Here is a 67715-nt window from a genome sequence, read left to right as displayed (position 1 = left end):
TTTTCATTTCATCAATTTTTCATCAACAATTTTTTTCTTTTGCCATTTTTATTAATTTGTGGGTGAGGTACTCACCCACACACTTTATTTCTCAACCAATCTTAACATAATCCACTAGCTCCTTTCTTCCTTCCTAAGGTAAGGAAAAACTTGATCTTTTTCTTTTTAAGGATTTACAATGGGCTTAAAACAAGAAAAGAAGGTTTAAAGCTCAACGGGGCTACCAATGGATCAATATCATGGTTGGCTTATTCAGCCAAGTAGCTAAAAACAAGAAATGCTTCAGTCATATCAAATCATGCATATTCACCTAAGATGCAAAACAAAAGAATCAAGCTAAATATTTTAGTATAAACAAAATAAGAGCAAGTCACTCAAGAAAAATAGGAATGACACATGGCGGTCCATCCTTTACATTAAGGCTCGAGACTCATAGAGTCAAATTCTTTCACAAAAGATTTAATCAAGAAATTATCAAATCAACTCAATTAGTAAATCATAAAAACAATTCACTCATATCAACATGACTTTTATTTTTCCAGAATTGTGATCATCCCAATTATTGAATCAAATCCTAAAAATCCAATGTCAATATGTTTTATTGAAAGCAGTGAAATATTTTTGGTGGAATTCTTAAGAAACATATTGTTTAAAAGTTCCACTAAGTAAAGAGTTACTACTTTCACAATTTTCTCAAAAAGAAATCGCAGTTCTTTTTTCTTAATGAAACTGAAAAATAAATAAAAAACAAAAAGAAAAAGAAAAATCATACCTACGGTTTGTCTCCCCCACACTTAGTTCAAAAATTGTCCTTAATAGACTTATTTTGGGGAGGAGACGGAAAATCGTTTGACTTCTAGCTCAATCTAGTCTGGCCATATGTCAAAATCTATTTTCTTTAACTTTTTTAAGTACAAGTTAGCTTGTACCATTTTTTTTAATTTTTACTTTTTGATTTTTATCAAAACAAAAAAAAATGCACATATTTTTTGAATTTTTTTTAATATTTTTAAAATTAAAAATGGAAAAAAATATGCATGCAATTTAACTTTTGTATCAACAATGTTTTCAAAAGAATATGAGTCTAACCTCTTTTTCTTTTAAAGCAACATTTCCTCTTGCTCTGCAGCCAAGTCAAAAAAACTCACCACTGAAAATCTATTTTCATCATTGACATCAACAAACTTGATATGTGGAGCGTGTGGCTTCAACTCAATTTCAGCATCATCAGGTACATTAAAATGGTTAATAGGATCATCAGTAATCCTAATAATCTCATCTTGTGAGCAAAAATTTGCACCTGAAGTAGTTGACTCTATTGCTTTATCATTAATCAAGCTAGTTGCAGTAGTAGATGCTTCCATTGCATCTTCGAATATCGTTGGTTCTTCAACTTCACTTGGTTCCTCCATTGTATTATTCTCACAACTTTGCTCATGAAAAATATGATTTGTACTCATATCATCATTAACAAATAAAACTTTATATTCACATCAAGCAACATCATATCCATTAGTAGATATGTCAGTGTGAGAATCTTCAATTTCTTCGTCAGCAACATATTTTGCAAAATTGATATGTCCATCAGTAGACATATTACTATGAGCATCACTATATCTATCAGTAGATATATCAGTGTGATGTGATTCTAGTGTTGGTTGATCTAACATTTGAATCGTGTACTCATTCACATCAGTGCTCAATTGTTCCATCCCTTGATTCATGCTCCTTAACATTATCATTTCATCCCTTTGCTCAACTATGGTCTTCATAATTTTTTCTAAGGTGGCCTCCATAACTTTCTTTTTCATTAGTTGACTTAAATCTTCCAACATTTGTTCAACTCTAATGGCCAACTTTAGAAGCATATCTTCTATTTCATGACGAAGTGCTCTAAATTATGGGGTTTCAACAAATCTCAAATGGCATTGGAGGGTGGTATTAACAGTACCAAGTAATTCTACAAAGTTGTTGTTACTTGCATCCTCCATCATGTCGTATAATACCTGATCATTTTCTTCACTATTTTAATGCCATTTCACCGATTAGTTTTTGCCTTAGAGTGTCCTAAGATGTTCATCTTCATCTATGCTTGATTCTAGATCATAATCAAGCTCCAAATCGAATTGATTTGTCTATTGAACACCTTCCCCTTTCACTCTGCTTTTGCTTCTGTTTTCAACTTTTTTTCACTGCACACTTTCTGTTTGAGAAGTGTCAAGAGTGACTCAGTGCACCAAATTTTAAGCTGATTGTTGCTTCGAAAAGCTAAGTCATAGACGAAAATTCTCCAATAAGAATCATTCAATTATGTTGAGAATTGAATTCTATACAAATTTTTGAAGTAGAGGCAAGTTTCTGCGTTTTTCAGTGCCAGTTTGCTGCTGTTTTCACTTGTGTCCTGACGCACACTTTTCTTGTGTGATTTAACTGTAACGATTCATAGCACCGAATCACCTTCTGATTTTTGCCTAATTTTCTTAACATCTGGACGAAAAAGTAGCAAAAAGAATCATTCAAATATGTCCAGTACAAAAAATATGAAAAATCTTCAAAGTTAAGGCATCTGTCAGCTTTTTCTGGTGTTGTGTTTTCGAGAAAATCACTGTTTAGTGCGTTTTTGGTGTGTTTTGCTTCAGAATTTCAGTGCTCTTGGTCTATACATTTGCTTGTTTATGTGTGTATTCAATATTGCCATCAATTTCTTTCATTTGGAGTGGATTACTTCCCTCACATTGGCATACATGCAATGAATACCATAAGCATTTTATGAGCACTGCAGTTTCTGTTTTTGGTTTTTACTCTATTCTAGTTCCATTCTAGGATTCCTTTTGTTGTGCTTTCCTTTATTTCAAGCCTTAATTTCTTGCTTGTCCTTATTTTTGGCTATTCAATTCAGTCTTGTCAAATCATTTCAATGTGGTTTAGCTTTCTTAATTAGCTTTTCTTGTGTTATACATTTCAATGGCAAGTAATGTTGGCTTCAATGCTCTTGATTGTGAATTAAGTGATTTTATTTTCCAAATTGGTTGCTAGTCTAAGGTAGCATTTTAGGTTGTGGTTGAGAAGTAAAACTCTAGAGAGTGTGCTTGAATTCTTCCTCTCACCTTCACCATATTTTGGAAAATTTTGAGCCATCAATTTCTTGCTTGAGTGAGAGCTAACCAATGCCTTTGGCATAGTTTGTTTGCTGTTTTTGTTCATTATTTTGGCCAGGTTTTGTTGCTGTTTGGTGTTGCATTTTGCATCCACAAGGGGTCCAAATATTCCTCCAATTGGTGTATACTTCAAAGCCATCAACTAAGGCTTCATTTGGCACCAAAGTGCTCTTGGGAGTGCATCACTTTAATGTGCAAAATTGTGGTGTTCAAGTTGGCCTCGGGAGTAGCTTCCAACACCAATTTCAAGCATTTTTGTTGGCCATTGTGGCTTGTAATTGTTGTATCTTTTAGTTTACTAGTTTTTCTACAATTTGGTCACTTCTTTTGGTCAATTTGGAGCATCCTTTGAGCCTTATTTTCTACTCATAGTTCTCTAAAAGTTTGGTGCTCTTGGGTTGCTCCTCTTTGCCTAAATTTTGTGTACCAATTTTAACTCTCTTTGAACTTTTATTTTGGCCTACTTAGGTGTCTTGGGGAACCACAAGGTGTTCAATCCCATCTCCTACGTAGAACCTTTATCATCCATTAGTAATTCGCTTTTAGTGGTAAGTGTGTTGAAAGTTCTAAGTGCTTTCTCACCTTACATTAGGCCGCATAGCTTAGATTCATGTTTTCACGTTGCATAGTGGCTTGATTTGTGAGACCAAAGTCTCTAATCTTTTGCCATTTAGGGGTCCGTTTTTAGTGTTAAATTTCTTTGAGTCTTGTTTGCTTGTTTTGTGCTTAGTGACTCAAGTGATTCTATTTACTTAGCACTTAGACAATTGTGTGATCTTTGAAACCTCTTACAAGTGTATCTTGGCAAGGATTGACCTTGGTATTTAAGAAGTCTTAAAGACTCACCTCGCCTAACCTGGAGGTCCACTTGTGATTGATTTCCTCTACCACACTTTTTTTCAAGTTGCATAAGTTCATTCAATCACCATGAGTACATATTCTACATATAGTCCTAGGTTGCATAAGCATGGTAGTCATGAATTGCATCATACATTTCATAGTGACATTCCATTCTTTGGGGAGGATATAGGACCAATATCATTTAGAGATTGGATGTGGGATACCGAGAAATTGGTGCAACCATTGTTTAGTAAATATAGTCAATTTGACATTCTTAGACATGTTACTTCTAGGTTTATAGGACGTGCATCCGAGTGGTGGCAAGAGAGGCAATATAGAGTGAAAAAGGGGAGAAAATCATGCATTAACACATTTTCTGAATTAAAAGCATGCATGTGGAAACATTTCATTCCCCCTTCATCTAGGATCACTAAAGAGCAACAAGCTAGGATAGAAAACTTCATTGACATAGGGGATGCTTTCATCCAAAATCTTGCTAAGTTTTCTAGACTAGAAAAAGATTTTAAGCACAATTTGGACTTGCTCTTGAGTGAACAAAGAAAGAGAGCAAAACATAAGAAAGAGCAAGCAATACTTAAAAAGCTTCGAGAGTATGAAAAGAAGAGAGAAAAAGAAGAGCTTGAGAAACTTTGTGCTAAAAGAGAACAAGAGGAAAAAGAGATAAAAGAGAGGAAGAAAAGAGATGAAGAAGAAAAGGCAAAAGAGGAAAGTCTTAGAAAAGCCAAAGAAGAGAATGAGAGAAAAGAATTAGAAGAAATAGAGAAAATAAGACAAGAGAGTGAGCTTGAAATACAATTACAAGTGGTAGAGTTAAAGAGCATTTCAAAAGCAAAAAAGGAACTCATTGTTAGGGATTTGGTGTACCATCCTTCACCAATTCCTTCCATGAGGATCAAATTTCCAAAGGGAGTTCTCTCATCTTTAAACTCTTCTCACTTTGTCATTAAATCTTTTGTTTTGTTTCCCTCTCAAACATTTTGTTCTCCATCTCATTCACTTATTTCATACTCCTCATCATATTGTACCAAAATACACTTTGACTTTAAAACTCTTTTCAAAAATCATCTAAGTCAAAGTGTAAGACATTTTTTTTGTGAAGTGGGCCTATTATCAACCTTTTTCCATTTTATAAGCCCATTTTCACAAATTCCACAATCCTGTATGCTGCATGGTCTCCATGATTTTAATGTCATTTTATTTGATGACTATTACAGATATGTGTTTGATCCTGGTGGAACCTCAAATTTGGTTGCTGTAAGCCTTGAACAACCCTCTTGATCTGAAGTCAGATCCATTTCAAGTGGGAAGGGATGATGTGATCCCAACAAGGCTTATAGCTTGGGTCAACGCCTAGGCCCAAATCATGCTCAAGGCCCAATACATGGCCCACATTCACCTTCAAGCCCAAGCCCATCAAGAGGCCCAATAACAAGGAGCATGCTCAAAAAGATCCAATTAGGCTTCATTCAAGATGGCCTAAACCCACTTGGGCTTCTCACACTCTTCACATTGGCCAAAGAAGATATGAAGATTTGAAGAGGTGTATCAAAGAGCAATAGAATAGCAATAAGATTGGCCCATTGTTTAGGCCTTGCTTTCTAGAATAATAAGTCAAACAATGAGTAATTCAATTGATAAAATTGGGCTTGACTAAGCCCAATAGGAGATTTGGCCATGAACTATCAAAAGAGCCAAGGTGGACTAAGTGAAAGTCAACACTTCTTCCTACACCTCATGGATCCAAAGCATCCAAGGGTTAAGAATGCTTCCTCCTTTTCCAAGGCATCATCCAATGGCCAAGATCAAGCCTCCTTCTCCAAGCTTAATCTAAGGGCCAAGATCAAGGCCCACTCCATCCAATGGCTCTCCTTTCTCATGTGTTAATGGCTTCATATAAAAGCCAAAATTTCACTCATTTGTAGACACTCTTGAAATTTTATGCAATAGATGCAACTTGAGTTGAGAGCACTCCTCCCTCTATTGCCTTTGAGAGTCACCACTTTCTAGAGATTTCCTCTCTCTACCTCTAGCCACCTTCCTTAGGCTAGCATAGATTAGGAAATCCTATCACCTCTTTCACCTTCCATTGCTTGCAAGTGCCTTCCAACTTGCCTCCATTCCTTCATCCATTTTCGCTGCCCATGGAGCTCTTCATGCACCTTTGGAGCTCCACCACTAAATTTCATATTTGACTATTGGTTAGAGTATTTTGTTCACTTGAGCGTTAGAGTACCTTCTACAGGCACACTCCCTTCCTTTGCCTAAAGAAGGACGAAGACTTACTAGATGATTGCTAGACCCGAAGATGGACCTATCAAGTGTTTTGGAGCCTTTGCAAGGTACTATCTTTCTTCCGTGAGAACATAGAACATTGACACATGAACAACTAGGTATGTCAAAGTGGGCTAGGTCCACTAGCCCACCAAGCAAAGGGCGGGCCGGGTTGGAGCCTGCCAACCTGCCATAGCCCAACCCGTCTAACCCGCCAAACTGGCGAGCTAGCCCACCTTGGTCCTCCAACTCATTTTGTTTTTACTTTTTTTTAATATTTTTACATTAAAAATAATTAAAATAAATAAACTTTTTATATTATATAAAAATATTATATATATTAAAAAAAATATATACAATAATTTAAAAAAGTTAAAGGAAAATTTAAAAAACTTAAAAAAAAATTAAAAAAGAAAGTGGATGGCCAGCCCATCGGCCCTTCTCGATCCGTTTTTGGCGGAGCAAAAGCGGGACGGGCCAAAACGGGCCAGGCTGGTTTGTTTTGACACTCATATGAACAACACATGTCAAGCGACATACATGCCTTAGTGGAACATTATTTGTCACAAGAGACAATTTGACAAAATTTAACATTGTTGAATGAATGAACTAAACTCGATAACTAAGTTAAGAAATCAAACATAATCAAAGTTTGGAGCATAAACCAAATCCAATTTTATGTTATAATTAGGAAAATAAAAAATATTTAATCCGAAATATAAAAAAACAATATTTAAATTTATAAAAAAAATCAAAATCTAGTTAATTTTTTATTCATCTAATTTATTAACCATCATTTTGCAATTCTCCATCTAACTAACATAAAACTTACGTAGATTAACTTTAGTTACATGTGTAAAAATTCTTTTGAAAACTAGTTTTTTCAAACACACTGAAATTATATAGGGTATATCCAACAAATAATTTAATGGTTAAATATTGTTCCTGCAGAATAAGATGAGTTAGGCACAAGTGTCACCTTACCATGTAGTCCGCTATCTCCTCAGTTGGTCTCTCCCTAGTTGATACATGTCAACTTGGACCTAGGAGGGGTTACCTGCAGAAAAGTCTCCGAAGCTCAAGTGAGTCAAAGCTCTCAGAAAGTCAAATCAGTGATTAATGAATGCGTACCTTTAATTACTGGGGTCCATGCATATTTATAGAGCATTAATGATGTCTGGTTATCCGATGGACCGGGCCTTGGTTTGGGCCCTAGCCTGGGCTATGAGTGGGCCTGGGTCCTAATCCAGGCCCTTAAGGCCTATTGAACGCGGGGGCTTCCATTTTACCAAGTCTTCAAGAGCGGTCTGATTCGTTTACTTCTTGACTTGTCAGATGTCGCCCTTGGCCGCATACTATCCGTGTTGGCCACTTTGTTGTTACTTTAGCCTTTATTCAGTTAAGTTCGAGACCATGGCGGCCCAGGTCGTGTACTTGGGTTGTCTCTGGCATGTTCGTGAGGGTTATCATTTATATGGTTAAATTGACCAGGTCCGGTACAAGTTAGACTGACTCGGCCTAGGTTGAATACTTGGCTGCCTTGATGCATTGTTTACTTATTTGATTGAGTTTGGTTAGGTATGGTACAAATATGTTTTTAGTTCCTAAATTGGATATTAATTTTATGTATATAAAAGTTTGGAACACTCTTCAACACTCCAAATAAATTAACCTTATTAAGTTAAAAGAATTATATTTATTTATTTTTAAAGTTTAGAAATTAAAATATATCAAACTTTAAAAGATGAATAAATTCTAATTTTACATCCAAATTTAAAGAATAAAATCTTATTTAACCCAACATTTAATAACACATCTTGCTCGCGCTGCTAAGGGTGGGAAATGGTGAAATGTTATCCTAAAATGCTATTGGGCTACCAGTTCTTGTTTCTCAAAACTTTGTGGGGATTTCTTCCTGCACCTCCAAAGATATTTTCTACACCTCCAAATATTTTTAAAAATCCAAAAATACCTATTGACCATTTGAAGGAAGCCACATAGATCACACCCCAAAATTGTTTCCAAATATTGACTCTCAATAAAAGATACTTTCAGAAATCGACATCCAGTTAAAATTTTAGACTTCCGGATGTTAGAATATATATATATATATATATATATATATATATATATATATATATATATATTCTTTTTCTTTTGCTTTCACAATTTTTTAAATTTAAAGTTTAATTACTTTTAATTTTAGTTACTTTTTAATACATTATAAAAACAAAATTATATATATATATATATATATATATATATATATATTAAAATTTTATTTTATTTTCAAAATATACATTAAAAATAATAAAACTTATAAAATATATAAATTTAAAACAAAAATTACTTTAAACAAAAAATATTAAACTAAGGAAAAAATAATTAAAGTAAAAAAAATTAAACTTTAAATAAAATAAAAAATTCTAAACAAAAATATTTTTTTAATTTAAAATTTAATTATTCTTTGAATTTATTTTATTTCTTAATTTTATTTATTTTTAAAAGATATATAATTATGTAATTTAATATACATATTTGTATTATACATTTTGAAAATAAAATAAAATAACAAAAAACGAAATAAAAATATTAAAAAATAAAAAATTAAGATTAATAAACTTTAAGTAAAAAAAACAATATATATATATATATATATATATATATATATATATTCTTTTGTTTTATTATTTATTAATTATGTTTAATTTTTTTTACTGTTAGCTTTTAAATTTTATTTATATTGTAATATTTTATTTTGTAATATATATTTTAAAAGTAATATATAACATTAATATATATTTATATATGTATATAATGTTTTTAAACTTTTTATTTCTTTTGTTAATTAAGTAATATTTTTCAGTTTAATTTATTTAAAAATATATTTTTTAATCTTTTAAATAAAAACAAATTATATATATATATATATATATATAAATTATTTATTTCTAAAATGTATATTTACTTTCCAATACATTACATAAAAATAATATTATATATATATATATATATATATATATATATATATATATAAATATTTTATTTAATTTTTAAAATATGTATTAAGAAATATGAAAACATAAAAAATTAAATAAAATAAAAATAACTAACAAAAAAAAATTTAAATTTAGAAAAAATAAAGTTTAAAAAAAATTAAAAAACGTTAAAACAGAATTAATATTTTTTATTTAAAGTTTAAGTATTTTTAATTTAATTTATTTTTTTACCTTTTATTTGTTTTTTTCAAGAATATATATGTATATATTTAATTTTATTTTTATATAATGTATTAAAACGTAAGTTAAACTAAAAAAAATAAAATTTACAAACAGTTAGATTTTAAATTAAAAAATCAAAATCAAAAAATTATATATATATATATATATATATATATATTTATTTTGGTATTTAGAAGTATGTAATTTTAACTGTTAACTTCCAAAAATATTTTTATCGAAAGTCCCCATCCGTAAATAGTTTTAGAAGTATGATTTTTGTGGCTTCCGTTCAAATGGTTAAAAGTTAATTTTGGAATTTTAAAGAAAACTTGGAAGTGTATGCAGAAAGCCAAAGTAAACAACAGTGCTCATGCTTCCAAAATTCAGGCCGGCCACCGGCAGCTGCAGTTGTGGCGGCTCCACCAATTTTTCTGAGAAAAATGATACCAATTGTCCAAGTTATGACTACACAACATTTTTTAAACTTACCAAAACCGATTTTAATATTATTTCCACAACAAAAGAGACAAAATTATTTTCAGTAAAAGAGGGGACTACACTGAAGTCGAAACCGGCTCTTCGCGGGATCCAAAGTAACTAATTTTTAAATGCTAAAATTACTCTTTTTTATTTTTTTCTGTGCAATTTTCCATTTTTTATTTTTAAAAATAAATGAAAAAAAATAAGAAGATTTAGTTGCAAATTTGGCACAAAAGGTGAACGCCATGTCATGTACGAATCATGATACATACAGAGAGAAAAACAGCTTGAAACACTGAATAACGCGCAAAGTTGATCTCTGTCAGTAGTTCTTCACTGAAGCCATTGGCTATTGTCGTTGCCATTGCCCAACCAATTTGCCACTCTCTCCCTCTCTTTAGGGTTTCGGGGATCTAAAAAAGAAGAAGCTTTCTTCATAACTCGGTAATACGAATCCTCATTCTTTCTAGAACCGCAATTCTTCTACATTCTGATTTCTTCTTCGCCGTTCCTAAACCCTAACATCCTTTTTGTTTCTGTTACTTGAGGGCATCGATTTTACTGTTTTGCCCTGGAAACGCTTGAAATCGAGCAATTAAGGTGCCGGAAAGGAAGTCTTTCATTTTTCTTTTCTTTTTGAGCGAATGTTTTTTTTGGGGGAAAAAGTAAGTATCTGTTGTGGAAAATGGGTCGTCGGTGAAAATAGAAAGTGCAGGAGATGAGACTAAATATGTTACACCGTTTTGTGTGTGAAAATTGTGGGAGCTGAGTTGTGTTCCTGTTGATAAAGATTTCTTACAGTTGGGTTTTTGTGTTTATCCTTTTAGGGGTTTGGAATGAAGTGTCGGGAATGGTTAGAAGGTTGATTGTTTAGCATTGAGGCGAGGAGATGGATTCTGCAAGGAGTTGGCTTCAGAAGTTCCAGCCTCGAGATAGAACCAGGGCTGCTGCGAAGAAAAAGGAGGAGGGTAGTATTGGAGGAAACGAGGATTTGAATGCGGCGGTGGATGAAGCAGTGCTTTCCAGTGTCACGAAACAGAAGGTGGCCGCAGCAAAGCAGTACATTGAAAATCATTACAAGGAGCAAATGAAGAACCTTCAGGAGAGGAAAGAGCGGTATGATTCAGTTAATCGGGGATTCTGATAATGTTTTATGTATCGTGACACATCAAGTGTTGACACTTGTTTGTTCAAACCTCTTGCGTACAGTTTTGGGGGTACATTTTTGTGGGATTCCTCCCTTTTCTTTTAAGGACTTTCGGTAATTTTCTTGATATTAGATTTCTTATAACTGATGCGGTCGATTGATTCTAAAGTGTTATAATTTTTGTCAGATAGATAGTTGCTCTGCTGGTATTGCTTTTCATCATGCTGGACTCTAGTTCTGTAAATTTTTCTAGTATATGTTTTTAGTATTGCCGTGGCACTTTTCCATCGCTACATACATATTGCTCATACTGAACGATATGTTAAATTGGGCGCTTGGCTGCGCTGATTCTAGGCAGGATTATCCAAGAATACAGAGCGCACTTTCGAAAGGAGTGTCTGATTGAAAATTGAAGTTGGTTTATGTCTCATTGAGTTCAGCCTTATGAAAACCTTTGAATTTCTTACTCAAATCTGGCACTGTAATTATTACCACCAGTATGTTTTAATGTTTTTTGTGAAATTTGGTGGACTATCCATATAAAGAACTGATTACTAATTTTGTTTTTTCATGAAGCTTGTATGTGCACGTTCGTCTAATGGGTTGGAAGACATATCTCTTCTATGTTCATAACTGGAAAGTTTAATGACCCACTAGGGTTGGCCTAGCACTTATGGGTTTCCTAGTAGCATGCGTGAGATTGTAGGTTCTAACCTTGGTATGTTTGATCATTCTTCTGCTAAGAAAAATTGGAAAGATTTAACGAGACTCAAGTCATTGGCTCATATCACAAACTCTTAGTGTGTAGCTATAAAGTTCTCATAATTAACTGTATCGGAAACACACTAATGTGGGATATGGATTCCTCTGTTTTTTGTAAGGTGCATGTGAATATTGCTGAAACTGTAATTTGCTTGAATATTATGTGTACTGTGTTAGTTGCTTTGTCAAACATATGATAAACTTTTGTAACACCTCACCTACTTATAACAGTCGAACCATCTTGGAAAAGAAGTTGGCTGATGCTGATGTCTCTGAGGAGGATCAAAACAACCTGCTTAAATTTTTAGAGAAAAAGGAAACTGAATATATGCGCCTTCAGAGGCATAAGATGGGTGTTGATGATTTTGAGTTATTAACAATGATAGGAAAAGGAGCATTTGGAGAGGTATGTATATGATTGCCTTTACTTTGTTCCTTGAACTTCTGATCAATGAATGTACTGATTTCTATCTTAAAAGATATAAAAAGACTGATTTCTATAAAATATTAACAATGATTGTCAACTTATAAAAGACTGATTTCTATCTTAAATGAGGATTAATTTGAAGATTTTATTTGCGAAAGCACCTACCCTTTCGTGAAACACAAATTGATTTTTGGATTTTGTGTAAAAGTGTAACAGAATTTTACAACTGATTTCCTCTCCCACTTTTTTTTCTGAAAAAGGATCTCGATTTTGACTACCATACTGAAAATTGAATTTTTCCAGGTTAGAGTCTGTAGGGAGAAGACTAGTGGTCATGTGTATGCAATGAAGAAGCTAAAAAAATCAGAGATGCTCCGCAGAGGCCAGGTTACAAGCATTGGTCAAGCTAGATTATGTTTTCCAGAATTTACAGTTTAAATGCCTATGGTCAAGAAGATCATTATACTTATTCCCATTTGTTAATTTTTTCAGGTTGAGCATGTTAAATCTGAAAGGAATCTCCTCGCAGAGGTTGACAGCAATTGCATAGTCAAACTTTATTGTTCATTCCAGGATGCTGAATATTTGTATCTTATTATGGAGTATCTACCGGGTGGGGATATGATGACTCTACTAATGAGAAAGGATACCTTGACCGAAGATGAAGCTAGATTTTATGTTGGAGAAACTGTTCTGGCTATTGAATCTATACATAAACACAATTATATACACAGGTATGAATATACTTGTTCATTTACTTCCAGAGAAGTCTGATTTCCGTGGTTATTCCACATTTAACTTTTGTATGCAGGGTTATCTTTTAATTGATTCTGGTATAACAGAGTTAATTTCCAGAATATACTGTTACAAGTATGAGGCTTACATATTTGCTACTAATTTAAAAAGGATCTAATTGTGAAAACTGTTGATGTATGAAACCACATGTATTTGTTTGAAACTAAAGCAAACTTAATCAGTTATATAGTTTAAGTTTGTCTCTTCAATATTTTGTGCTACAGGGATATCAAGCCAGACAATTTGTTACTTGAAAGATATGGGCACTTGAAATTGTCAGATTTTGGACTTTGTAAACCATTAGATTGCAATACACTTGAAGAAAAGGATTTTTCTGTGGGTCAGAATGTGAATGGAACTTCACAAAATGAAGAGCGGACAACTCCTAAACGTTCACAACAAGAACAACTTCAACATTGGCAAATGAACCGGAGAACACTTGTAAGTTCACTGCTATAATGCTATTATTATTTTTTAATTCCTGACAGTGCATGCAATTGTAAAACTTGATGTTGTGTTTTCCTTGTGATGCAGTGAAATAAAGTTATGATAATTTGTACATATCAAAACCCTATCTGCTCACCAAACCCAAAATCAAAAAATAAAAATAAATGGCTCCATTAAACTAATGGTTAAAGATGGCATTGTTATACATCTTTTTTATGTGCTTGTAATTTTCAAATGTGTTCAATATTGAAAAAAAACTGTATAGGGTTAATCTCCCTTGTGTCTAAAATACATATAGGGTGAATGCATTTATAATAAAGAGTGATACAAGTATATATGATAACCAAACACAAATATGTTAAATAGAAGATATTGTAGTAAACAATATCAACAATATCTACCAATATCAAACAATATCTATTTTTCCTAATAAATAATAGATGCTATGTTTCCCTAACTAATGGGATATATCTAACAAAATGTATAAACCCTTGCAGGCTTATTCCACAGTTGGTACACCAGATTATATTGCTCCAGAAGTTCTTTTGAAGAAAGGTTATGGGATGGAATGTGATTGGTGAGTTTTATGTGTGTGAATGTTGGCATGTTAAGTATTAATTTATTTATGCTATGATGTATCTATATCATAACAGTTGTGTTTGTCATTTATTCATTTTTGGTGATCTTTTCAATAATTTTCCAGTCCCAACCTAGTTTGGCATTCAAATTTCTTGCTTCCATAATTGGGATGCAATCTGGGAGACTTCCTTTTCTATTATTATTTCCTTTTCAAATGTCCTAAAAGTATGTCAAATTCTGCTTCATTTATGTGGAATTTGTGAACATAAGTTTTAGGTTACATATTTTATGTTGATGCAATGATGGTTTTACCAAATTCACAGGTGGTCACTTGGAGCGATTATGTACGAAATGTTGGTGGGATATCCACCTTTTTATTCTGATGATCCGATGTTGACTTGTAGGAAGGTAATCATTTCAAAAGAAATGTTTCTTTTGACTATGCTCGTTTGACATTCACTTTGTTAAGAGTAAACTTTCTATAAGTGCAGAGTGGATCATAATTGATATTGATAATGCAGTCTTTATTTTTTTATGAAGTACAAGCGATATGATATCATGCCTGGATTTCAGAAGCGAATTCTTTTGATTTTCTTATCATTGGTAATCTGTTAAAATTTAGTATAGAAAGTAGAAAGAACAATTAGTCAGAGTGTGTTTGGGAACCTGTTTTCATCATTGCAAATGGTAATTCACACTTTCCAAAGCATGAAATGAAGAAGAGACATTTTGTATCATTGGCATTGAACATCTGTTTGGATGATTTGAACTGATAACCAAATACAGTTGATTAGATGGGTGGAAGCATACGCATTTAGCTTAAAATTGGAGAGGTAGAAAGGAGTGGCATAAAAATGTGCTAGAACAAAGCTGGAGGTTCGTTGGAGAGATCTTTCTTGATTTTATTCATTTTTTCAGTCAAGGATTAAAATCACCTTTTTTTCCTCTCAATTTCCATAAAATGGTTTTCTAACATGATCCATGGTATAGTGCAACCTACACTCTATAGTAGAAAAATTCTGTTTACATAATTGTGTATAAATTTTTATAAATTTTATAGAGCATGCTAATCTTGGTTTCTGTTTTTTGTAGATTGTAAATTGGAAAGCTTATTTGAAATTTCCTGAAGAAGCTAGGCTGTCCCCAGAAGCTAAAGATCTTATTAGTAAACTTTTGTGTAATGTAAATCAGAGGCTGGGGTCAAATGGTGCAGATGAAATAAAGGTGCTGTATGCTCTGTGATTTTCTAAATTCATCTGCTTGCTATCTTATACCTTTTGGTATGGATTTTACCTTTTCGCCATATTCTTTAGGCTCATTCATTCTTCAAAGGTGTTGAATGGGATAAGCTGTATCATATGGAAGCTGCATTTATTCCTGAGGTCAATGATGAGTTAGACACTCAAAATTTTGAAAAGTTTGATGAGGTATTTGAGTCTCTTAGATTTTCGCTTTGTGTAGCTTGTTAGAACTGCCTCGTTGACTTATTCTCATTTTATGTTTTGCAATTGTAGTCTGACAGCCAAACTCAATCATCGTCGAGATCTGGTCCATGGAGGAAGGTAATATTTGGCGTTTCCTTCTCTGTGCAAAATTGTTACCAAGTTATCTATAGATCATGTGTCACCCCCCGGTACTGTAGAAAAGTACAGAGAAGATTAGTTAGTCATCATTTTATACTTTGAATTACTTTTATTTTAACTACCCTGCATGGATGTGATTTATGAGTGGATTCTTGGTGTATCTTTTAGTCTTCATGAGTTGTGTTAGTTGTTGAGATGGTAGAAACCATAGGCAGGACCATGGTGGTTGGAAAAATCAAGGGTTAATTATGTTTTTAGTCCCTGAACTTTGACACAAAATTGGAATTCGTCCTTGTCCGAAACTTCAATACATTTTGGTCTCTAAACTTTAGAAATAAATGAATATAGTCCTTTTAATCCAATTATGTTAACTTTTTTTTTACGTGCCGAACGCTTTTTATGTTAGTATTGAAGTTGTTTACACTATTTGACATATTCTTGGTTCAATATCTACTGAGAAATGCGTTTGACACCTAAAAAAAGGTTAACATAATTGAGTTAAAAGGACTATATTCATTCATTTTGAAAGTTTAGGGACTAAAATGTATCAAAGTTTCAGACAGACGAATTCCAATTTTGGGTCAAAGTTCAGAGACTAAAACCATACTTAACCCAAAAATCAATTAGTCATCATTGTTTTGTTTATACTTTTTGAACTATTTATCTTCTTCAAATTCTTGATATGAATAGTGTTTGGGCTTTTACTTTCGACATCTAACTACTTTTACAATTTTTCTAACAAGAATTGATACTTGCCCGGAATATTTTGGAAACCTAAGTCATGGCCCATGTTAAAATGTGTATCATTAAGGCTTTGAAAAACGTCAGCACTAGGTTAGCAATAACTTTCATGACATAGGGTTGCTTAGATCTTCTTGAGTCTGAATTATATGAATTTATATTAAAGGCAATTCTTGTTAACCATTATAATGACTTACCGGTGTTTAGCTTGGTTATACTTATTATGAGCAGTGGCCAAGGGCTATCTCGCAAGTTACAATTTTTGGTTATTTTGTTCTTTTTACCTGACGTCTATCATAATTTTTTAATATTTTCTATTGCTGCATTATATTCTCTATCTTCAAATCTTCAATATGTTAATTTCTGTTGTTTGCTCACTCCTATCGATTTCTTGTCCTTGTCTTTTTGTTGAGATGTTGCAGATGCTTTCATCTAAGGACTTAAATTTTGTTGGATACACATACAAGAACTTTGAAATTGTCAACGATTATCAAGTTCCTGGGATGGGTACATCTCTTTCTTTTTCTTTTTCACTTTTCACTGCTTCAAATTGTTTTATGTTAATGTTTTTCGGGGATTCTATTTTGGCCATGTCATAGCTATTATGCTTGTTATGTTAGATATATTTTATTATAGGAGGGATCTTCAGATATTCAAAATCATTTTTGAGATAATTATGGTGGAGGAGCTCTTTTTGTGTATGTGTTTCCATCTTAGATACTGATAGAAACTGGTATTATATGAAAGGAAGTAGATGATATTGTAGGAGAACAATTACTTTACAGCCAAAGGAGTATAACTAAAGCTTAGAAAAAGAAACCAGGAAAAACGGAAAATAGTAATCCAGAAAAGAAGATAACATCCAGAGTTGCAAGATGCAACCGTGCCTGCTAATACCTCACCCAGTTTCTGTCACCCCCTTTTGCTACTCTCTCGTACCTCATGACTGAGTATTCCACTCCAATGTCCCCTTTCCATGTGGACATTTTGTTATCCATATCTCACCTTCAAGTTTTGCATTTTCATGCTTTTAGCCCATTTAGTCTCACAGCCCATCTTCCTTCTTTTTACACCTCTTCCTCTTGTGAACAGGTGTTAAAGGCCCAACAGATGCATTAATTGAGAGTGTGATTGTTTAAGTCAGTAAATGGTTATTACATGAACAAATAGCAACATTCTTAAGCATTGTTCAGATATTATTGCAAGGATATATAAAACCTCAGTTTCACATCAATGAGGTGACATGTTTTTTCAGGAAGGAAACATAACTGGTGGGGTTATGTTGAAAGGCAAAAATATTTGAATTTTTGTGTTTGTCTTTTGTGCTGATCGTATTTGCATTTAATGTCCTGGAAGGTCGTTTGTTTTGTTCTGTTTTGTTGACTTTGGTTTCCTCTTGCCTCCCAGCTGAACTGAAGAAGAAACAGTCCAAACCAAAGAGGCCAACCATCAAGTCACTTTTCGGTAGGCTTTCTCTTGCTTTGGGACCATTCATTATTATATTCCTTCAAGCTGTTTTCTTTTTAGCTTGTGTTTCACTGTAACGTAATCATAATCTTTTGAAGTGATAAAACTGGCTGACATGATATTGTGAATCAGAAACACCAGAGCAAGAGTTGTCTGATACATCTGCTCAAGGAAGCTTTTTAAAGCTCTTGCCACCCCAATTAGAGTTATCTCGCAGAGACAAGAATCTTCCTCCCAGTAGGAATCATAACTCAGCATTTTAACCATTTCCACCTTTAAAATTTTACTCTGTATACGTTTGGATTTGTTCTTAATTACACTAATGGCTTGGACCAATCTCGTCAGTGGCCCGCAACTATTGATTTGTAAATCTCTTACTCCTCACCATCTCCCTTGTGACACATGCTACACTAAAACATACACCCATTGTCTATCAATACTTCATACCATGTATATTCGCGTTCTCTTTTACATTAATGATACCAAAGCATTATCCCTGTATCATTGGAGTGTAGTATATAAGAACAACACCTGTTTGCATTTTCTTTTTTAAATGTCATTAATTTGTAAGGGTTATTATGGTTCGTTTATTTATTATTATATTGAACGGGATGCCTGTAAGCTGATATCTATTCATTGCTTACACTTTAGAATTGGAGGATTACTTTTCCTATTAACACTGAATTCTTCTGTAATATTTAGCCTGTTAACATGATACTGTACTTTTAGGAGTAGTTGATTACCTACATTGTTATTGACAGTGTTTATTACACATAATATGTGAAAAATCTCCTTTTGTATCTCTTATTTTGTGAATTACTTTTACCCTTGATTCCAACATGCTTCCTGCATCATGTGGGAATGTAAAATCATCTTTCTTATTTCATGCATCATACTAACATTATTTTATTTTACTAAAAACAAGAAACTGAAGTAAAACTTTTGAAGAATGTCGGATTTGGTGATCACTACTTTTAGAAGTTGACATGATTAATACCATCATACCATTGCACGCGGTGGTAATGTTGCTGGCTTGTCACTTATCTTATGCCAAAGTTGAACGAAAATGGATCAAACCAAACTGTTTTTGTCCCCCTCAAATGATCTCAAATTTTTTTCAGCTTAAGGATTTTATTAACCTTGACATTCCAGTTTTAATCATACCGAAGATGCATCTGTTATCACTTATCACAAGTCTGTGTATTTTGTTTTTGTTCTTAACTTGGACTGTCTTTTGATAAAAAAAAAATGAATAGGCAGATACTTCCTAGTTATAAAATATTTTTAAAAAAGGTATTGAAATCATAACAGGCGAAATTTGCGTCAACCTTGCAATTGATTAATTGATCAATAATTTACAGCAAAAATTATGTTTTCCATTTTTGAAATCATGCGTTCTTAAAGCAAACAGTTAGTGCCTCAACTAGGGATGTTAACGGGACAGTTAGGGTACGGGTAGTGACTTCTTCGCACTTACCTGTTGAATAAATATATGTCCCGTATCTATATCCGTCGGGTATCCATTATGTGGGTACCTACCTATTTTTTTCATATCCGCGGGTATCCACAAGTAGTCGTGGGTATTTATAAATTTATTTAAAAAAAATATTTAATCATTAATTCAAATAAAATAAAATAAAATACTTCACTATCATACATTTTAAATAAAGTTCAACTAAATTTAAATTCATATAAGTCCAAATAATTATAGAAGTAAATATAAAATGATGTTCAACACATTAAAAATTCTTTAATTAGTGTTTTGATTAACAAGTCCATTTTTTCCAATTGATTCCTGAAAAATAAACAAATAATAAACCTCAACTGGCACGTGCCAAGTATTCTTATTTTGATTCCATCATTTGACAACAAGCATACCATAAACGTCACTGTCTATATAAGGTTTGATGTATATGTCCAATTTCAAATAAAGGGAAGAGAAGAATGTCAAACGGTGTACCTGGAAGAAGACCAATACTTGAAACTGGAAGAATGGAGACAAAAGATAAGACAAGATGTGCACCTTAAAACAAATTATGTCACAATATTTTTTACATATATATATATATATATATATATATATATATATATATATATATATATGAAAATATTTTTGTGAATTAAAGTTTAGCGGATACGGGTATCCACGGGTACGGATACTATGATATCCGTATTCGCCCCGTTGACATATGGGTATCAAAAATACTTGTGTCCGTAAATAGCGGGTATCCATTTTTAATATCCATTTTCTACCCATTATGTTTTGCCACATATACCCATGAGTACGGATTTTTTGACATCTCTAATTTTAATACAAGTTCGAGAGAAGGAAAAAAAGAGGTCAAATATTGTTGTATTTAGTAAAACCGCGTTAACATGAAGCAGTCGCTGGCAAATATAAGTTATTGTTATGATTGATTGGTGCAGGACCATTCCAAGGAAAACTTATTCGAATATTCTGTCCAGATTTCAGAGATGACATATGCCTTATTACATCTTTAAAATATTTATTAATTTTTTTTACATTTCTTTTATAAAACATGATTTTATTATTTCCATCTACTTATATACCATGGTTTAATATTTTTTATCGTATATACCATGGATTTAAAATAAAATTTTCATCATATACTTTTATTTTACAATAAATACTTTAGTTTACTAATATTGATAAAGGGAAGAATTGTTATAACTAAAAGAATTAACATATATATATATATATATATATATATATATATATATATATATATAAAAGATTATAAAAGTTCAAAACTAATTAAAAAAATGAAAAATTAAACTTTGTTTACCTAGAATCAACACATTTTGACTGCCTCCTTTAGCTCCAACATTTGATTTCTTCTCACATTTACAGTGTGACACTCACACTTCTTTTTTAATGCTTTGGAATGGTTCCTTGCTTTATTTCTTTACTTTCTTCTAAATATTAAATAATTGCATTCTACTGCATACTCATTCCCTATGAAGCAGCCTTGATCAGGAAAATGTCAAACTTACATAACAATTATATCACAAAACACCAAGAAACAGCCCACAGATACTAATACCATTATTTTTCATGTGCCGTGTCGTTTAAAGCATGTTATTTAACTTCATTAACTTCATCTTCTTTTTCTAATCACAGTTAGAAATCAATAATCTTTATATATTAAACTGTCATTGTAGCATGGTAAAATAATTGGGACGGTCCTTCCATACCCATATAGACCTTTAATAAACTAACATACCCATCTCTTTCATCTAAAAGGTGGTTTAATAATTACTCAATAAATATATCTTATTCTCGGTTAAAATCAAAGGAAGGGCTTAACCCACTTTTAAAGAAGAATGCCATTAAATAAATATCTACATGGGAGGGATGGAACTTTTGTTGAGGATTGAAAAGTGTTCAAGTAAAAAAGACATTGCTCACTTTGCTGAACTGATATGATAATGAACAGCAATTTCCATTTCTCAGTGGCTTTGCGAAGTCAGAGAGGATTAAGATAAACAAATGAAAAGCAATTTTCACTACAGTTTATGATGACATTAATCATATTATTATTTATATAGGGTAGTTGCTCCTTCTCCATCACCATGTCACCACAAACAAAAACGTCACTCTCCATGCTTTGAAAAATAGCTCAAAGTTAAGACATGTAATAAAAAGCTTAAAAACATTTAAGTTCATTACTATAATAGTAAAATCACTGCCAAATCGACGTGTAATGATTAGGCTTCTAGCCACTTATCTTTTTCTTAGTGGCTTTATTATGCCGGCCAGCCTCTGGAATTGGCAATGTCATTGACAATACAATACAAAACAACACAAACTCCTATTTTTATTTTTATTTTTTCATCAAATTTTGCCTTTAAAAGTGGCACAAGCCTATTCCTCAAAGCCCCTCTTACACCTTCTCCTACCTTGTTCCACTACTTTTGTGTTTTACTACTTGTTTCTTATCCCTATCTCAGAATAATTTATTAAATTTGTTGCATTATTATTTGATCCTTGTATGATGAAAGTGGGATTCGAGCTGGTTCATGCAAATTATAATCAAAACATGATTCGTCCACACATGCATGAAACATGGGATCACTACTCAAATGCCCCAACCCCAGCAACAGAAAACCAGTGCCTAAATTTGGGGCAGAATGAAGTCTCTGAGTGGATGGAGGAACACATTGGTGACATCACCAAACACCTTGTTGAAGAGCTAACAGAAACAACTTGTGATAGCTTGTTGAAGACTTCCCATGACAACTTTGTTCCCTCACTTTTACCCAACTTCATTCTGCCCCAAAGCAACAATGTGTGTGATCAAGGGTTGAGCCTCATAACCCTTCTAATGGAGTGTGCAGTGGCAATTTCAGTTGAGAACCTGGGTGAGGCTAATAGGATGTTACTAGAGCTAACACAAGTGGCCTCACCCTACAAAGCATCATGTGGTGAAAGAGTTGTTGCTTATTTTGCCAAGGCCATGAGTTGCAGGGTGATGAATTCATGGCTTGGGGTGTGTTCACCTTTGGCTGATCACAGAAACATTAACTGGGCATTCCAAGTGTTGAACAACGTTACCCCTTTCATAAAATTTGCACACTTCACTTCGAACCAGGCAATCCTTGAGGCAGTGAACCATTGTGACAGTATTCACATCATTGACTTGGACATCATGCAAGGGCTGCAATGGCCACCTTTTTTGCACATATTAGCGACCAGAATGGAGGGTCCAGCACAGGTGAGCATGACATGCTTGGGAAGCTCAATGGAAGTCCTGGTTGAAACTGGGAAACAACTCTCCAACTTTGCAAGAAGGCTTGGGATATCATTCAAGTTCTACCCCATTGCAAGCAAGTTTGGGGAAGTAATTGATGTGTCGATGCTGCATGTAAAGCCTGGCGAGGCAGTGGCAGTGCATTGGTTGCAGCATTCACTGTACGATGCAACTGGACCTGATTGGAAAACACTGAGACTCCTTGAGGAGTTGGAGCCAAGAATCATCACCTTGGTGGAGCAAGATGTGAACCATGGAGGCTCATTCTTGGACCGTTTTGTGGGTTCCTTGCACTACTACTCCACCCTATTTGATTCTCTTGGAGCATACTTGCACTTTGATGATGCTAACAGGCACCGAGTGGAGCATGACCTTCTCTCTAGGGAAATCAACAATGTGTTGGCCATAGGAGGCCCTAAGAGGAGTGGTGAAGACAAGTTTAGGCACTGGAGAAGAGAGCTTTCTACCCACTCTTTTCTTCAGCTTCCCATGAGTGCCAATTCAATGGCTCAAGCTCACTTGATATTGAACATGTTTTCACCAGCTTATGGCTATAGCCTTTCACAACTTGATGGCACATTACGGCTTGGATGGAAGGATACAAGTTTGTACACAGCTTCTGCATGGACCTCTTCTGCATCTAACTAGCTTCCTATACCTTCTTCAAGCCCTCTTATCTCTTCATACTTTTAAACTACTACCTTCACTACCTGTAAATCTACTTTCTTTGCTTTTTCTTCCATTTTCTTCTCTCATTGCCTTGCCAATTTAACCACATCACAAAACATTACAAGTTAATCTACTTTCTTTTCTCTTTCTGTGGTCCCCAATGTTGTTTAAATTTAGACATCCACATGCGTATGCCTCTCTACTTGGATAAACAAATTAATGGCAGAAGCTGTAGAACAAAATATGAGTGGCAACAACTTTCCCAAGTTTAATTGGGTTTTCGGAACATGTGTATACACTTCATTAATATTGTTGGACCTAATCAAATTTTGTCCAACTTTTATAGGTGAAGCATGTTTTATGGAAAATGTCAGATAATCTTTAATTATTAGGTTGTTTTTATTTGCAATATGATAGGGTAGTTAATTAATTGTGAGTAGCAGTATTTTAAAAAACAGATCGGGGAAATTTGTTTGCTGAAATATTGGGTAGTTGTTAATTGCTGAGATATTGGATTTATTCCATTATTTTAGGCTAGATATTAGATAGTTAATTATATGTTGCACGACTATTTAAAAGCAAGCCTTAGTTCAATAAAATAAGGCAACAAGTTAAAGTTTATATGGTGTGTGCGTCTCGATTTTTATATTAGCATAGCAAGTTTGTGTCTCGTCCCTTCATGTGCGTCAGTTTTTGGGTGTAGTGGTGTTTGGGTGCTCTCAATAGAAATTGGGCCAGTTTAAGAGGAAGGGTGACTAGAAGAAACCTAGAAGGTGAGTTCTAGCTTAAGTAACTTTAAAGAAGTAATGACACAAATTTGACAACATTTATTTACTAATCTCAAAGTAATTTTTACAATGTGATAGCCTCTACTTATGATTCAAGAAACCCTAGAGGTGTCTTCAGAAAAGGGGAGCAAAACCCTAATTAATCTACTTTGGGGACCAAGGGAGAGTCATGTGCCAAAGGTGACTTGCCAAGTGACAAGAGCATGCGTCTCATGCACCAAAGGCACAAATGACCAACACACCCTCACCCTTGGAGAGCACGTTAGGCACACAAAATGGGTCGACTATAAGTCAACCTTAAAGGTCTCCTTTAGTGCATAACCCTAAGCCAAAAACACTATACTACTACCTGAGGTCCAAATACAAGGTCCAAAGAAAATCATATATTACTTGGCGTGTAATATAAGGCTCAAAAGAATCCTACTCTACTAATTACAATAACTCATTGGCCCAAGATAATAAGAGCTTGGCCCACCTATTTCAGATGAAGCCTGCTCTTCTTATATGCGCATGATCATGGCTCTTGTGGTTGGTTCCCTAGGGGTTTGCCATCAACACTGGTGGGCTTCACTAGAAAATGTGATACTCCTCGCTAATAGAAAATGGGTTATGAGATTGTAGTTCGTTGAAAATGTGTTATGAGATTGGGATTGATAGGAAGTAGGTTACATGATTATAATAGTTACAAAACGGGCTAATACAATTAACGTAAAATGAAGACATGATGTTTTGTAATGTGATTGTTTTGGTAAGGTAAATCAGAATATCTTATTATTGGTATTGTGTTTTAAAATGAAACTGGTTTTTTTTATCAACAATAAAGAATCAATACAATATAAGAAGCATTTGGGGTTGTTCTAATCCTTTTATATAGTTATGAGTATACATGTTACGTTTACAAAATATATACATTTCATGTGTAACTTTACGCGAAATATAACAAAAAATAACAAATACTAGTTTAATCAAAACAAACTTCACCAAATCATATAAAACATAAGTTTCATAAAAATATTCATTGATCCTTTGATAAAAGAAATTAAATTATATTTGTTTGATTTGTGATGTTTACCTCAATAATTCTATATCATGAAATTGCCTGTCTTCCATTTTTCAAGCATCAATCACGAAGCTTGTTTTGTCTCAGCAACATCGTGTCGAGGTCCCCAAGAAACTTTGTTTTGTTACAAAAGAGACATGTTCTTCATACACAGAAACTGTTGGACTCGATAGTCTTAATATCTTGCAACATATTTATAAAGTGTCAATGATGAATTCATATTTATGCCCTCATTTAATGTTTAATTCTGGGTATTTAATTAAATTTTTGTGCTTAAAAGAATATCTTAATTGACAATTCTGATAATTGTGTTTATTGAACTTGTGCGATAAAAATGTCTTAAAAAGTTATTTTGGTTGCATAAAATATTCTTGAATATTCTAACATTTTTTGATGCAGCTGAAGTTAAATTTTGTTCATTAAAAGTGTGAAATTGAATTGTTCAGAGTTACAAAATCAAGCCAAAATTACGCCATGTCATCAATCCACCACTTTCAAATTTGGCCAACCATATCTTGTCACGTGTCAACCTCTTAATGACATTCAAAGATGGTCAAAGTTTGGTCAAAGCTAGTCAAAGTTGGTCAAATAAAAAGAGGTTAAGATACAATTATTGATATATTGGGATTTCTCTACAAATTTAGACTACAAAAGCGCAAGGGCTGAATTAGAATTTTGGGCAAGATTTAGTTGTTGCTAATTATTTATATATTTTTAGATAATTAATCAGACAATATCAACCAAGAATATCTTCCTGATTTTTTTAAAACTAATAAATCTATTAATTATTTGGAAGATATTGCACCAGCAGATAAAACGATTATATCTCTCCAAATATTTTTAAATATTCATAATCATTATAAAGATAAATAATGTTTATCCTTATCTTTATTTTAGAAGGTGTACCACACCTAGCCGGCCTCGCTAACACGTCAGCACGTATCATCCTTCACCGTCATATATATATATATATATATATATATATATATATATATATATATATATATATATATATATATATATATATATATATATATATATATATATATATATATATCGGCAAAGGTTGGATGGACTAGTGTACCACACCTAGCCGGTCCAACCAAATAATAATAATAAACGAACACCATATATACACGAAGCAAATAAAGTAACCGGCCTAAGCCGATAGAAGAATAATAGCGGCCTAAGCCGCTAAAAGAGTAGCCGGTCTAGACCGACCACTCTAGAAAACTTAACAAAATCAAAGCACTTCTAAGATTCATCAAGCCCATAATAATCAAGCTAAGTGCCTAGGCTAAGGCCCAAGCCCACCTACAACCCAAACAAGGGCCTAGTCCATGACGTGGCCAGACATAATTAATAATCTATAAATATGCATGGACCCCACGAATTAAAGGTACACATTCATTACTTCCTTAATCACCAGATTTGACTTTCTTAGAGATTTTTCTGACTTGAGCTTCGGAGTCCCTTCTACAGGTAACCCCTCTCGGGTCCAAACCGATCACACCGAGATACCCATGAGCGACATGTATCAACCAGGAAGAAGCCTACCGAGGAGATGGCGGACCAGAGTAAGGTAATACTTGTGTCTAACATATATTTTTTGTTCTTTGCAAGAACAATTGGCGCCCACCGTGGGGCACGAGATAATACCTTACAACCCATTTTCTCCGAAAATGGTTTCTACCCGCAGCAGAGCAGGAGTTAACAAATAAGTTGAAGCAGGCCCCTCAGGACCTGCTAACATCAGCCTGGATCTGGCCGCCATCCTAGACGGTCAAGCTAAGATGCAACAGGAGCTGGCTGACTTGAAAAAGCGCAGTGCAGATGAGATGGAGGCACTGCGACAGGAGAACTCTCGCCTAAGGCGAAAGATTGAGGCCAATCCCACTCAAAAGGGAAAGGCCAAGGAAACGTCTGATGTCGTAGGGTCCCCAGCTTTCCAGCCTACTGAAGAAGAAAGTGAGTATAATCCTACCCTGCACACCTTCACCACCACCCAACAAACTCCTATCCTCTCAACCCATCTGATGAGTTCAAATTTTTGCCCTCATTTAATATTTAAATTTGGGGATTTAATTGAATTTTCTGTGCTTAAAGATTGATTTAATTAGGATTTGTGATTATTGGATTTATTGAGTTTGGTAAAAATGGCGAAAAAATTGATTTTAGTTGCATAAAATATTATTGGATATTCTAACATTTGTTAATGCAGCTAGAATTTATTTTTGGTCATTAATAGTATGGATTTGAAATATTCAAAGTTACAAAATAAGTCCAAAATCAGGTAATTCTGGAAAAGAATAAATCAGAAGCTAAATGCACCCCCATATTTTATTTGCACACTCCTTGTAAAGTGGACCACCAAAAAACCCTGTTCTGCACCCCCAGTTTTCACTAAGTTGCACCCTTCTTACCACTTAAACTACACTCAACCAGATCACGCCATGTGGCAATCCTCAACTTTTAAAATTGGCCAACCAGAACAAGCCACGTGGCAACAATCCTTGCACCAACATTGTGAAAATGGACAATCCAACTGGTCAATTGGTCAATTGGTCAAAGTCAGTAGTCAAATTCTGGTCAATATTGTGAAAATGATTAAACAAGAGGGGTAGAATTGGAAATTGGACAGAAATTAAGTTGCTAATTAATTAAATAAAAATAAAATATTTTATCAACCGACAGATAAAGCCCAAAGTCTAGTTGAAGCCTATATAAAGAGACTTAAGGGAGTAGAAGCAGGGGAACTTACAACTTAGAACTCTCTGGATTTGGCAGACACCGTCATCCATCACATCTCTCATTCTCTCTTTTCTTTTATTTCCTTTCCTTCATCATATATTATCATGTATTCCATCAAAGCCATGGAGGGCTAAGCTTTAAGGGTTGATTCCACTGTAATTTCTTAACTGGATTCTGAGGTTAGATGAATTTATGTGTTTGTTATTTTGATTATTGTTGTGGTTTTTGTTTATCTATGTCCTTTGCTTCTTAATCGAATAGAAAATAATGATTTTAAATCTACATGCATGCTAATCATATGAGTTAAAAGGTTTTTTAAATTAAATTGAGACTTTACTTTGATTTTATTTAGAAACTTTCATTTGATTAAATAAGTTTTTGCCAATAATTGAGACTCTACTTTGATTAAAGGTAATTACTTTAACTAAAATTAGTCAAGACTTTACTTTGATTAATTAAGTTTTCTATTTGGTGAAGAAACAAAGGAATAAACATGATTAGGCATAGTAAAATTTAATTGAGACTGTACTTTGATTGAATTTACTATGGATAATCTAAAAATTCTCACTTTTAATTGAGACTGTACTTTGATTAAAAGTGAGAATGCCAACAAATGAATTGAGTCTTTACATTGATTGATTTGTAAATCAACAACAATAATTAATTTAACAATAATCTCTAGATAACCAATGAAGAATCTTATTTAGAAAAAGCAGTGGAATTGACCTATTTATTATTATTGTGTTTACGATCTTTTATTTGCATGTCATTCATTCTTTGCGTATCAAAATCCCCTATTTTAATTGCATTTTTAAGAATCAAATATTTGAGATCAATTCCGTATTCGTTGTGAGACGACTCAGGGTTATCTTAACCCTAACTATTTTGTTCACTACTAACTTGGCAATACTGAAGTTGCTAAAGTTAAGTAGTTGTAATTTGATCGCCTAATGACAACGATATCAAATTTGGCGCCGTTGCCGGGGAACAGTTAGTATTTCTTATATTTTGATTTTGTTTTGATTTTGTTTTATTTTTTTTTTATCTATTTATTTTTATTTTTTATTTTTTTACGCATATATGTTTAATAGAGTTTGTTATTTTGTAGTCTTTAGTTTTCTTTTAATATATTCCAAGCAAAGTTCTATTTTTGTTTTGATTAAGAATTTCTTTTAAGAAATTTTTTGAGACTAGTTTGGAAAACTCTGTCTAGGAAAGACTTGGTATTTAAGTTGTCCACTATGACACACCTCTCTTTCCTGGGAGTAGACCCAACGACATCTTAACTTATTTGTTTCTTGAAATCTTTCTCCAAAACAAGAATAGGAAGAAAAAAACACACAGGGAAACACTTTTAGGTGGATTGCATAGTGCATGACTCGGGCCAATCCGGGTCAATTTTATCAACTTGATTCAGAACTTGAAGGAACTTGCGTAAATCACGCAGGAGACTTGAACTCAGGTGTTCTACTGAAAGAGCACCGTCATCATCTGAACCTACCACTGAAAGTGTACCACTAGAATCACCTCCAGTGATTAACATATCTTCTGATCCATCACCTGAACCAGAAATTCAAGAAGATAGAATGGAAGAAAGAACAATAAGAGAGTTGGCTTCACCGGATGCAGCAATTACACAAAACATGTGCATCCAATATCTAGATGGAGAATGTGAGCTTAAGTTTGGGTTAATCCATCTTTTACCTAAATTCCATGGATTAGCAGGAGAAGACCCGTACCATCATTTGAAGGAATTTCATGTTGTTTGTTCATCCATGAGACCTACAACAATGACAGAGGAACATATTAAGCTTAAAGCTTTTCCATTCTCATTGCAAGATGCCGCTAAGAATTGGTTATACTGCCTTCCACCAGGATCTATCAATACTTGGGAGACTCTGAAAAGATTATTTTTGGAAAAGTTTTTTCCAGCATCTAGAGTTGCTGCTATTCGCAAAGATATTTATGGGATAAGGCAACATGAAAGAGAAAATCTTCACGAGTATTGGGAAAGATTCAAAAAGTTATGTGCTTCCTGTCCTCATCACCAAATAAACGAGCATCTCCTCATTCAATACTTTTATGAGGGATTGAGTATCATGGATAGACAAATGATAAATGTTGTAAGTGGAGGGTCATTGGTGGACAAAACGCCAACAAATGCAAGACAATTGATTGAAAATATGGCATCGAACCATCAACAATTTTCCACCAGGAGTAATTCTATAACTCTATTGAAGGGAACCCGTGGAGTAGAAGCTTCATATGTTGCAGATCACAAGAAAATAGAAGGGAAGTTGGATGACTTAGCGGCCATGGTAAGGACCTTGACAGACTTACAAAAAAAGCCTATCCCTTCTACCTTATGTGGAATTTGTGCTTCTACTAATCATCCTACAGAGGCTTGTTCTATGTTAAAAGAGACAGGGACGCTAGACAGTGAACAACCTCAAGCATATGCTGCAAACATTTATGGCAATAATAGACCACCTCGGCAACAATACAACCATGATTTGTCCTCCAACAAGTACAACCCAGATTGCAAGGAATATCTTAGCCACAAATGGGGAAATCAATAGTCTCAACACCATCAAGTCTATGTTCCACCTCAACAGAGGCAACAACCACAACCAGTTGCAACCTCTGGTGATTCAAACATGGAAGCAATGATGAAAATGATGGCTGACATGATGAAGGGACAAATCAATGAGTTGAAACAGATGATGGAAGCAACCAATCAAAATTTACAGAACCAGATTGGACAAATGGCAAATGAGTTAAATCAGATGAAGTCTCAACAAGGCTCAAGCAATTTGCCTGCACAAACTGTAATCAACCCACGAAATGTAAGTGCTATTACTTTAAGATCGGGTAAGCAAGTACAAGGCCTTGGGGATGCCTAAGAAGATGAAGATAAGGACAATGAAGTTGTACCTGATAATGAAAGTGGAAGATCAGATGAAGCAACACAAGCAACATCTGAAATGCCTGCATCTGGAACATTTCAACGATGTATGATGAGTATCTTTACAGATTTGTTGGAGCATTGTATTGAGGTTTTTATGGATGATTTTAGTGTATATGGTTCATCTTTTGATCACTGCTTGTCTAATCTTGCTAGAGTCTTGGAGAGATGTGAAGAAACTAACCTTGTTTTAAATTTCAAAAAATGTCATTTTATGGTGGAACAAGGTATAGTTTTAGGTCACGTTGTTTCCAAGAATGGTATATCTGTAGATCCTGCTAAAATTGATATTATTTCACAATTGCCTTACCCCTCTTCTGTGAAAGAGGTTCGATCTTTTCTTGGACATGCAGGATTTTACAGGAGATTTATCAAGGACTTCGGCAAGATAGCCAACCCTCTCTCCAACTTGTTGCAAAAGGATGTAGTATTTGACTTTGGAGAGAGGTGCAAAGATGCGTTTGATACATTGAAAAAGGCGCTTACCACCACTCCTATCATCCAGCCACCTGACTGGACATTACCATTCGAGTTGATGTGTGATGCATCAAACTTTGCAGTAGGAGCGGTGCTTGCACAAAAAGATGAGAAGCTATCACATGTGATATATTATGCTTCCAGAACGTTGGACACAGCGCAGGCTAACTACACCACGACTGAGAAGGAATTATTTGCTGTTGTGTTTGCCTTGGACAAATTCAGACCGTATATACTTGGTTCCAAGGTAATTGTTTATGCTGATCATGCAGCATTAAAATTCCTTCTGAAGAAAGCAGATTCGAAACCAAGGTTGATCAGATGGATGCTACTGGTCCAAGAGTTTAACATTGAGATTCTAGACAGAAGTGGAGCCCATAACTTAGTAGCCAACCATCTTAGCAGGATTGAAAATGGAGAAGATAATATTCCTATTCACGATGACTTTCTTGATGAAGTCCTCCTAGCATTGACTACTGTGAAAGGTATGTTTCCTGAACCTTGGTTTGCTGACACTGTTAACTATTTGGTTGTTTCTACTATTCCTTCTTCCTTTTCCAAATATGAGAGAACCAAGCTAAAAAGTGAGGCAAAGTACTATATCTGAGAAGACCCAATCTTATGGCGCATTGGTAGTGACCAAGTCATAAGGAGGTGTGTTCCAGATATCGAGATACCTCATGTGCTTGAGTTCTGTCATTCGTCTCCTTTTGGTGGACATTATGGCACACAAAGAACAGGTAGGAAAGTGTTGGATTGTGGATTATATTGGCATACTATCTTTAAAGATGCACAGAGGGTATATGAAAATTGTGAGCAGTGCCAAAGGGCAGCCAGATCCATTACAAGAAGGGATGAAATGCCTCAACAACCCATGCTATATTGTGAGGTATTTGATATTTGGGGTATTGATTTTATGGGTCCTTTTCCTCCTTCTTTTGGGTTTTCTTATATTTTGCTTGTTGTAGACTATGTCTCCAAATGGGTGGAAGCCATAACTACAAGGACTAATGATTCTCGAGTTGTTATGGGTTTTGTCAGGTCTAACATTTTCTGTAGGTTTGGGATACCACGAGCCATCATCAGTGACAAGGGGACTCATTTTTGTAATAAGCTACTTGAGAACATGTTGAAGAAGTATGGGGTGACACATCGCATTGCTACACCATATCACCCCCAAACTAATGGGCAAGCAAAGATCTCTAACAGGGAGATTAAAAAGATATTAGAGAAATTAGTGAAGCCTAGTCGAAAGGATTGGGCCACAAGATTGGATGATGCACTTTGGGCACATAGGACAGCCTACAAAGCACCTATAGGTATGTCGCCTTTCAGGGTGGTTTTTGGAAAGGCTTGTCATCTACCTGTGGAGATTGAACATCGGGCCTATTGGGCCGTGAAAGCATGCAACTTGGATTTGGAAGAAGCAGGAAATGAGCGAAAACTTCAGTTGCAAGAACTAGAGGAGATCAGGCTTGCAACCTATGTGTAACATCCCTGAGGGATATTACTAATTTTAATAAATAAAATTCGAAATAAAATAAATATCACATTTAATATAAACTATTTCCTAAAAACGCGGGAAATTTAAAACCATAATTAATACCACACATAATCTGAATGTACCATAGCATTATTTACAAATGATATTAAAATTAACATAGGAAATATTTACATAAAAAACAAAACAGTAAAGTTTCTTTCAAAATCCCAAGTGGCCCATGCTCACCGTCTCTACGCAGCTCCTGGCTCACATGTCACATCATCTGCTCCCGGATAACAAATTATCCGATCATCGCCATACACACACAGATAGGGTGAGCTATGCACAATAAAACATAAACAGACATATGTGAAATAAATATGCTTCCCCACCCAAAATAATATAAGTACGAACTCATAATTTCCAAATCACCCAACCAAGACCTCATAGTCCTTCATGAGTCATATGCATGAACTAGGTTTTGGGACTTCCCTGTGCTCCCACGAAACTAACTCATTCGTGGTCCAACCCTATGAGCCCATCCCGCTCATAGTCCTGCCCTACAGACTCCACGCCTGTAGTATAAACATCCAAGTCTCACACTTGGACCCCGGCACGCACGCAATCACCATACTATGGACTCCTCGCCCGATAGTAGCCGACAGGAACATCACAGTTTCTTGCCCATCGTGCGCCCGACACATGCAATCACCATACTAAGGACTCCTCGCCCATTAGTAGCCGACGGGAACTCAACCAGTTCCATGTCCATCATGTGTCCAACCTCCGAGCACATCCCAGACCCCTATTGGACTTAGTCCATCAAGCCCAAACATCACACCACATGCATATACAATCGATCCTTATGGTAAACAACCAAAACACACTCACAAGCACATAGAAACACAATAGTTCACATAAACTCGCTTAGGCTAGGGACCCCTCGCCCAAGCTAAACCCTCTGCTTCGCTTAGGCTAGTTCGCGTCGCCTGAGCGAGCTTAAAACAACCACAAACACACGTTATCTCGCTTAGGCGAGATTCCCTCGCCTGGGCGAGCTGCACCATCGCTCAAGGTAATACCAACACCTCGCCTAAACGAGGAGCCACTTAAATAACATCATTTCACATCGTGACCTCGTGCAGGCGAATGTCTCTCGCCTAGGCGAGATGGGGTCGCTCAAAACACTAATACTTCTCGCCTGGGCGAGATATCGCGCTCAAAAGCGCCCAAGTTTCCTCACAACCTCGCTTAGGCGATCTGTCCCTCGCCTGAGCGAGACTAAGTCGCTCAACACCAAACCAAGGTCACCTGGGTGAGCAGCGCAACCCAAACCAGACGTGAGGTTCTACAACTCTCGCCTGGACGAGATAGACTCACTTGGGCGAGACTTGTAGAGTTCCCTCACTGTCACACATGCACCATACCAAAATAGTGTTAATTCATGCCCAAAAATATACCACCTAACTTGCAATCGATACTAATCTAATGGTAATGGCAATAACACCCAAAACCACCCTTTCCAATCCCAAATACAATCAGAAATAATCAAGATTATCAAAACCCTTATCCCGCAACCTATTACACATACTTAATCATGCTTCCAACCCCAAATAACTCCAATTCACAACCACAACGCAATAAAGTATGAATTTTACCAATCAAATAGAAATCAAAGGAGACACCAATGACTCTAAATCACAACACTTAGCAGTTTATTTACATACTCAAAATACAGCTCCCCTAACCTGAAAGTTTGATTGGACTTGGAAGAAAAATGGGATTTTCCTTGGTTTGCCTATGACGTGCCATAGTCTCTCTTAATTCAGCCCCTTTTTCGCCCCCAAACCTCACCTCTCAACCTCAATTTCGTGCTCTCTCTGCAGCAGCTCACCACAATTGCCAAAACCCTCCCTTTTTCTTAGACTTTGGCTTTTATAGGTGCCTTTCAAGTAGGTTTTAAAAATAAAACGGGATTGGGCTTAAGTTGCGCTCTACTTGGGAAGGACCATACATTGTTACATAAGTCTTCCCTTATGGAGTAGTGGAGATCAAGGAAGAATCCTCAGCAAGAAATTTTAAAGTTAATGGGCATCGTCTTCGGATATTCAATGAAAATCAAGATATGCTGAATAAGACGATGGATGGGATGAACTTGACTTCTCACAAGTAAGCGGCCTGGGTCGAACACCCTTAACTTGATGATAGTTCGTTTTAAGTTCCCCACCCTTATCACAAGTAATCAGTCTGGGTCGAACACCCTTAACTTGATGTTAATTCATTTTAAGTTCTCCACCCTTATCATAAGTAAGCGGCCTGGGTCGAACACCCTTAACTTGATGTTAATTCGTTTTAAGTTCCCCACTCTTATCACAAGTAAGCGACCTGGGTCGAACATCCTTAACTTGATGATAGTTCGTTTTAAGTTCCCCACCCTTATCATAAGGAAGCGGCCTGGGTCGAACACCCTTAACTTGATGTTAATTCATTTTAAGTTCCCCACCCTTACCACAAGTAAATGGCTTGGGTCGAATACCCCCAATAAAAAATCGCATTCGCAAACCAAAACATTTCTTTATCGAATTAAACACTCTAAAGCAAACACTACATACATCAAACTCCCACTCACAATTATACCATACCACAAATGTGCCGCTATAACACAAGTTATCGACATCAAACAAACAACATAGCATACACAAAGCATTTGTCACATTAGCACATGAGTAATTAGTGTACGGTTTATTACAAACTTAGAATCAACATCAAATTGGAAGTATTAAAATAATGGTTCTAAGTCGCCTCCTGGTCAGCATCCTTCGTAGGCGCGCCATCAACGTTCACATCCACATCCTCCGCCCCCTTCCCCACATCCCCCTCGGGACTAGATTCTGCCTCATCCATAAGTACACCATCAACCACATCCTTATTTACATCAAACCTCGCGTCATTACCATCAACATTCTCATAGAAGAAGGCCGCCTGCCGCAAACCCTTCTGAAAGCCGTTTATATGCTCCTGGATAATACAACTTTTTAAATCCTCCATTTCCACCTCCAACCCGTCATGTTTCTCCTTCATCTCATCATAGTTGGCCTCAAGGTTTGCAATATGGCCCTTCAACTTTTCCTCTGAATCTAGGCAGCGTACTCTCCATGTAGCCAGCCTCTTCCTTTCTTCTTCCCACTCCTCCTTCTCCTTCTTCCAGGCTTCTTTTTCCTCTGCATGCTTGTCCACCTTTTCCCGTAACTCTTCAACCTTCGTCCGACTCCCTTCCTTCAACTCTCTCTGATATAAAGATCCAACACGTCGGCTCAATATCAGAGTTTTGCTGCTAAATTCAACCATGGCCTTCACCAAAGCGTTCGGCTCCATGTTATCAATCGAATCGATTAATGATTCCGGCATATTGATCTCGATATCCTTTCGCACAGTTGTCTCTGGAAGCTCAATCAATCCAGCCTTCGGTCCCTTCCCTCCACTTGACGATCCCAGCCCCATCAAGGCGACCCGCACCTTCTTCACGTCCTTTCCTTTGCTAGGACTAGCCGACAACTCCACCTTCCTCTTCGTTCCACCATGCACATGCACATCTACTAACGATTCTTGCAGGTTGGGAACCTCAGTGCTCCCAGCAGCTCTAGCCTTCCCCGCTTTCTCCTTCCGCAAGGCTTGGAAAAGTGTCAAGTTTTTCTTTCCCATCTGTACCACATGTCCTACAACCCACAACATTTAACCATCAGAATACTCAAACATAAAATAACACTCAAAACTACAGAAAGATACCTTCAATATCTATAATCGGGTGAACCGAATTATAAACCCTAACTAAGCCCTTAGTGGGCATCTTATTGCTAAAGCGCATCAAGGTATCCACCACCTCCTTCTCGGCCACCGATAAATCCTCCCTCGAAATCACCTTATACCTCCAAGGGTTACCGGTCCAGAAAAATGGGAACTTAGTATTGCAATCAGCAGTATAAAAATGTGAGCGACCATCTTGTTTTATCACCACCTTGAAGAACCTATCTTTAAAGTGTTTAAAGGATTGGGTAAAAGCATCTAGTCTGTTAAAACCAGGCTGACTTATAAGCGACAACCACGTCTTCGGACTTCTGGGCCTCGTATAAAAAAAGTAAAGGAATGCTCGTGGAGACGGTTGCAAATACAACGCCATACACAACAACCAGAACGCCTGCAAGTATGCCCAGCTGTTCGGATGCAACTGGGTAGGAGCAACATTCAATAGCTGTAACACTCCCATGGTGAATTCATCAAATGGCAGTCATATGTGTAGTTGTGAGAAGTGACACATGTACATATAAAAGAACTCCTCGGCAGCTCCTTCTCGGCCATGACAGACACATTCCACAGCAGTTACCCTCTCTGGCACCACTATGTCCCTTCGAGCACCTTTCTTAAAGATTGGTGTACAGTTCAACCACGACTTCAGTAACCTCGACCACCAAAATAGAAACTGTTGTGTTCGCACGTCTGCCGCTACCCACTCGTACCCAGTGTTCGCCGACCAGTTGCTTTCCGCAACTCCTCAGGTGGATCTTCCCTAACTTCAACTACCCTCTCCATGGGGATCCTCCCTACGTTTCTCGATTCCTCCCTACTATCCGCTCGACTACTCCCGCTACCCCCAGACCTCTCACCACTCGAACTTGACAAGGAAACCCTATCACTACTACTAGACATACTTGATTCTTTTTAGGATGACGGAGGAGATAAGAAAGATATCGGACCAAACGAAACAAAGCTCACAAAAATTGTAAAGCCCATTTATTTTTTTGTCCTAATAGCTAAGGGGCTGCCCCAATCTGTTGGGCCTAAGGCCAACCCATGAGGTGCCCAAAACCACCTAAACCAACCCTAACACCCTCATTCTACAAATTTTCAGAGAAGACTGTTCCCCTACCCCTTTAGGGCATCCTTTGAGCAACCACTGTTTCACTATAAGGTTTCACTCGGGTAAGTCGAGCTTAGACTTTACCCTTGTCTTTCCATTCTGGTACCTTAGTTTCTGTTTTGAGTCGAATCTAAACTAGTATGCTTAGTATTATACATCTGTTTTCCAGTTTGTACCGCACTGGTTTGAGTCGCCGTGTTCCCCTCTTCTTAGTGGACTCCTATGCTAGCATTTTTACCCACTCGAGGTAAGGGAAGCCAGGGTTTTCACGCTTTTAGTACTTGTTGCTTGTTTTACTTCTGTTTCATGAGTTATATGTTTTGTGTATTGTTTGGGTTTGCATGGAAATGGATTGAACAATGTATTGGTTGGGTGTGCTACCATGTGTGCGTGAACAGGGGGCGAGAGCTGATATTTTCGCCCAAGCGAGCTCGTTTCCCCTAGGTGAGAATAGTAGAAGCTTGCCCAAATTTTTCTGCTCGAGTGTTCGCCCAAGCGAGGGGCTGCATTTTGAGTGACGAACTGTCTCGCTCAAGCGAGACAACCTCGTCTAAGCGAGAGCTCGTGCAATTTCCCAGAGTCATTGTCATAGTCTCGCTTGAGCGAGAGTCTGTAGCTTAAGCGAGAGTACTCCTCTCGCCTGAGCGAGGGCTCCTAGCTTGAGCGAGACCTAGCTCGGATTCTGGCTGTTTTTCACTTCATGAAAGTATTTGGTTGTTTGATTGTCTGATTCGTTGATTTATTATATAATGGGAGTGGATAGGCATGTACTACGTATGTTATGGGTGGGAACTAATGAATTGGTATTGAGCTTGGTATGAGATATGTTTGATGGTGGGTTATTTATACGAAATGACATGGTAATGGTATGCATAGGAACTTCATGATTGATTGATAAGGTATGAGTATGGTTTGAGTAGGACGTAATCCCATGACCCTTGTAGCGGGGACTAGTGGTGGTGCCTCATCATATGAACATAATTCCATGGGCCCTCTTAGGGAGAGTCTGTGGTGGTGCCTCACCTATTGGACTTAATTCCATGAACCTCGAGGTGAGAGTTCACGGTGGTGCCTCAACATCAGGACATAATTCCATGAGAGTAACATGGTGGTGCCTCAAGGCCAGGACGTAATTCCACGAAGGCCGCGTGGTGGTGCCTCATGTATAGGGTGTAATTCTGCGAATGCCTCGTGGTGACGCCTCATTGCTAGGATAAAATTCCACTGCCAAATAGTAGTGCCTCATTTTACGTATCTGGATTGTCAAGTCTTGGAGTCTCAAATGATTGGGTGATCTATGGGTGAATGTCTATTATTTGTGTGTCTGACTTTGAAACTGCATGTTGAGTGTTACGATATAAGATTCCTTTACACTAGCTTACCCTTTTGCTTGCTTGTATGTTGTGTGTGGTTTTCTCTATTGCGATGATCATCAATTTCATTGATGTGAGCAGTTGTGAGAATCCCTGGCACTGGTAACGATAGTAGAGACGCTGCAGCTTGATGAATCTTGGACGAGTATCGGGCTCACTTTGGGGCCCACAGTTATTGGAGTTTTAGTAGTTTAAGTTTTTCTCGCTTTTGACGAGACTCTGTATCTTGTTTTAGGCCATGTGGGGCCTCTTTCTTTTGTTATGGATATGTTTGGGGTACTGTGTACTTCATATCCCAAATCTTCGCACTCTTTGGATATTTATGTATGTGGCATTTTATTAAATTGGAGTTATCTATTTAACTGGGATGTTACAAAAATTGGGACCAAAAAGGTATGTTTAAGCCTTAATTTTAATCGTAAATGTACTTTGATTAAATTTAGAAAATTTCATGTGATTGAATGTGTTTTTGCTAATGATTGAGAATGTACTTTGATTAGAGGTCAAAACTTTAACTAGAATTAATCAAGAGTGTATTTTGGTTAATTAACTTTTTGCTTGAATTTAGAGGTAAAAGAATGGAAATGATTAAACATAGTAATATTTAATTTAGAATGTACTTTGGTTAAATTTACTATAATTAATCTATAAAGTTCTTGCTTTTGATTTAGAATTTACTTTGGTTAAGAGTGAGAACGCCAACAAATTAATTGAGAATTTACATTGATTAATTTGCAAATTTACAACACTAATTAATGGAGCAATAATCTTTAGATAATTGATGATGAATCCTATTTTGGAAAAGTAGTGGAATCAATCTATTTTCTCTTTATTATTTTATACTTTTTTTGTCTTTTTCCGACTTTATTTCTTTATTTCTTATTTTAGTTGATTAACCCTTTTTGTATAGTTTTTATAAAAGCTAATTTGTTAGAAATCAATTTCGTGTTCGTTGGGAGACGACTAAGGGTTGACTTTACCCATGCTAATCGTTTGGCTACTTTCTTAACAATACTAAAGTTGTGATAGATAAGTAGTATTGATTTGATCCCTTCACGACAACGTTATATGTCAACCCCACATAACCTCGAAAAGAAAAATGAGATACTAAGTAACTTTATTAATTCACTTAGTGTAATTTCCCTCAAATTGTCCCCAAAAAATTTTTAGGAGCAGCTTTTGTATTTGTTTTATTATGCAATTTTATGTGGCCTACAAACATTCTTTAACCTATAAACTACTTCCCTACCAGCCTAATTTTTACCCTCTCCACAACTTTCAACTTATGGATTTTAAACAAATTATGAGTCAAGCACCGATTAGAATAAGGAAATTTAACATTTGATGCTTTACATGTTATCCATGCCCAAATATTTAGTTAAATATTAAAAAAAAAAAATCTCTTTCACATCAACCATTCATTCTTAAAAATAATGCTTATTTGCTTCCAAATTTTCAATATTAAAGCCATCCACATACGATCCCAAACTCTATTACCTTCCCTAGTTAACATAAAAAACCTAAATTGTTTAAAGTGATGAATTGGTAGATTATGTTGTGCTTGTGTGATGTAGGATTATCTTGTTCCTTTTAGAAGGTTAATGAATATGGTGATGATTGATTAAGAAAACCAAGGAAATCCCCACTGGACATTAAGATAGCAAGCTATCTAGATGTAAAGGTTCCTTTCCAAGGTTCTAGAGAGGAGGAGGATGGATTGATAGAGAGTAAGAAACCAAAAGGAAAAACATATAATAGAAACAATATAAACCAAGAAGAGTAAAGAAACATAAAATGAAAAGCAAGGGAAAGGGGAGGAATGGAGGATTCACGCCACTACAAGGCTAGGCTAGAAGAAGCCATGGCAACCTTGAAGATGAGTGGTGTATGCCGCCACTTGCCAAGGCAAGATAAGGCTTGAAAGAACTCCACTCCCTAAGGAGGAATACTCTCACAAAAGGTTGAAACACAAAGTGTATAAATTCTCCAAAATGTTCAACCCTTGTAAAAGTGTTAGAGGTCCCTTAAATAGACAAGTCTAGGGGCCTCTTAGCAAAACAACTAAGTTAAAAGATTACAAAAGAAACCTAGCATGTTCTAGAAAGTAGGTCATCCTAGAGTGCATATGGGTGAATTTTCGTCCAAGCCATCTAGGTGGCAAGTCTTCATGGCCAAGGCTCCTAAAGGAAGGTTCTAGAACATTCTAGAAGGCTTGGTGTCCAAGGCATGTAGGCCTCCCCTTTCTAGATGCTTCTAGAAAGTCTTGATCCTTCTCTCTCTTCCTTAGGATGCCAAGTGTCTCCTATGTGGTCCTCCTCCTTTCTTATTCCTACAAAAGCAAGTTAAGGAATTTATTAGCATGTTGGTTTAAGGTTAAGCTAATCTTTTGAGTCAATAAGTCAACCCAAAGTCAAGGTCAACAAGTCAACTTAAAAATAGTCAACCAAGCCAACTTAATGGAATTTTAAACTAAAAAAAATAAAAGCAAAGGAAGGGATCAAGGGACTCCCTTTCTTCTAAGCATGTGCCATGGGCCATCATCCTTGGTAGGGATCAATCCTTTATCATTCTCCCTTTGTTTGAGAGAATTTGACCTCAAATTCTTGAAGTCTTTGTTGATGCAGCTTGACTTGAGTTTATGAGAACTTTCTTCATCTTTAATGATTCCATCCCTAGTCTTGGAGATGCCTTCTTTCTTTTTAATGTCACTCTCCTTTTCTTGCTTGTGTTTTTTTTCATCTCTCTTTGTTTGGGAAGAGAATGAAGAGTGATGTTGCACCTCTTGCTTTGAAAAACTCTTTTTGTAGGCAAGTAACTCCTTGGTGAAAGCTTGCCCTTTTTCTTTTTCCTTTTCATCTTTTATTTTATTTTTGTCCTTATTTTCTTGTGGAGGTGGGAGAGGTAGGATTGTGAACTTCTTTCCTAGGGAGGAGAAAACATAGGTGTTTGCATGACCATCATAAACAACTTTTCTATCAAATTGCCATGGCCTACCTAGCAAAATATGGTTGGCTTCCATAGGCACAATGTCACATAGTACCTCATCCTTAAAATTGCCAATTGAAAAGTTAATGAGGACTTGTTTAGTTACTTTTATTTCTTTTTCCTTAAGCCATGATAGCTTGTAGGGTTTGGCATGAGGAATGGTTTTCAAGCCAAACTTGTCCACCACCCTTGGGCTAGCCATATTTACACAACTTCCACTATGTATGATGAAGGTACATATCTTGTCATTGATAAGGCACCCTCCATGAAAAAGGTTTTGTCTTTGAGAAGGATCAAGTTCTTTGGGAACTTGCCCTAGTTGGCGCCTTACCATTAACAATCCACTTTCAAGGGGTTTAGTCCTTTCAATTGAAGAAGAAGTGTGGGAAGAAGTATTTTAGGGGGAAGGGGAAGAAAAATGTTCACTCTCATCATCACTCTTCTTTAAGATCATTGTCTTCTTGATTGGGCAATTCAAAGCAATGTGTTTATACCCCAAACATTTAAAACATTTAATGGAACTTGATCTTTGAGAAGTGGAATGGTGAGTGTGACCACTTGGTGACTTATTTTTACTTGATGGTGCTTGGTGAGACTTAGAAGGAGATTTATCATGTTTCTCTTTAGCTTTTCCCTTCCATGAGTGACTATAGTAGTGGTTGGGTGAGTAACTCTTCCTTGCCCTATTCTTTCTTTTCAAATAAGTTTCAATCCTAAGGGCAAGTGTGAAAACATTTTGAAGAGTACTCATACAACTCTACTTGGTCTTGTATGTCTCTTCTAAGACCATTCACAAACCTTTTTATTTTTTCTTTGTTAGTTTCTTTTATTCCAACCCTAAACATTTGAGACTCTAATTCTTTAAAGTACTCACTCACACACATAGGACCTTGGTGAAAGCTTTGGAGCTTCAAAAGAAGTTCCTTCCTATAGGAGGGAGGAACAAATCTAGCGTGCATAAGAGTTTTAATGTCCATCCAAGAAGCCGCGGGTGGCCCTTGGTCATAATTTTTACAAACTTTATGCCACCAAATTTTGGCATACTCAAAAAATCCTAACACTACTAGATCAACATGTGTTTGATCTTTTACATGATTTTCATTGAAAATTTATTCCACTTGAGCTTCCCAATCAAGGTAGATTTTGGGATCACATCCACCATAAAACTTAGGAATCTTTGGAGTTTCCTTCTTTTGTGATGGTTGGTGCCTAGAATGCTCTCTTTTCTTAGCCTCTCTTTGGAATGGTTGCAATTATTGTTGAATTTGTTGAATTTGTTGTTGCATTTGTTTCATGTAAAGTTGAAGGGTTCTTTCTTGTTGTTTTCTATCTTCTTGTCTCTTAAGCTCCACTTCTTGTAAGATTTTACCAATGTCTACCAATGCACCTTGATTGGCCTTAAGAGTCACCATCTCACTTTCCTACAATAAAACTCAAAATCCGAGAAAAGAAGGTGTTAGTGACAATTGGTAACCAAACCCGAGACCAAGTATCGTCCAAAGAAATTCACCCAAGTGTTTAGATCACTCTCCCCTAAAGCAACAAGACAAGGCTACACTCAAATCCACCAAAAAGGAGTGAAATGCTTTCAAAGTTTTTGGAAACCTTTTCAAGCAAGTTCAAGTGGCTTGGCCACTACACTCAAAATAAAGCAAAGGAAGAAAACTACTAAGACAAAACAAAGAACCTAAAGACAAGCAATAAAAGTACTTAAACCCAAGAAAGCTAAACTCTAAGGAAAGGATATCAAGGTGACAAAACTTTAAATCAAAACAAGCAAGAAAAGCACATGAAAAGACTCTATTGGAAAAATACTTGAACTATGCATCACCAAGTCTCAAATCATGCATACACCAAGAAAGATCATAACCAAGTTTTAAGCATAGAACTAATTAGCCAATATCACCCAACACCCAAATATGAAAACTAGTAGCCTAACACTTAGTGGAAACATAATTTTGGTTCATCAAAGAGCCATATTCACTACGCCAAATTTGGCAATAGACAGCGTTTTTTTTCTTAATAGATAGCGCTTTTTAGGTGCTATCTATTGGAGCGGTATCTATTAATAGACAACGCTTGTAAAAAAGCGTTGTCTAATGACAAGCGTTATCTATATATTTTTTAATAGATAGCACTTTCTTTACAAAATGTTGTCTATCAAAGCTCTCATAGACAACACTTGACTGAATAAGCACGATCTATGAGAGTAGTTTTTCATCAATAGGTAGTGCTTTTTCAATTCATTAATAGATAGCGCTTGTTCAAACAAACATTGTCTATTTTTCATTAATGGATAACACTTTTTCAATTCATCAATAGATAACTTTTTTTAAAACAAGCGATGTGTATTGGTTTGATTATTTTTTATTATAATTTATTTAATTTTTTGTTCATTCTATTCTTCGACTCACATGCCTGTATAAAAATTTCGAACTTGAAATCAAGCAAAATTGAAATGAAAGGGCATTGAAATTCTTACATAGTTACACAAAAAACTTAATGATGTTTATATATTTTTAAAAAAGTATAATATTACATGAAAGAAATTAGCAAAAAAAACTAATATTTGTAGTACTCATCCATCATGTTCCATTTTTGCTAGACTGTGGGGCCAAAACACTTTAGACAAAACATTGTTCCTAACCTTCCCTATTTTGTTATATAAGGAATTATACAACTAACCTATAAAAATTTACTAATGAGATAAAAACACCAATCTTCCCTGACTTCAATGATTTGATTGTCAGAATATTGTTAACATCTACAACTAGGAAAATACTACAACAAAGAAAAATAAAATAAAATTAGTCAATCAAAATCCTACTCCAAATGAATAATACATACAATTAAGATAACTTACATCTATTGGAATTGTCCCTCCTTCACAATATGTGACAATTTCCTTCATATATCGACAAATGTAATACCCACAATCATGGTCGTTGGATTGTTTTGGACACTAGAAAACATCAATACAATTGGTATTAACCTTCAAATAAAACAACATCATTTGATCTTCAAATACACAATTGTAATCTACCTTAATTGGTGTCCATTTGATATTGCTTAACTTAGACTTTGAAACCATAGACCCTCTTTGAGCTCGGTAGGTTTGTATAACCCTTGTTAATAATAAAAATGAAGCATACATAAGTAAAAAAATATATATACAAAAGTATACATATATATGTGTGAATCACATTAAGAAGATTCTTACATGTCAAACAACTTCTTCAAATCTTGCCTCATATTAATGTCTTTCGCCAATGGGTCAAGATAATAAATTATCTCCATTTTAAGATTGATTCCGAGCAAGACCCAATGTTGGCTAAAATTGGAAATGAATCAACAAAATTACATTTTGTGCATCTAACTTTGAAAATAATACATTATTGATAAAGTTAGGAAAAAAATATTACCCTGTATTGATAGGAGCAAGAACAAACTTATTAATCACCCCATTGTCAAGAAATATACTCACTATTTTTTGCATTCTCTCTTTCATTGGTAGTTCATGTGTTGTTATTTGGGGTGATAAAAAGAAGAACCTCTTATGATTTGGCTTAATGAAATTTTGATATAGGTACCTTACAAAAGAAAGATATAAGAATTAAAAGTTAGTAAAATCATAAAAGCTACTCACCAAAGATTAAAGTCAATTATAAAAAAGTAGTATAGTGTACCCGATATATATAGAAATTGTAGTTGCACCAAGCCATGCATAGTCAATAATTTCTCCAATAATTTCTGCATTAATGATTTCTTTATGTTCATCAAAACCAAATATGTCTTTCTCTATTTCTATTGGCGAAAGTGACTCTGTAGGCTTTAATTTCATATATGAAGAGAGGTAGTTGCACCATTGAGGAAGATTGGGATGAATCACTTTACGAGGAATATTTTGAACAATCATTTTTCCTTGACATTTTCTTTTAGGTGCGACAGATTCATTCGTATTATTAATCTTTTTCTTTCTAGATAGATTGGAATCCTAAAACATCATCAATTAAACAAAATTAGGTGATAGATAAAATATTTTCATAAATAATTATGAATTAATAAGGTTTGACAAACATACCGCATCAACAACCTGTAAAAGATTGATTGGCCATGCCACAAATGTACCTATTGCTTGTCCTATTGTCATTATGTCGTCATCAGCATTAGGTATAGGCAAGGATACATTTGGCTCCACAGGAATATCTACACTAACTTTAACATGACCATTAGGTAGAGATCTACCATGTAGTGTATCACCTTTAACATTATGCAATTTGCCATGGGCAACCAAGCAAAGTAATGGTGATGATACAAACAATTTACAACTTGAGACCCCCTACATTATAAAATATAATTATAAGATATAATGTTTAAAGTGACCAAATGTAGAGAGCTATTACAAATTTAATGTAAGCAAGTTACGCTAATGTAGAAAAGTTAGTTACCTCGGGAAAACTATTTGATGAAATTGTGCAACTCCCTTGGCCACTATTGACACTAATATCAGGTTCTTCTATGTTATTAGAGGTGTCCTTCTTTCGAAGTGAATTAATCTCATTCTCCATCCATGCCATTCTTTTAGCCATGTCTTTCATTTGAGTAGTCAATGCATCATGGTCTTGTTGTGTATAACGCTTTTTGGGCGGGAAATAATCTTTGTGACTGACTCCAAATCCTGTTGCCCTAACACGACTTGGATACTCTGGGACACATAAAGCTTGAGCAAGGATGTCTGAGCGAGCATTACTCATCTCTTCTGACTGTATAGTTTGTGACAATATTACCTACAATAACAATAATCAAACATATCACACTTATTCTCATATCACACACAGACAAATATAATATGAAAAGATATTACTTACACATTTGTTCCAAACTTGCTGAACATCTTCATTTTCAATTTCCCCAGCCTTATTCACACGAGCATGCTTCCATAATTCTTGATGGGGAATATTACTAACATTTGACCCCAATTCCTTTATCTATGTTTTGGGAAATATAATCAACCTAGTTACAAATCATATTAGCAAGTTGTGTATTGTTTATTTATTGATATATTTACTTACCATTTCTTGTTCTAGGCGTGCATACCCCTTACGTGAACCTCTATAAGGGTACTTAGAGTGTGATGCTCTTTCCTTAGTTTTTAAGCTCTTTTCCTATATAGAAAGATTGTAAATGTAATCTTATCTACATGAATCAAAGGATAAATACATTGCATTTGAATACTATAGATTACCTAGAAACTTGTATCCATACGTTCTTGCTAAGTGTTGAGACTTTGGAAATCCTATTGATTCAACATTAGAGAGGTAATCAGTACAGAACTCAATAGCTTCTTCAAGTATATATCCTTCCACTATACATCCTTCTGGTAGACTTCGATTTTTCAAATAACCCTTCAATATCTTCATATAATGCTCTAGTAGGTACATCCATCTCATATATGCTGGCCCACAATATTGTGTCTCTTTAACTAAATGAATGGTAAGATGAACCATTATGTCAAAGAAAGAAGGTGGGAAAAACATTTCAAGCTCACACAAAGTTACAATAATTTCTCTTTCTAGTGCTTGCAATTTTCCAGTGTCAATCACTTTGCTACAAATGGCTCTAAAGAAATAACATAGTTTAGTTATGGTCCATCTTACCTTTTTAGGTAAAATGGAACGTATGCTTATCGGTAGCAAATGCTCCATGAGAATATGACAGTCATGAGACTTCAACCCTTTTAGTTTTAGATCTTTCATAGATACTAGGTTTCTGATGTTTGATGAGTACCCCTCTGGAACTTTAAGTCCTTACAAAAACTTACAAAACACAAATTTCTCCTTTTTAGATAGAGTATAAGCTACTGGTGGTAGATATTGACGTTTACCTTTCTTTATTGGTGCTAATTATGTTCTAATTCCCATATCAAGTAGGTCCAACCTTGCATTGATGTCATCCTTAGACTTTCCAGGAACATTCAACAATGTACCTATCACACTATCAAATACATTTTTCTCAATATGCATAACATCAAGGAAATGTCTAACATACAAGGATTTCCAATATGGCAACTCAAAAAAGATTGACTTTTTCTTCCAGCCAGATGTGACTAGATCTGCTGCAAAAGTTTTACCAAATTTGTTGTTTATATTCTTTACTTTATGAAAAACTTTATCACCAAACAACAATTCTGGAGGTCTACGTTCTTCTATTCTTCCATTAAACGCTTTTCTCCACCCTCGGTAACGATGTTTTGAAGGTAAGAATCTGTGATGACCAAGAAAAACATTTTTCTTACCATGTTCCAATCGCACCCAATCTGTATTATCTTCACATATAGGGCATGCACACTTCCCTTTGATATTATATCCAAATAGATTACCATATGCTGGAAAATCATTAATTGTGCCAAACAACATTGCTCTTAGCTGGAAACTTTCTTCCATATAGCCATCATACACCACTACACCTTCGTTCCACATATCCTTCAAGTCTTCAATCAAAGGTGCCAAGTATATGTCTATGTCATTCCCTGATTGTTTTGGACCTGGAATTAACATGGACAACATCATGAACTTCCTTTTCATGCATAGCCATGGAGGTAGGTTATATATAATCATAACCACAGGCCACGTGCTATGCGAATTGCTTTGCATACCATGCGGATTTATTCCATCAATAGACAAAGCAAGACGTAGGTTTCTTGGTTCTTGTCCAAAATTAGGGTAATCATGGTCAACTTTTGCCCATTGAGGAGAATCTGTAGGGTGTCGAAGCTTTCCATCACATATCCTTTCATCTGCATGCCATCTTAAGTTCTTTGCATCTTCTGCATTATGATACATGCGCCTAAATCTTGGTATTATAGGAAAATACCACACCACTTTCATCGGTGCTGAATTTTTCTTGTAACGTAATGCTCTACATTTAGGACATTTATCCAATGGTGCATATTCATTTTGAAAAAGAATGCAATCATTTGGACAAGCATGAATCTTCTCGTAGCTCATACCAATAGAGCTTAACATTTTTTTAGCCTCATGCATTCGACAAGGAAGTACATTATCTTGTGGTAGCATATCTTTCAAAAGTGATAGTAATTCAGTAAAGCTCTTATCAGACCATCCATTTCCTGCTTTCAAATTGAATAATTTTAACACCGTTGATAGTCTTGTGAAACTAGTACAACCATTATACAATGGTGTCTTTGCATCCATTGTCAACCTGTCAAACATTTGAGGACAATCTCGCATATCCTCTTCAATAATGTTTGCAATCTCCTCAACTTGGTCTAAGTCATATGTTGTGTCAGTCTCTTGTGGTGCATAACTTGTGCTATCATGCCCATTATGTGCTATATCATTTTTTTGATTTTCACCATGTTTGGTCCAACATGAATAACTTTTATCAATTTCGTTGCATACTAAATGTGCTTCTAACTCATCTGCGTTCACTACCCTTGAATGATAACACTTCAAGCAAGGACAAATAATTCTACTAGGGTTTTTTTGCATCTCAACTGCAAATCTACGAAACTCTTTCACCCTATTTTCATATTCTTTTGATAATCGACTAGCAAACATCCATATCCAATCCATATTTTCTTGAGCTATCATGTTAGTTACTATAATATTAGCTATATAGAAGTCAAGATACAATATAATAATAATAAGACTCTTATTCCTAATTTAATAATTTTAATTTCTAAAACATAAAGCTAAGGAAAATTCACATGCATACATATATTCTTCAAACTAACACCATTTCCAATAAGAAACTATAAAATAATATTCATGTTACCTCAACTTTGAAGACACTGTGATTTGTGTGTAATAAAAGTCAACAACTGCAAAATTTAAAGAAGAATAAAAATACAATTAGTAAAAATGAAAGGATTAGTTAAACAATAGTATATAATGTTTCATCCACCAATATAAAATTTGTTTAAAAAATACCAATAAATAACTAGTATACATCATATATATATATATATATATATATATATATATATATAACACTTAGATTTCACACAAACTCACAATTAGAATCATCACAAACGATTATAGTTTTATGAAAACATTTTTCAATTTATTGAAGGTAATTTAACTTTAGATTATTATCTGCACTAATGAATATGATACTCGATCAAATACTTTTGCTTCCAACATTAACACCAATCATTAAATTTTTGCAAAATCTTAATATTTTAGTTGAAAATAACCTAAATTCCTTTTATAAGTCTCAATTTCTTCTGTAACTTAAAACAATTTGCTGTAAATGATTAAAATAAAAGATAACCAATAAAACCATGACTCATTCCAACACACATGATTCAATAAAAGCTTAAAATAAATAATGCAACTGTTATACAATGTCCTACTTTGATATATTTTTAAATTATAACATAATGCATTCATCTCAAAATTTTAAATAAGTTGTGAGACTTTTTTTTTAAATATATTATTCAATGTGGACTAAAAAGATTAATACTAATAAATCATGAATAAATCATATAGGAGAACAAACATTGTATCCAATTTAAAGCTTTAAGACAATACATTTGAGCTTTTATATATATATATATGATGCGCACAAGATCTCTGAATTCAAAACTCTCGCAAATGAACCAAGTAACCCCTCACCCGTTTTGAAACCTATATTTATAGTCCAGGATCCCAAACGACGAAAACCCCTTCCCGCCAAAATAATACCCCAGACCAATCGACACCATCATTGCGAAAGATATAACTTTTAAAAACGACGGCGCCAAAACTTCTTGATTTGACCCTTGACATCCCTTCACCTACCTTTAGACGGTTACCACTTTTTAGCCTTAACATTGTTCATCACACTTAAAGGCTGGGGGACTGGTGTATCACACCTAGCCGGTTCCGCTAGCATACCAACACATATCACCCTTGACCGACAACTCATATCGGACAAGGCTGGGGGACTGGTGTACCACACCTAGCCAAACTCCACCAAATAAGTAAACAATGCATATATCAAGGCAGCCAAGTATTTAGCCTAACTTGTACCGGTTTTAACCTATACATCTAGAAGAATAACCTACACCTCATGTAACCAATATAAGCCATCGAGGTAAGTAGCCGGTCCAGGCTCTATAAATACGTGTGGACCCCAGTAATTAAAGGTATGCATTCATTAATCACTGATTTGACCTTCTGAGAGCTTTGACTTACTTGAGCGTCGGAGACTCTTCTGCAGGTAACCCCTCTTGGGTTCAAGCTGACATGTATCCACCGGGAAGAGGCCAACTGAGGAGATAGCGGACTACATGGTAAGGTGACGCTTGTGCCTAACTCATCTTATTTGTTCTCTATAGGAAATTGGCGCCCACCGTGGGGCATGAGACGAACACCTTTAGTACCCATTTTTCTCTGAAGATGGTTTTCACCCGCAGCAAAGCTGGAGTGAACAAGCAGGCAGATGCTGGTCCTTCTGGACCTCCTGGCAGCACCCCTGACCTAGCCGCCATCCTAGACGGCCAAGCAAAGATGCAACAAGAACTCGCAGACTTGAAGAAACGCAACGCTTACGAGATGGAGGCGCTACGACAAGAGAACTTTCGCCTGAGGCGAAAGATCGAAGTTGATCCCAATCTGAAGGGAAAAGCCAAGGAAACCTCTGAAGTTGTGAGGTCTCTGGCCTTCCAGCCCACAGAGGAAGAAAGTGAGTACAACCCCACTCCTCACACCTTCACCACCACTCAACAAACACCCACCCCCTCTACCCATCCTCCTCACTTCCCATCTACTCAACCGGGGCTCACCGCACCCCCAACCCCTGCCGCTACCCTCCCTACCACTCAGATCCCCTACAACATGCCCACCACCCTACACACCACACATGTTCCACCATACAACCCACAATACCTTCCGACAACCCACATCCCCCTCACAACCTCACCTCCACCTTCCCCGCTATGATCAACCATCCCATCCCACCTCACCTGCTCCCTCCCCACCAGCCAAGACGTCGTCACCCATTCACTGACTTTATCGCCAACACCCCTCTTCCGGCCCAGTGGGAACCTTTCACCCTAGATCGCTATACTGGCGAAACCGACCCTGACGAGCACCTTAAAGTCTACATCACCCATGTCGCCCTGTACACGTCCCAATACGCAGTCTTTTGCAAAGCCTTCCCCACCACCCTCAAGGGCCCTGCCCTAGAATGGTTCACAACCCTTCCGCCTTACTCCATCGACAGTTTCGACGTCCTCTCCCACATGTTCTCCACCCATTTCGCTGGCAACCGCCCACACCAAACTACCACCATCTCCTTCCTGGGCATCAGACAAGAACAAAGCGAACCACTCAGAGCGTTCATAGATCGCTTCAGTAAGGCAGCTCTTCGTACACCACACCTCAATCAGGAGATGATCCTCCAGTCCATGGCCCTTACCTTACAACCCGGCCCCTTTGCCAACAACGTTTATCTCCACCCACCTGCCTCTATGCACGAGCTCAAGTTACGTGCAGCTGACTATGTCCGCATGGAGGAAATGCAAACCCTCCACACCAAATTCTGCAACGACTATGCAGCCACCACTGCCAACCCCACCCCACAACCTAACCCACATCCCGATACTCGCCCACGCGAGCCCCGCCAACCTTGCTTCACCAGATACGCCCCTCTTACCGTAGCCCGCTCCCGCATCCTCGACGAGGCCCTACAAGCTGATCTAATCCCTCCACCACGCAAGACAACCACACCTCCCAACGCCGATATGACCAAATATTGTCACTACCACCGCAACCATGGTCACATTACAGAAGAATGCAAAGCACTCCAAGATAAAATAGAAGAATTGGTCCGTGCTGGCCACTTTCGCTGCTTCATCCGTAGAGACGACCATTCCTTCTCCTCTCGATCCCGCCACCCCCCTCGATCCGATCACAGACATCCTCCACATGACTTCAGTCACGACAGACGCCCCGTCCAACCCACCAGTCAAGAACCGGAGCCGGCCCACACCGACATCACCCCTACCGACCCTCCCCTATGTGGCACCATTAACACCATCTCTGGTGGCTTTGCTAGCAAAGGATCCACTTCTTCTGTCAGAAAAAGACACCTCCGCCATATCCAATCCATCAACCACATCACCCATTCCCACCACAGACGTCGTATGCCTCCTATCATCTTCACAGATGATGACTTTCATGTCCTCGACCATCAACAAGATGACCCCATGGTCATCACTGTTGAAATCGAAAATTACACTGTTAAGAAAGTCCTCGTTGATCAAGGCAGCTCCGTTGATATCCTCTATTGGGCCACCTACCAAAAACTTCAACTTCCTGACACCGCCATGGTCCCATATGACGAGCCAATATATGGCTTTTCTGGTGAACAGGTATCCATCCGGGGCTACATTGACCTCCACACCGTCTTTCGGGAGGGGACCCAAACTAAAACCATCCCAATTCGCTTCCTTATCGTCGACGCGCCAACATCCTACAACATCCTCCTGGGCCGTCCTTCCCCAATACTCTTGGCGCCGTCGTTTCCACCCCTCACTTGGCCATGAAGTTCCATGCCCCGTCCGACGACATCCTTACCATCCACTGCGACCACCGCTTGGTACGCGAATGCTACATGAGCAGCTTGCGACCACAACTCCCAATCCAACAAACCAACCATATCGAACGACCCCTTGGCTCCAGCATAGCCCTATCCGGCGAAGATCTTGACCCCAGAATAGGCCGGGATGTTCGCCTTGAACCAGTTGAGGACACCTCCCCTCTAGAGCTTCCCAATGGTCACTCTATTAACCTAGGCACCGGTTTAAACTCTGACGAGCGTGCCACTATCACACCCATCCTCATCAACAACACCGATCTTTTCGCCTGGTCAACTGCCGACCTCCCTGGAGTGGACCCCCAAGTGGCATCTCACAAACTATCCATATATAAAGAAGCCCGCTATGTATCCCAGAAAAAACGCAAGCTTGGCGAAGAATGTCGGCAAGCAGCCAAGGATGAAGCTGACAAGTTACTAAGCGCAGGATTTATAGAAGAAGCTCAGTACACCACTTTGCTTTCTAACGTTGTCTTGGTGAAGAAAGCCAATGGCAAATGGCGGATGTGTGTAGATTACACGGACCTCAACAAGGCTTGCCCTTGTTATGCTTACCCCTTACCCAACATCGATCGACTCGTGGACGGCGCGGCAGGAAACAAGGTGCTTAGTTTTTTGGATGCATATTCTGGATATAACCAAATTCCCATGGCCTCATCAGACATGCACAAAATCGCCTTCATCACGGACGATGCCAATTACTTCTATAGGGTCATGCCCTTTGGCCTCAAAAACACTGGAGCAACTTACCAACGGCTGATGGACAAGGTTTTTAGCCACCTAATAGGGCACTGTGTCGAAGTATGCGTCGAAGATATGGTTGTCAAGTCTCCGAGGACCTGTCAGCAGTCTTCTCTGCACTACGCCAATACAACCTTCGCCTTAACCCTGAGAAGTGTGTATTCGGCGTTGACCGGGGTAAATTCCTTGGTTTTATGTTAACCCAGCATGGCATAGAGGCCAACCCTGAAAAATGCAAGGCCATCATTGAAATGCGCAGCCCCACTACTATTAAGGAGGTCCAACGTCTCATTGGCCGTCTCACAGCCATCTCCCGCTTCCTACCCAAACTAGCTGAACAAACCCAACCCATAATCCAACTCCTAAAGAAATCCACACGGTTCACGTGGACTGATGATTGTGAACAAATTTTCCAAAAACTGAAAACAACCCTAACCTCCCCACCTATCCTCCACAAGCCAGACATCCATCAACCCCTACTTGTATACATAACAGCCACCGACTATACCGTCAGCACCGCACTTGTCCAAGAAATAGAAGGCACGCAGCATCCTGAAACCAGATATCAGATGGTAGAAATGCTGGCCCTATCTTTGGTCCACGCGGCACACCGCCTACGCCCATATTTCCAAAACCACACCATAACCGTTAAAACCGACTACCCAATCTAAAAAATATTACAAAATCCAGATCTAGCCGGACGCATGTCATCACGGGCCATCGAACTGTCAGAATTCAACATCCGTTATGAACCCCATGGCCCCACCAAAGCCCAGTGTCTCTTAGATTTCGTCAACGACCTACAACAAACACCCACAGAGGATCAGTGGACGCTTCATGTAGATGGTTCCTCAAACCCAAGAGGTGTCGGCGCTGGCATCGTCTTAGAAGGCCCCAATGACATCCTTATTGAAAAATCCCTTCACTTTGCCTTCAAAACGTCAAATAACCAAGCCGAATATGAAGCCATCCTCGCCGGTCTTTCCCTAGCCCGTGAGGTAGGCGTCAAGAGATTAACGTGCAAAACCGACTCCAAGCTGACTGTAGGCCATCTAAATGACGAGTTCCAGATCAAAGACTCCATCCTTCTACAGTACTACCATCTGGTCCGCGCAGTCATTCAATCCACCTTTGAACAAGTCCGCATCGAACACATCCCAAGGACCGACAACATTAGGACCGATATCCTCTCCAAATTAGCCAGCACCAAGTTAAAAAACTGTTACCGATCCTTGCTACAGCAAACACTATCCATGCCTTCCATCACACACACTTGTCAAAATTTAACCCACGCCCCAGTCGACAACGTCACCCCCTCCCAAAACCAAAACTGGACCATCCCCTACATCCAGTACCTCAAAACCGACAACCTCCCTAGATGAGGACAAAACTTAGCTGGCTAAGGCCGCCAGGTACACCATGATAGGCGATGACCTCTACAAACGCGGATATGGTCAACCCCTCCTTAAGTGTGTCACGGCAGAATAAGCGCAATATATTATCAAAGAGCTACACGAAGGTATTTGTGGTTATCATTCCGACGCATGCACCATGGCTACTAGAGTTCTTAGAGCCAGATATTTCTAGCCGACCATAGAAGCAGATTGGCAGGATTATGTCAGAAAGTGCAAACCATGCCACAAACATGGCAACCTTATTCATTAGAAACAAGAACAGCTACACCACATACTATCCCCATGGCCATTCGCTAAGTGGGGAATGGACATTCTCGGCCTCTTTTCACCCGGCAAGGGGCAGGTAAAATTCCTAATTGTAGTTGTCGATTACTTCACTAAATGGATAGAAGCCAAGCCGCTAACTACAATCACGATCCACCAAGTTCAACAATTTGTGTGGAAGGACATTATATGCAGATACGGTGTGCCATATACCATCATCATAGACAATGGCCGACAATTTATTGATAAAGAGTTAGTCAAGTTATACACTGGACTAGGCATCAAGCACATCACAAGTTCTGTAGAACATCCACAAACCAATGGACAAGCAGAGGCGGCAAATAAAGTTATCCTCGTGGAGCTGCGCAAGAGATTGGATACCGCCAAAGGCCGATGGCTCGAAGAATTAGTAGAAGTACTATGGGCTTACATATGCACCCCTCAATCATCAACAAACGAATCCCCATTCAGCCTAGTCTACGGTGCAGACGCCATGATACCAGTAGAAATTGGCAAACCATCCCTATGCCGAGAACTATACGACCCAACCCACAACCACCAAAACATGGCCACCCATCTCGACCTCTTACCCGAACTCAGAGAAAAGGCCCAAATTCTCCGCCAACTGGGACGGCCCATACCGCATACGTGAAGATGCGGGAGGAGGAGCTTATCGCCTTGAACACCTATCTAGGGAAGAAATACCCAACACCTGGAATGTGTCCCACCTCAAATTCTATTTCAGTTAAATGTATATTGTACTTAGCCGAATACTTGTAACCCTAGGTGTACTCTTTTTCCTCACCTGGTCTTTTTTCCCTAAGGAGGGTTTTGGCGAGGGAGGTTTTAACGAGGCATCCATATTCAATAAATAAAAAGAAGGGTTCTCAACTATACGACTTTTCCACGTGTTTTCTCTCACATTCGTTTAAGTTCCCCACCATTACCCCAAGTAAGCGGCCTGGGTCGAACACCCTTATCTTGTGCTTAATTCGTTTAAGTTCTCCACTCTTACCCCAAGTAAGTAGCCTGGGTCGAACACCCTTATCTTATGCTTAATTCGTTTAAGTTCCCCACCTTTACCCCAAGTAAGCGGCCTGGGTCAAACACCCTTATCTTGTGCTTAATTCGTTTAAGTTCTCCACTCTTACCCCAAGTAAGTGGCCTGGGTCGAACACCCTTATCTTATGCTTAATTCGTTTAAGTTCCCCACCCTTACCCCAAGTAAGCGGCATTGGTCGAACACCCTTATCTTGTGCTTAATTCGTTTAAGTTCCCCACCCTTTACCCCAAGTAAGCGGCTTGGGTCGAACACCCTTATCTTGTGCTTAATTCGTTTATGTTCCCCACCCTTACCCCAAGTAAGCGGCCTGGGTCGAACACCCTTATCTTATGCTTAATTCGTTTAAGTTCCCCACCCTTACCCCACGTAAGCGGCCTGGGTCGAACACCCTTATCTTGTGCTTAATTCGTTTAACTTTCCCACACTTACCCCAAGTAAGCGGTCTAGGTCGAACACCCTTATCTTGTGCTTAATTCGTTTAAGTTCCCCACCTTTACCCTAAGTAAGCGGCCTGGGTCGAACACCCTTATCTTATGCTTAATTCGTTTAAGTTCCCCACCCTTACCCCAAGTAAGCGACCTGGGTCGAACACCCTTAAAATACAACCCATCACAACACACATACACCACATATTATCAAAACTCGGCATACACAATAACATACAGAATATTAATCGTATTAAACATAAACGCAAAGTATACCAACGTAACATAATGTACCGGTTATTACAGACATAGGCTCAAATATTTTCAAATCAATAAAATTTACGATCCTATTCTACCGCGTCAACTGCCACCTCTCCAGCATCAACTGCCTCAATAACCTCGTCAACCGCTTTCTCCTCCACCCTCACTTCCGCTTCCTCACCAGCACTGCCTTCATCTTCATTCACAAGCCTCCCGTCAATAACATCCTTGTTGACATCAAACTTCACGTCCGTAACATCCACCTCCTTATGGAAAAATACCTCTTGGCGTAGTCCTTTCTCGAAATCGTTAATGTGTTCCTGTATGATGATATTCTTCAGATCGTCGAGCTCACCAACAGCTTCGTCATACTTATCCTTCAAGTCGTTATAATCGTCCTCCAGTTCCCCTATTCTCTTATTCAATTTTTCCTCAGAATCCAAACAGCGGACTCTCCATGTCGCCAACCTCTTTCGCTCTACATCCCAACTCTACTTCGCCTTCTCCAACGCAGCCTTTTCCTCCTCTAGCTTGCCACCTTCCTCTGCAACTCCTCCACCTTTTCCCAGCCCCCCTCCTTCACCTCCCTCTTGTATAGAGACCCTACACGCTGGCTCAATACTAAAGCCTTGCTTCCAAACTCGACCATTATCCTAACAATATGGTCCGCATCCATGCCGTCAATAGAATTTACAATGGTATCTAGGAGGGTAATTGAAATATCCTTCCTCACATATATTTCCGGCAATTCGATCAAACCAGATTCCGGCCCTTTCTCCCCACTGGCCGACCCTGCTCCGCTGGCCGGCCCCGTTCCGAGCAAGGCCGCCCTTACTTTCTTCACGTCTTTTCCCTTCCTCTTCGTCCCACCGTGCACATGCACCTCCACCACGGACTCTTGTAAATTGGGAACATCAGTCTTCCCAACTGCCTTGGCCTTAGCAGCCATCTCCTTCCTAACCGATTGGAAAAGCGCCAAGTTTTTCTTTTTAGATTGCGCCATATGCCCTACAATAATACATTACAACTCGGATCAAAACAACTTAGAATTATTAACACAGTTTAAGTAATAAACAGATACCTTCGATATCTATTATCGGATGCACCGAATTATAAACTCTAACTAGGCCCTTAGTGGGCAACTTATCAACAAACGTCAACAAGATCTCCACCACCTCCTTATCACTAGCCGATAACTCATCTATCCCCATGTCCTTATACCGAGAAGGATTGCTTGTCCAACTAAAAGGGAATTTGGTACTCCCATCTGCGTTCAAAAAATGAGCTTTGCCTCCTTCTTTAACGACAACCTTGAAGTACCCGTCCTTGAAATGCTTGAAAGACTGGGAAAATGCATTCAGTCTGCTGATACTGGGGCGACTTATCAAAGATAGCCAAGTAGCCGGCCGGCAGGGTCTGGTGTAGTAAAAATAAAAAAACCGTAAGGAGTGGGCTCCAAATATAAGGATTGGCACAAGATGCGAAAAGCCTGTAAGTAGGCCCAACTATTCGGATGCAGCTGCGTAGGTGCCACATTCAGTGCCCGCAATACGCCCATAGTGAAATCGTCTAACGGTAACCGCACATGAAGTTGAGAAAAATGGCACATATACACGTAGAAAAACTTCTCGATAGCACCCTCCTGTCCATGACATACCCGATCGATAGCACTAATTCTCTCCAAGGAAACGATGTCCCCACTAACGCCCTTGGAGATGACAGGTGTGCAGTTTAACCAGGAGTTCAGTAGATGAGACCACCGGAACAAAGATGATTGGTTGCGGACGTCCGCAGCCGCCCACCCATAGTCGCCTTTTGTCGGCCAGTTGCTTTTTGCCAACTCTTCGGGGGGATCTTCTCGAACCTCCCTCATTGTCTCCATTGGAATCCCACTTATCATGCCCCCAGAACTTGTACCCTCTTCGTCAAATTGTCTACCCCTACTTCTCTCCGACTCCGTACTCTCACTACTACTAGACATAGATAACGATATACTATCGCTACTAGACATACCTGTTTTCGTGTTTACGAGGAGATGTCGGCTGAATTTGGGAACTAGTCGGACAGTATGATACGCACAAGATCTCTGAATTCAAAACTCTCGCAAATGAACCAAGTAACCCCTCACCCGTTTTGAAACCTATATTTATAGTCCAGGATCCCAAACGACGAAAACCCCTTCCCGCCAAAATAATACCCCAGACCAATCGACACCATCATTACGAAAGATATAACTTTTAAAAACGACGGCGCAAAAACTTCTTGATTTGACCCCTGACACCCCTTCACCTACCTTCAGACGGTTACCACTTTTTAGCCTTAACATTGTTCATCACACTTAAAGGCTGAGGTACTGGTGTATCACACCTAGCCGGTTCTGCTAGCATACCAACACATATCACCCTTGACCGACAACTCATATCAGACAAGGCTGGGGGACTGGTGTACCACACCTAGCCAAACTCCACCAAATAAGTAAACAATGCATATATCAAGGCAGCCAAGTATTCAGCCTAACTTGTACTGGTTTTAACCTATACATCTAGAAGAATAACCTACACCTCATGTAACCAATATAAGTCGTCGAGGTAGGTAGCCGGTCCAGGCCGGCTACTCCAGCAAACCCGATAAGATTGAAGTCCAGGCCGACAACTCCAATAAACTTAGTGAAAATAGAAGCCCCCGCGTTCAATAGGTCTTAAGGGCCTGGGTTAGGGCCCAGGCCCACTCATGGCCCAAGCTAGAGCCCAAGTCAAGGCCCGACCCATGAGGTAATCAGACATTATTAATGCTCTATAAATACGCATGGACCCTAGTAATTAAAGGTACGCATTCATTAATCACTGATTTGACCTTCTAAGAGCTTTGACTTACTTGAGCGTCGGAGACTCTTCTGCAGGTAACCCCTCCTGTTCAAGCTGACATGTATCAACCGGGAAGAGGCCAACTGAGGAGATAGCGGACTACATGGTAAGGTGACGCTTGTGTATAACTCATCTTATTTGTTCTCTGCAGGAACAATATATATATATATATATATATATATATATATATATATATATATATATATATATTTCATAATCTTTGTTCCTATTCTCAAATTAAACTCAAATTAACACTTAGATTTCACACAAACTCACAATTAGAATCATCACAAATGATTATACTTTTATAAAAACATGTTTCAATTTATTGAAGGTAATTTAACTTTAGATTATTATCTGCACTACTGAATATGATACTGTATCAAATACTTTTGCTTCCAACATTAACACCAATCATTAAATTTATCCAAAATCTTAATATTGACGTTGAAAATAACCTAAATTCCTTTTATAAGTCTCAATTTCTTCTGTAACTTAACAAAACAATTTTCTTTAAATGATTAAAATAAAAGATAACCAATAAAGTGATGCACCTATTGATATCAAATACCGAATAAAAAAACAAAAGAAAAGAGAAGAAAAAGAGTGATAAGGATGAAATTTGTATGTAAAAAAAAAATGAGCCTCCTGCACTACCTACATAGTATATATATACCAAAGCAAATCACAATTTAGCGCTATAACAAAATCAGATAGTTGTTAACTCTTCTAAAACATAAAAAAAAAGGAATGAGTAAAGAATACAACTAATTGAAGTTCAAGATTCAAATAAACTAAAATATTAATACAATAAATTTAAATAATTTTTTAAAATAAATTATACCAAAAATCCATTAGTTATATGAATCCAAGAATACTATAATATTACTCAAAAAGAGATATATAACTATAAATATTGGAGTTTGCAAACCATACATTTCCTCCTTCAGAAGCCTGTGGGAATAGAGAAACTCTAGAAACAGAACCAAACACCTGCATGATAGAGATTTTGTTAAAAACATAAAATATGTTATACTTATTCATCAGGAGAGGCTCATTTCACTCCAACGGACACCACACAAACCAGAAAGTCATTGTTTATATAAGCTAATTCTAACATAGGGCATAAGTATTAAAAAGTCATTGTTGATATAAGCTAATTCTAGAAATGATCGGAAAAGAGATTGTTAAAAAGTGTAATGGGTTGCCTTTAGCTGCACAGACACTTGGAGGAATGTTGAGAAAAAAACACGCTGTTAGGGATTGGAATAACGTACTTAAAAGTGACATTTGGGAACTTCCTGAAAGTTAGTGTAAAATTATTCCAGCACTCAGGATTAATTATCATTATCTCCTTCCACATTAAAAACTGTGGTTTGTTTATTGCTCACTGTACCCCAAAGATTATGAATTCGATAAAGATGAACTAATCCAGTTATGGATGACTGAAGATCTTGTAAAAGCACAAAAGATAGGAAAGACTTTAGAAGAAGTTGGTCATGAGTATTTTTATGATTTGGTTTCAAGATCTTTTTCTCAATATGCAAGTCGATGGACTGGGGATGATTGTTTCGTAATGCATGACCTCATGCATGATCTAGCAACATTCATTGGTGGGGAATTCTATTTCAGAGTAGTATTTTAGTGTTGGATGCAAAAACTACTTTCATTCTCAAAAGCTTAAAGTGTTGAAGCTTCCACCCTTCAAGTAACCATCTCTGGTTGCAACAATCCTATTTTACACTATTCATCTTCTAAAAAAAAACTATTTTGTTCCTTAAAGTATCATAAATAAATGTTGAAGTCTCTCAAATCTAATGGCATAATCAATCTTCCTCGGCAAAACTTCAAGCCATTTTGTTGAAGCTTCTACCCTTTGCACAACCATTTATGTTTACAGTACCTACCCCCAATGCAAATAACAACCCACTTGGCTCCACACCTTCATATCACATTCAAGAGTGGAATCCATGTGAGTCCAATGAGACATTCAAGAGTAAAAACATTTCAATTTTAAACCTATTTGTGTTGTATATTTTAATCTTAGATTATCTCAATATTTCCATACAATATTAAAACAGAACTGCTACAATATTAAAATTTGCACACTGGATATTTCAATTTTCTAAAAGTTCTTTGTTCTTGCATCTCACAACGCCTTTACAATAACTAGATAAACATTAAATAAACCAACTATCTTCTGAACACTAATTATGTATCTATGTCACCGTGCAAAGTGTCGTTCGGATCTTAAATCAGCAATAACAAATGTATGGTATCATTGGTAAGTTTGGTGATTGTTCTAAATTCCTCACATCATTTTCCAACTGCCCAATATGGTCAAGAGCCTAGTCAAACAAATGAAAAAACTATGTTATGAAAACCCATTCATTGCCATGCGAGTTGGAACAACTTAACTTTAAAATGTAGTGGCCCCAAATAGGACATTGTTTTTGTAGTCACATAATGAGGCTTGTGTTGGAAATTGAATCAATAATGTCATGCCCCAACGTCAGACTAAATATTTTAGATAAATACTTTACTACAAACTGCCTCATCATGCCTAATTCTAAGCCTCAGTTTCAATTTCCTGTTTAATGTCACTTATCTTCCTTCAACATCTGTTCAAAACTAACATTATATTATTATACATCACTAACTAAATGTTCCAGTAAAACTCTTGTTCATATCGTATGCTAACTTCATTCAACTAATTCATGCACGTCCAAAACATTATCATTTCTGATTGAAAATTTGACACAAAAGCTAGCATAAAACAAGAGACTAAACTAAACTAAGTTGAGATTAAGTAAAGGAAGTGAAAGGCTTCATAGAAACATTGAATCTAGCTATCTATTATGTGGAACATGGCGAGTATAGATACATTTCCATTTGATACAACCTTACTTGAAGTTAATAATCATCCAATCTTCTTCCAAAATCTACATTCATATCTATAAAACTAAATTCAATATTAAAAACTACATATTATCTACACACTGGATAAGAAGATTACTACGATAAAGCAAGCATCATCCAAAATGGTGAGGATAGAGTAGAAAGCAGAACACATGAAATTAGTAAAGAATATATAAAGCAACTAAGAATCAAACAAATTCCACAAATGTGAAATTATGCAATCTACAGCATAATTAGAAAGGAAAGGGTATAGAATAGAAGAATAAAATAGTTGGCTAAAGTAAAAGTGCAAAACAGTATGCTCCTCATCCCGTCTCTACATTAGCAATCAATAATCTCATGCCATACACAGAAGATGATGCTATTATATCCTATCAGATTAGAAATAACAGTATCAATTCATTGGAGTTCACAATTTCACACATATCTTTCACAAACCAAACCTACAGTGGGTTCTTTATCACAATCTTCAACTCATAGAATGTGGTCTGACAGGCTTGTAGTCAAAGCAAGACTGGAAAGACATACCGCACTATATTAAAGGAGTAAGAGAACTGCAAATTAAAATTAAGTAAATTTCTTAGCAACCCATGCCAATGATCAGCCATCTAGTGAAACAACTCACCACACTACTGACAATAAAATCATAAAGCACACGCCAGATACAATTATCAAAGTCTAATAACTCCATTCAAGTCCCCAAAAATGCGAAATTCAAAACAACAAAGGTACCATTCAATTCCATTCAATATTAATTTTTAACAGAAATCAATTCCCTCGTGACTTCCATTTAATTTCTTCTCTATCGCTCACTCACGCACAACCACAACCCCACCGTACATTTAAAAACATCGACCAACTTCTTTCTTTAATATTTACATCTCCAGTCAAGGTATAAGAAGAACAACAGATCATTTACATGGAGGGTTTACAGAATCGATGATTAGTGCATATATATTCACATTGATGGCAAAGATAGATAAAAAAAAATACAAAGAATGAACAAAGATACAAAGAATCGAGGAGAAAGGAAGAGAATTTGGTACTCAATGAAGGACCGTGCAATGGTTGCTAGTTTGTCATTGTTGGCCGTTGTCGGGTGATAGGAGAACTGGTTCGTTGCTGGAAAAATTAATGGAGAAGAAGAACGCATTTCCCAAACCCTTAATCGATGGTGCCCACTCTAAATATCAATGTTGTTGTGCTTGGAGAATGCGAACATTGTTGCTCTGGTTAGAGACGTGCCTGCTTCTACTGTGGCTGCAGAGGCTTCTGCTATGGTGGGAGACGAGTTCTGTTTTCGCGTGAGGGTTAGATGAAAAGAAAACACAAATGCAAAATTGGATGGCGTGAGAGAATTTTTTTATGATACATAGATGAAGCTCTTCTGCATAAACGCTTTCCATTGATTACAAAACGCTATCTATTTCAACTATTTAAAATGATTTGTTTATTTTTAAATATATAAATGAAAACGTATCATTAATAGATGCTACAATAAATAGCGCTTTTTTGCTTAAAAGCTATATATTAATGTAACATAAATAGCGCTTAACTTTGTAAACGCTTTCTATCAGTTTATATTAAAATATTATTATTTTTAAAAGTATAAAACAAACATAGATAGCATTTTTTCTAATAAAGCGTTGTCTATGTATAACGATTTTTATAGCATTTGTTTAATAAAACGTTGTCTTTTAGCGTGTGTTTTAATACATAGCGTTTAATTAAATAAGCGTTATCTAAATAGCGCTATCTATTCCTAATTTTGGCATAGTGATTTCTCTCGGTAAGATTGTAAAAGTGTACCAAAATTTTTCTTCTTTCAAAAACTAGTTTCACAAAATGATGAGAAAGGTATTTTGGGTGGCTTGGACACTTAGTTCCCAAATTTTTAGGCCAAAAATCAAGTTCAAGGAGCATAGATCAAACAAGACATAAGGTGAATGCAATATTCAAATACTTAGAATAACAAGAACAAGAAAACTTCAAGCTAACATATGACATATGACTCAAGCAAAAGTTAGGCACATTTAAAGACTCAAACATGTAGCTATCATGCATTTAAACTTTTGGAAATGAAGGTCAATGATTAAGAACACAAAGACATGTTATCCAACAACATTTAGGACTAAGAAGAGTAACAAAAACGGTAGCCAAAACTGCCCAACATAACCTGAAAAACGTTGATTTGCGGTGATCTCGGCAACTCTGACCTTTGCTCACTATTTCAATCATAATTCTCTCCACAAAACTCCAAATGCATTGGTTCTTTTTTTGTTAAAAACTATACTAACAGAGCTTTCTTTTGACATCAATAACGTAAATTTTGGACCACTGAGCAGGTGCAGTTTAATCTTTTAAAATCGTGAACAGTTTCTACCAGCATTGTTTTTATGTGGACCATTCAAAGATAGCTACAAAGACAAGGTGATATCGCTGTCGTTAGGCAATCAAATTACCACTACTTTAGCAACTTCAGTATTGCCAGTTTGTAGTGAAGAAAATAGTTAGTGTTAAGATAACCCTGAGTCGTCTCACAACGAATACGAAATTGATCTCAAATATTTGATTCTCAAAAATGCAATTTAAAACTAGCAACTATAAAAATAGGGGGTTTTGATATGCAAAGAAAATGACACGGAAGATTGTAAACACAGTAATAGTAAATAGGTCAATTCCACTGCTTTTTCTAAATAAGATTCTTCATTGGTTATCTAGAGATTATTGTTAAATTAATTATTGTTGTTGATTTACAAATAAATCAATGTAAAGACTCAATTCATTTGTTGGCATCCTCACTTTTAATCAAAGTACAGTCTCAATTAAAAGTAAGAATTGTTTAGATTGTCCATAGTAAATTTAATCAAAGTACAGTCTCAATTAATTTTACTATGCCTAATCATGTCTATTCCTTTGTTTCTTTACCAAATAGAAAACTTAATTAATGAAAGTAAAGTCTTGACTAATTTTAGTTAAAGTAATTACCTCTAATCAAATTAAAGTCTCAATTATTGGCAAAAACTTATCTAATCAAATGAAAGTTTCTAAACAAAATCAAAGTAAAGTCTCAATTTAATTTAAAAACCTTTTAATTCATATGATTAGCATGCATGTAGATTTAAAATCATTATTTTCTATTCGATTAAGAAGCAAAGGACATAGATAAACAAAAACCACAACAATAATCAAAATAACAAAACATATAAATTCATCTAACCTCAGAATCCATTTAAGAAATTACAGTGGAATCAACCCTAAAAGCTTAGCCCTCCATGGCTTTGATGGAATACATGATGATATGAAGGAAAGAAAATAAAAGAAAGAATGAGAGATGTGGTGGAGATGGTATCTGCCAAAACCAGAGAGTTCTAAGAGTCTAAGCTGTCAGCTGTAAAATTCAATCGTCGTTTCTGCTCCCTTAAGTCTCTTTATGTAGGCTTCAACTGGACTTTGGGCTTTATCTGTCAGTTGCTAAATTCTTTCATTTTTATTTAATTAATTAGCAACTCAATTTCTGTCCAATTTCCAATTCTGCCCCTCTTATTTAAGCATTTTTACAAAATTGACCAGAATTTGACCAGAGTTTGACCAGTTTGACAAGAGTTTGACCAGAGTTTGACCAGTTGACTGCCTATCAGATGCTGACACATGGCAGTGCAGATTCTCTCTCCAGAATTAGGGTTTCACTCTCACACTCTTCTCCTTGGCTGCGCGGCTGACGGCGGCTGCTCCAGCTTCTTCTCCGGCGAGCGTGGCGCGACGCGGTGGTGACGGAACAGTGGCGGCACTGCTGCGTTTTTTTCTTCCTTCACGATCTGCAACAGTGCAGAGACGAGTGTGGCTGCTGGTGGTGGCTGACGGAGCTGCGCAGGTCGCGCTGGCGGTGTTGCGCGCGGCTGCCATGGCTGAGATGGAGGAGGAAGCTGGGATTGGAATGCGACGCGGTGGTGTTACGAACAGGTGCAGGTGCGTTCTGCGC

General features: G+C 36.9%; 1 protein-coding gene and 2 pseudogenes across 2 annotated transcripts; 2 read left to right on the top strand and 1 right to left on the bottom strand.

Annotated features, from left to right (window-relative positions):
• The first annotated feature begins 10158 nt into the window (after window positions 1-10158).
• Window positions 10159-18515, top strand: LOC114191830 (uncharacterized). Of its 2 annotated transcripts, XM_028081249.2 has the most exons (15): window positions 10266-10435; window positions 10540-10591; window positions 10819-11107; window positions 12132-12306; window positions 12631-12714; window positions 12820-13061; window positions 13347-13563; window positions 14067-14146; window positions 14472-14556; window positions 15241-15372; window positions 15462-15575; window positions 15663-15710; window positions 16895-16979; window positions 17880-17936; window positions 18072-18515. In XM_028081249.2, exons 3-15 carry the CDS (start codon window positions 10881-10883, stop codon window positions 18200-18202), a joined length of 1677 nt encoding a protein of 558 aa, XP_027937050.1. In that variant the 5' UTR covers window positions 10266-10435; window positions 10540-10591; window positions 10819-10880; the 3' UTR covers window positions 18203-18515. The 2 variants fall into 2 exon arrangements, with proteins under 2 accessions (XP_027937049.1, XP_027937050.1); XM_028081248.2 differs by lacking the exon at window positions 10540-10591 and having other exon boundaries at window positions 10159-10435.
• A 3119-nt stretch (window positions 18516-21634) lies between these two features.
• LOC114192184 (scarecrow-like protein 23 pseudogene) lies at window positions 21635-23536 on the top strand (annotated as a pseudogene).
• A 21939-nt stretch (window positions 23537-45475) lies between these two features.
• On the bottom strand, window positions 45476-53844 carry LOC114191214 (uncharacterized; annotated as a pseudogene).
• Between the last annotated feature and the right edge of the window lie 13871 nt (window positions 53845-67715).

Source organism: Vigna unguiculata, chromosome 7, assembly GCF_037176805.1.
Source record: "Vigna unguiculata cultivar grain cowpea cultivar isolate G323 ecotype 2 chromosome 7, ASM3717680v1, whole genome shotgun sequence".
Lineage (NCBI taxonomy): Eukaryota > Viridiplantae > Streptophyta > Magnoliopsida > Fabales > Fabaceae > Vigna > Vigna unguiculata.
This window is presented reverse-complemented; position numbering and strand designations above follow the sequence as displayed.

Coding starts and splice junctions, on each gene's coding strand:
- LOC114191830 (XM_028081248.2), top strand. CDS start 10,881: ATGGATTCTGCAAGGAGTTGGCTTCAGAAGTTCCAGCCTCGAGATAGA. Junction 12,715..12,819: donor AGATGCTCCGCAGAGGCCAG/GTTACAAGCATT, acceptor TAATTTTTTCAG/GTTGAGCATGTTAAATCTGA. Junction 14,147..14,471: donor TATGGGATGGAATGTGATTG/GTGAGTTTTATG, acceptor CCAAATTCACAG/GTGGTCACTTGGAGCGATTA.